The sequence below is a fragment of the Linepithema humile genome, chromosome 3 (genome assembly GCF_040581485.1).
Source record: "Linepithema humile isolate Giens D197 chromosome 3, Lhum_UNIL_v1.0, whole genome shotgun sequence".
Lineage (NCBI taxonomy): Eukaryota > Metazoa > Arthropoda > Insecta > Hymenoptera > Formicidae > Linepithema > Linepithema humile.
The window spans coordinates 10,976,391-11,048,479 of record NC_090130.1 but is presented as its reverse complement, the minus strand read 5'-3'; the positions used below and the strand labels follow the sequence as shown (position 1 = coordinate 11,048,479).

The 72,089-nt window shown below is 33.2% G+C and overlaps 2 protein-coding genes and 5 long non-coding RNA genes across 10 annotated transcripts in view; 2 read left to right on the top strand and 5 right to left on the bottom strand.

The window, feature by feature from the left end:
- Positions 1 to 15,315: 15,315 nt before the first annotated feature.
- Positions 15,316 to 17,288, bottom strand: LOC136998608 (uncharacterized). The gene is made up of 3 exons (XR_010889193.1): positions 16,972 to 17,288; positions 16,639 to 16,851; positions 15,316 to 15,788 (listed from the first exon to the last, which is right to left on the bottom strand). It is a non-coding gene; the product is annotated as an uncharacterized lncRNA (long non-coding RNA).
- A 17,085-nt stretch (positions 17,289 to 34,373) lies between these two features.
- LOC105667579 (uncharacterized) lies at positions 34,374 to 36,282 on the top strand. Of its 2 annotated transcripts, none has more exons than XR_010888965.1 (3): positions 34,374 to 34,831; positions 34,949 to 35,370; positions 35,771 to 36,282. It is a non-coding gene; the product is annotated as an uncharacterized lncRNA (long non-coding RNA). The 2 variants fall into 2 exon arrangements; XR_010888966.1 differs by having other exon boundaries at positions 34,519 to 34,831; positions 35,216 to 35,370.
- A 3,865-nt stretch (positions 36,283 to 40,147) lies between these two features.
- On the bottom strand, positions 40,148 to 44,353 carry LOC136998893 (uncharacterized). Its single transcript, XR_010889412.1, has 2 exons — positions 44,225 to 44,353; positions 40,148 to 40,575 (listed from the first exon to the last, which is right to left on the bottom strand). It is a non-coding gene; the product is annotated as an uncharacterized lncRNA (long non-coding RNA).
- Positions 44,354 to 47,768: 3,415 nt separating this feature from the next.
- LOC105669432 (uncharacterized) lies at positions 47,769 to 49,344 on the bottom strand. Its single transcript, XR_010889410.1, has 3 exons — positions 49,140 to 49,344; positions 47,883 to 48,927; positions 47,769 to 47,796 (listed from the first exon to the last, which is right to left on the bottom strand). It is a non-coding gene; the product is annotated as an uncharacterized lncRNA (long non-coding RNA).
- A 4,573-nt stretch (positions 49,345 to 53,917) lies between these two features.
- On the bottom strand, positions 53,918 to 56,177 carry LOC136998892 (uncharacterized). Its single transcript, XR_010889411.1, has 2 exons — positions 55,403 to 56,177; positions 53,918 to 55,279 (listed from the first exon to the last, which is right to left on the bottom strand). It is a non-coding gene; the product is annotated as an uncharacterized lncRNA (long non-coding RNA).
- A 206-nt stretch (positions 56,178 to 56,383) lies between these two features.
- Positions 56,384 to 69,173, top strand: Hph (HIF prolyl hydroxylase). 3 transcript variants are annotated; one of them, XM_067352250.1, is made up of 5 exons: positions 56,384 to 56,929; positions 57,219 to 57,916; positions 62,068 to 62,187; positions 67,107 to 67,317; positions 68,020 to 69,173. In XM_067352250.1, exons 1-5 carry the CDS (start codon positions 56,527 to 56,529, stop codon positions 68,031 to 68,033), a joined length of 1,446 nt encoding a protein of 481 aa, XP_067208351.1. In that variant the 5' UTR covers positions 56,384 to 56,526; the 3' UTR covers positions 68,034 to 69,173. The 3 variants fall into 3 exon arrangements, with proteins under 3 accessions (XP_067208351.1, XP_067208349.1, XP_067208352.1); XM_067352248.1 differs by having other exon boundaries at positions 67,888 to 69,173; XM_067352251.1 differs by lacking the exon at positions 62,068 to 62,187 and having other exon boundaries at positions 67,888 to 69,173.
- Positions 69,009 to 72,089, bottom strand: part of PolE2 (DNA polymerase epsilon subunit 2) — a 3,560-nt gene continuing 479 nt past the window's right edge. Inside the window, exons 2-4 of the mRNA XM_012379242.2 lie at positions 71,421 to 71,958; positions 69,599 to 70,282; positions 69,009 to 69,529 (exon numbers count right to left, since the gene is read on the bottom strand). Coding sequence (XP_012234665.1) covers positions 69,266 to 69,529; positions 69,599 to 70,282; positions 71,421 to 71,958 — 1,486 coding nt within the window. The 3' untranslated portion in view covers positions 69,009 to 69,265. The remainder of the gene's footprint in view (positions 69,530 to 69,598; positions 70,283 to 71,420; positions 71,959 to 72,089) is intronic.

Here is a 72,089-nt window from a genome sequence, read left to right as displayed (position 1 = left end):
TATAATAAATAAAATAGTAGTATTGGAATTAATAGAATCTTCTAACGAAGATGATCATTAACGATACAGATTATTATTTAACGATACAGATTTATATATTTAAATTTTAAACATTATATTTTAAACATTATACATTAAAATAAAAGTTAAGTCTTGTTGTTAAGTTTTTTATTTACAAAAATTCTTACTTACAATTTCATACTTACAATTTAATTATCTATTTATGGCGCCTATTTCTTAGGCTGCTGTTCTTGCACTGCTTGCACTGGCTCTAGACCTAGTGCAATCAGTTCAGTGAACTATTACACTAAGTTCCGCTACACTGTCATAACGAACAGCGTCAGTAATACCAGTTCTGCAATAAAGAACGCTTCAGTGTACACTTTTTGAACCTAAGGTTTGTTTTTTATTCCTGCACTGGCTGCACTAGTTCAAAAAGTGTACACTGAAGCGTTCTTTATTGCAGAACTGGTATTACTGACGCTGTTCGTTATGACAGTGTAGCGGAACTTAGTGTAATAGTTCACTGAACTGATTGCACTAGGTCTAGAGCCAGTGCAAGCAGTGCAAGAACAGCAGCCTAAGAAATAGGGGCCATAAATAGATAATTAAATTGTAAGTATGAAATTGTAAGTAAGAATTTTTGTAAATAAAAAACTTAACAATCTTATAGCGTTTTCGATTATACAGGATTTGAACGACCCAGGGTTGGTTAATGACGTCATTGCAACCTCTCCACCAATGAAAGACTTGCATTTATAGTAAAATAGTGATTGATCAACCCTGGGTCGTTCAAATCCTGTATAATCGAAAACGCTATTAGGTTTGTTTTTTATTCCTGAACTGGCTGCACTAGTTCAAAAAGTGTACACTGAAGCGTTCTTTATTGCAGAACTGGTGTTACCGACGCTGTTCGTTATTGCAGTGTAGCAGAACTTAGTGCAAGAGTTTACGGAACTGGCTGCTCTAGGTCTGGAGCTAGTGCAAGCAGTACAGGACAGCAGTGCAACCGGGAATTTGAAAATAAACGTGGAAAAGGTTAAATTGTTAAGTATATAAAAATTAGAGCTATTAATTCAAACAACGGATGTAATAATTGTAATTCATTATGTTCTAAAAAGTTATTTAATAAATAAATAGGTTATGTTGTACGTATATTACAATATTATTAATAATACTAAGTCTGAATATAATAATATTTCTTACCATCATTATCTTCAATTAATGGCGCTTGTAATAGTGGAATTGCTATTAATAAATCATTTTCATCAGATGAATCTAACATTTCCATAGGTACCACGTAATGCGCCATAATGCTTTTGCACTGTAGCGTTCTTTATTCCTGCTTGTACTCTCAGTCCTCGCTCGCACTACTCGGTTCAGTTCACTGCACTAGTTCAACTCAGTGCAGGAATAAAAAACAAACCTATAGTACAAGCGGGGACAAGTTAGTGTAAGTAAGTATAAAGGCCATCACACACAAAATGACATAACTGCATATGCATAGCATAAGACCGTCTCGACCAATGAACATCTAGCATAAAGGCACCATATTAATTTACATAGCATGCTCATTGGTCGAGACGGTCTTATGCTATGCATATGCAGTTATGTCATTTTGTGTGTGATGGCCTTGAAGAACGTTTCAGTGCAGTGATCAACATAACCACGGTGTAAGAATATAAGGTGATTTCACGGCAACAAATTTTTGTGATTTTCCCGTCATTGTTCCACATTGAATCGCTAGGTGGCTACGTGTTGAGGGACTTTAAATATATATATATATATATATATATATATATATATATATATATATATATATAATATTTTTACGGAAAAATTGTTTTAGTAATTTTGATTTTTGCTATATTGACCAATCAATATCGATCATTTATATGATTGGTTACGTTGCTTTTCATACCGCTCAGGCTCAACCAGTGATGCGATATCTACTACCGGGCTCGCGGCTCTCGAGCCCCAACACAAGTAAGAAGCGCTTACGTCACGCGTCTGTGTGCGCTCGGCCGTTCGGCTATAGAGAGAGAGCGGACGTCTCTGTCTTGCTACCATCGAGCCGACGTAAACACATTGCGGACGGCAAATGCTCAGAAACAAGCGCTTTTAATCAAGTAAGGCGAGTGCCTAGCGGATTCGAAGTCCCGTATTCGAGACTTGATTTTCGCAACTTTTTTTTTTCTTTTTTCCACATTTGTTTCTAACAGTGTAAGTTAGTTAATAATGTTTTTTTGGCTAAAAAATATTATTTCGTATATTAATAATATATTTGCATATGTTAAACTAATAACTAATTATTTTAAAAAGAATACTAATTTGCTATTATAAATAGAAAAATGAAGTCATTTTACAACATACATATTGCAACAAAGTGCAATTTAACATGTGCAATTATTGTTAATAAATATAAAATTATATTTTTTAGCCAAAAGCATTATCTAATGATTCACTTGATACAGTGCTAGAAACAAATATCGAAAAAGAAAAAAAATGTTACAAAAGCAGTTTTCAAATACAAAATTTTCAATATTTCTGCCACTCGCCTTAATCGATTAGCCACGCTTGCTTCTTAACATTTATCTCTATCGAAAGATTACACACCTGGAAAATTTTTAACTATTTATTTTAAATTACTGCATATTAGCAAAAGTTACTGTACTGTGGAGATTAGTGGAGAAACGGTAACATACAATGCAGTCAAATACATCTTACAAATGCAGTCAAATAGATCGAAGATTTATTGCACTCTTGTTAGCATGTTAAAGTATGTGTAGCGTATTATTAGTTCATTAGTAATTTTAAGTGTTATTAATAGTGGTCTTTCACACCACCTTTGAGGTTCCACTAACTAGGCGCGTTCGATTTTTTTTAAGTGGACCGTCGCCTGGAGCCCTATCGTACCACTTTTTTAAAATTGAAATTCAAGATAAAAGTAATTATTATTGTTTTGATGTTGATGGACCATCATCTGCAATATGTAACGTTATATTTTTTTTTTATTTTCCCAGGACTACTGGCGTACAGTGTCTTTGCCGACATCAAAGACAAATGCCTCTCATTAATATCCATATTTAGCACTGTTTCCTTACGCGATTTTAATGCTGATTTTAAAACACAAAGAGCGTTAACATTGGTGACCGAAAGTTTGTTGCGTTTTTTGGTTTTTAAATCAGATAAAACTGAAAACATCCTTTCAGGATCTGCATTAGAATTAGGCAGTGTTTGAATAGCATTCACCAAAGATTTCATATTAGGATATTTTATAGTGTTGTTACTTCGTAAAATTTTTTTCCACATATCATCAAAATTTAAATTAGAAAAATTTATTTTGTCTGTCTCAGTAAAATCTTCATGTAATTTCAACCATTCTTCTCGCAAACCGTTTTCGTCAAATCCGCCTATAGTTTTGGCAATAAAAGAAACATCGTTAAATGATATTTCTCTATCATTATCTGATAAAGCTACATTTGCTTCTAAAACTGTCAATGTGGACAAAAATTTGTCATTAATTGGTAATCTTTTACTAATTTCTTCAGCAGCGGTGACGTAAAATTGTAAACAATTTTCTCGTACATTTGTAATTATGTTACATTTGTAATCGTACATCGTGTCTGTAGATCCTTCTTTTATTAATTCATCGAGATATTCCTCGCATTCGGATCCCAAATTTATTTCTTGTAAAGATTTTTGATTCTCTTTTTCAGAAAATTTAATATTAGTACATACGGTTTTCAATAATTCTGGCTTCAAAAAGTATTTGCATATTGTTGTTAAAAATTTTACTGACTTTGGTTGCAATAAATGAATTCTTGTTTCTGTTGCTTGGAAAAATGCATTAAATGAATTAAAATAATCTAAAATATGCTCTAAAAATAAAAAATATGCTTTTACATCGTAACTTCCCATGACAGACATTAAATCTTTTGCAGACTTTGATTTGTCTGCCAACGCCATATCAGTGAGAAAAAGCTTGATAGCATCCCAAGATTCAAGAATTCTTTCAATACATGAATGGCGAGAAAGCCATCGCGTATGAGACAATTTTAAAATGTTGTGACTTGTTTCCAAAAAGCAATCACTAAAGTCTCTATAAATAGCTGAACGCTTAGGACTACTATTAATATAATTTGAAATTTTTTTCAAAAATTCTTTGCAATACTCTGGTATTTTTGCACATGCAGAATGTGCAATCAATGCAGCAGAATGGCATGGACACGCAAATGTTAGCAAATGTTTACAAGTTTCTTCTAATTTTCTTTTAAATGACGTATATTTTCCTACCATAACAGGCGCATTGTCACATGATAAAGCAATAATATTTGTAAATGGAATCTGTAATCTCCACATCTCATTTTGAAATGCATGAAATATTTTGTCCGCACTGCTACTTTTCGCGTCAATATTAATTAATTTTACTAATTGCGTGCGAATATCTAATGTTTCAGAATCAACAAATCGAACAAGAAACGTCATCCACTTTTCATTAGAAATATCAGACGTTTCGTCTATAAAAATAGAAAATTTGGTATTTCGAATGCTTTCAACCACACGATCTGTTTCTATTGGGCATAGTACATTTGAAATAATGTTTGTACATTTCTTTCGGCTCATACTCATTTTTTGTAATACGTCCGAATCCTTTCCTATCTCTTGGAAAAAATTGAGAATATCTTTCGCAGTTTGGAAAGGAATATTTCTATCTGCGATCAACGCTGCATATCGAATTTCTGCCAATTTCCTTCGCTCTTTAAGTGAAATCGATTCCTCTATCATATCGACATCTTCGTCTGTTTCTTGTTGTTTGTTTTGTTCCACGTGTTTTTTAGAAAATGCGTGACGATATACGTTAGATAAATCTCCAATAAATGATTTGTTGCAAAATGTGCAAAAAAATGCACGCTTGTCATTTGACACTTCGCGTAACCATGGCTTAAATAATGCTATATCCAACCATTCTTTTTGAAATTTAATGTCATATTTTGAAATTTTGGTTCTTGGACTTATATCGTCATCTGATATATTTTGTTTTATCTTGTCCTTATGACTCGCAGAATTTGCATGTCTTGCAACATGCGATGAATAGCAAGACATTTCTTTATTGCATATAATACAATAAAAAAGACTTTCGTCCGATGATACTTTACGAATCCAAGGTTTGAAACGATCATCTTGAAGCCAAGATTCCGAAAAACTTCGTTTACGTGTATTTTTTGCCTTGTCACTCATTTTTATAGTAAAAAATAGAAGTTAGAGAATAATATAGAATAATTTGAAATGCACGATCGCAGTCGGAATCCCTGCAATACGAGTTAACTGTCTGAACACGAAAATATTACAAATGCATATAAAATATAAAATATAAATAAAATATTTACTTGCAAGTATAAAGTAACAGGACTTTAAGACTCCAGTTTCGTTTGCCAATGCGCCAATAATTAAAAAACTATATAATAATAAAACATTTTAAAAAATATAATAAAAGAAAAAAGAAATATAATTTATATCTCACTAGTTACGGCTATAGTATCTTCTTCAAACAGCAACACGCAGCGAAACAATGTCTCGTAAAATATTAAATTATAATTATTATAATAATTATAGCACTGGGAAAATAAATATACGTATTCAACAAAGATTTTCAAAGATTTTTACTGGACTGTAACCGACGGTAACAACCAAGTGAGCATTGTGTTTTGATATTAGGAATTATATTTTATAGATGTATACAGAATTGACCGTGAGACGTGCGAGTGAATAAACGCAAAATCTTGAAACAGACGAAGACGGAAGAAGTGTGTTAAGATTGCTGTTTTCGTATTCAGCTGTTGTTGTATTCAGCTGTTTTAATAGAAAAATAAAATATATACAGAAATTGTTGAAAATTAAATTACATATAACACTAAACTTTCATACATTTATTTTCAATAATTTCTTTATACATTTTATTTCTCTATATGTACTTTATACTACTTTATAACAATCTTCAAACCATAAAAGAATTTTTTAATAGACGGTCAAGAATTTAGAGAAATTTACTTTTATTTTAACTTTAATTATTTATTTTATTTTTATATTTATTTCTTTTATTTTTGCACAAAATATGGTCCATCAACATCAAGACAATAAAAATTACTTTTACCTTAAATTATAATTTAAAAAAAATGGTACGATAGGGCTCCAGGCGACGATTCACTTAAAAAAAATCGAACACGCCTAGTTAGTGGAACCTCAAAGGTGGTGTGGAAGACCATTATTAATAACACTTAAAATTACTAATGAACTAATAATACGCTACACATACTTTAACATGCTAACAAGAGTGCAGAAAATCTTCGATCTATTTGACTGCATTTGTAAGATGTATTTGACTGCATTGTATGTTACCGTTTCTCCACTAATCTCCACAGTACAGTAACTTTTGCTAATATGCAGTAATTTAAAATAAATAGTTAAAAATTTTCCAGGTGTGTAATCTTTCGATAGAGATAAATGTTAAGAAGCAAGCGTGGCTAATCGATTAAGGCGAGTGGCAGAAATATTGAAAATCTTGTATTTGAAAACTGCTTTTGTAACATTTTTTTTCTTTTTCGATATTTGTTTCTAGCACTGTACCATCAAGTGAATCATTAGATAATGCTTTTGGCTAAAAAATATTATTTTATATTTATTAACAATAATTGCACATGTTAAATTGCACTTTGTTGCAATATGTATGTTGTAAAATGACTTCATTTTTCTATTTATAATAGCAAATTAGTATTCTTTTTAAAATAATTAGTTATTAGTTTAACATATGCAAATATATTATTAATATACGAAATAATATTTTTTAGCCAAAAAAACATTATTAACTAACTTACACTGTTAGAAACAAATGTGGAAAAAAGAAAAAAAAAAGTTGCGAAAATCAAGTCTCGAATACGGGACTTCGAATCCGCTAGGCACTCGCCTTACTCGATTAAAAGCGCTTGTTTCTGAGCATTTGCCGTCCGCAATGTGTTTACGTCGGCTCGATGGTAGCAAGACAAAGACGTCCGCTCTCTCTCTATAGCCGAACGGCCGAGCGCACACAGACGCGTGACGTAAGCGCTTCTTACTTGTGTTGGGGCTCGAGAGCCGCGAGCCCGGTAGTAGATATCGTATCACTGGGCTCAACAAGTATTGCCCAGTATTGCCGCGCGAATGCCGTAACCTAGGCCGGTATTCATAGTCCGTTCTTATATTTAAGATTGTCTTAAGTTTTGTCTTAAAATGCTACGAACCAATCAAAAAGCCATATTAGTATCTTAAGACGACGATGACAACGACTTAAGACGATCTTAAATATAAGAAATGACTATGAATACCGGCCCTATTCACGTGTTCACGTGCTGTGCTGTCTTGTGTCTCGTGTGTGTTGCTATAAAACAGTGAAAAATGGATAATGAAGAGAAACCGGTAAGTGCACGATTCTTTTCCCAAGGAAAAATCGATTGTGCTTCATCTTGTGATTTAATATATTTGTGTACTTTAAAGTAAAATATTACGCTTTTAGGTTAGTTCGCGTTGCATCGCATTGTACACTCTTTAGTTCTATTTTCTCTCCAACGCCTGAATATAATGATCTATTATATAATATACAGATTTGAAAGAATTCCTGACAAAATTGGATAAAAAAGTGGACAACATGAGAGCCAAACTTGACATGGTACTTATAAATCGATCTAAAATGAACTGAATTTTACTGTGTAACATGGGTTTAACCCATGTTACTACTCGCGCGATCGGCCGCAACGATCGTCCGCGCATCGAGCCGCCGGCCGCAACACGTCATCGGAATGCGACCGCCGAGTGGGGCGAGCGGGTATATAAGGCCGTCGCTCCGGCCAGTAGAGACCTTACCCGGTCTGCAGTGAGCACGCTGCAGACCTTCCGAGCCATCAGGACGCACTCTGACTCGGCTCTTCCTTTTCTTTAGGAGCAGGGAGCACTCTGTCTCCGCCGGGCGCACTCGGCATCCGTATACCGTTCCTTTCCGCTAGGAGCAGGGAGCACTCTGTCTCCGCTGGGCGCACTCGGCATCCGTATACCGTTCCTTTCCGCTAGGAGCAGGGAGCACTCTGTCTCCGTCGGGAGCATTCGACGTCCCGTATACACCGTCTGTTCCTCCGTAGGATTAAGTAGTATTTAGTTCGCGCTTCCTAGTTTAGATTTTCTGGTTTGTATTCTTTTAGTTTACCCTTTTCTAGCTTATTTCCGCTAGCATGTATTCTTTTGGTTATATTAAGAGGATGCTGAAGTCATATTGTTACCGACCGAACTTCTAATTTTCTGGAAAGTATGGCATTTTTTATTGCTTTGATAGAATTACAAATCCTTTGGTGTAAGTAAAGTGCACATGCTAATCTTTCGGTGGATAGTGAAATTTAAACCAAAAAATAAAAAAAATTTTGAAAATTTATTGACAATGTCACCTCAAAGAATTATATCTTTTATATCAAAATTATACTGCTTCAATCTGCAAAACACGGGTGTGTGCCGAAGAAGAGCGTATGAAACAATAATGGAAAACCAAAAAAATAGAGTTTAGAGACTTATTTTCAAAATGCCATACTTTTCCGGATTTATGCAAAGCATGCGTGCAATATAGAAGAAAATGGTAAAAAAGAGCTATAGATTAGTTCCGCGATTTTGGGATAGAGGCGCTATACAGTTCTCAGTACTAGAGACCCTCTAATAAGAGACTGGCCAACTTGACAGTTGCAACCATGTTTCAGCAAAATTCTGCGAGAGAGACAGGAATATATACACTAAAGAGTCTCTAGTGTATATATTCCTGTCTCTCTCGCAGAATTTTGCTGAAACATGGTTGCAACTGTCAAGTTGGCCAGTCTCTTATTAGAGGGTCTCTACTCAGTACTATCTGTCATATACAGAATCTTTTAGGTTAGTTATGTGTGTGTTAGTTGTGCGTGTGTGTGTGTGTTTGTGTTATGTGTTACGAAACCCGGCTGAAAAAAATGGATTGAAGGCACTCTAAAGGATAAAAAAGTGTATGTATTATACATAAATTTTGCAACATTTTTGCAAACATTTATATTATTTAGTTACATACATTCATATTCTAATTTCTGTAAAATACTTTTATTCATGTGCTTTATGTGTTTATATTATGTATATTATGTGCTCCATATTATGTATATTCACATCAAAGTATCTATGTAAAAAGTTAATATTATTTTGTATATTGTATATATTTTTATAATAAATGTATATGTCATATAACTTATTTATAAAGCATGAAATATAAAGGTATTTTTAGTTTCTTGTATGTATCACTTGTAAAAAAATCTTGATAAAAAAAACATTAATTTTGTGACTTGCAATAATCTGTTTCAATATATACTTTTTTTAAATACTTACAATTAGCCTTATTTTATGCGTTTATCTTGGTATCTAAAATACACATCAAAATATAAAATTAATTTCTAGTTCAGTAGAAAAAAAACATTGTAGTCTTACACCAGAGAGGAATGGTAAAATATCATGTATATGTAATAACAAATAAATCACTTTTCCACTGACATTATACACAACATATGTCTATATATGTCTATATTTTTGAAATAATAGTTCTGATTTTTCATGAATCACAGTGGTTTTATAAAATGTTCAATTTTAACAGTTTTTATTGGACTGTACTTTAGACAATATTATATTTTGCCATTTCTTTCTGTTGTAAGACAAGAATGTTTCTTTTCTACTGTAATAGAAATACATTTTCGATTTTGATAGGTATTTTAAATACCAAGTTAATCACATAAAATAAGGCTAATTGTAAGTATTTAAAAGAAGCATATAATGAAACAGATTATTGCAAGTCGCAAAATTAATGTTGTTTTTTTTATCAAGATTATTTTACAAATGATAGACACAAAAAAATAAAAATATCTTTATATTTCATGCTTTAGAAATAAAAAATATGGCATATATCAAATACATTTACTGTAAAAAAAATATACAAAATGATGTCAATTTCTTAGAAAGATATTTTGATATGAATATAAATAATATGGAGCATATAATATACATTATATGTATACATAGAGCATATGACGTAATAAAAGTATCTTACAATAAAGAATAAGACAAGCCGGTTTTCTCGTGGACTGGCATTAGAAAATTCTTATTCTTGTCTTCAAGCCAGAGGCGGTTTTCTCGTGGACTGGCATTAGAAAATTCTTATTCTTGTCTTCAAGCCAGAGGCGGTTTCCTCGTGGACTGGCAATATAGAATAAGACAAGCCGGAAGCGGTTTTCTCGTGGACTGGCAATATAGAATAAGACAAGCCAGAGGCGGTTTTCTCATGGACTGGCATTAGAAAATTCTTATTCTTGTCTTCAAGCCAGAGGCGGTTTCCTCGTGGACTGGCAATATAGAATAAGACAAGCCAGAAGCGGTTTTCTCGTGGACTGGCAATATAGAATAAGACAAGCCAGAGGCGGTTTTCTCGTGGACTGGCAATATAGAATAAGACAAGCCAGAGGCGGTTTTTTCGTGGACTGGCATTAGAAAATTCTTATTTTTGTCTTCAAGCCAGAGGTGGTTCCTCATGGACTGGCAATATAGAATAAGACAAGCCAGAGGCGGTTTTTTCGTGGACTGGCATTAGAAAATTCTTATTCTTGTCTTCAAGCCAGAGGCGGCTTTCTCGTGGACTGGCAATATAGAAAACAAGCCAGAGGCGATCTAACGTCAGCTAACAATTTTTAATAAATATAGTCAGAGGCGATCTAACGTCAGCTGACAGTTTAGAAAAAAGAGAGCTAAAGGCGATTTATTCGTGAACTGGCAAATTGTAAGAAATATTGTCAGAGGCTATCTATTGTGAGCTGACAATTTTAAATAAATATAGTCAGAGGCGATCTAACGTCAGCTGACAGTTTAGAAGAAAGAGAGCTAAAGGCGATTTATTCGTGAACTGGCAAATTGTAAGAAATATTGTCAGAGGCGATCTATCGTGAGCTGACAATTTTTAATAAATATAGCCAGAGGCGATCTAACGTCAGCTGACAGTTTAGAAAAAAGAGAGCTAAAGACGATTTATTCGTGGACTGGCAAATTGTAAGAAATATTGTCAGAGGCGATCTAACGTCAGCTGACAGATTTGAAGAAATATGTATTTATTTTAGTTAGCAATTTACTGCACGTGTGGTCTGTTTATATTTTATCAGATAATTTATAAGGTTATTTAACCTTTTTTCTCGCAATTAAAATTCTATCGTATGGCTTAATGATGTACATACGAAACAAAATAGACTTATACAAGGTGTCTAATAAATATAAGTTAGATATGATAAAATATTTTATTTGAAAAATGTATGTATAATACTATATATCTAATTGGAAAAATATGTTATATGCTTTTCCTATTTTTATTCTTATGTAATTAGTACAAAATAAATAAATAAGTTAATTGATTATTGAATACATACATATACATATTAAATATAGTTATCTTTATTTTGTTCTTTATATAACTGAAATGATATATAGTTTCATTATTCAGTCATTATCATATAAAATACAAAATAAAGATAACTATTTATTGAATATATGTGTATATGTATATATTAATTAATTGATTAATTAGTTATTTAGTATTTACTACATAAGGATAAAAATAAGAAAAGTATATGACATTTTTCTTCAGTGATATATATAGTATTATATGTATATTTTTGATTTATTATTTTGTCATATTTAGTTTATATTTATTTGACACCTTGTATACGCCTATGTTTTTTCGGACATTATATTGCAGCCTTGCGACGAAATTTCAGTCGAGGAAACAAGCGCAAGCATCGTTTGTTTACAAACTTCCGATGACACACGTACACAGACCACACGTCAGTGTAGTGAGTCGCCACTACAAACAAATGCGTACACACGGACCTACGCGGCATAGGTCCGTAGGCTGCGCCGATAATGTCATTTCATTTTTAGTACCATCGAAATGATGGCGCTTTCGCGTCGGAGTTCGCCCGTCACTTCAGCATCCTCTTAAATAGCTTATCCTTTTCTAGCTTGTATTCACTAGTTTATATTTTTTCGCGATAGATACCGGTCTCACTCTTGCGTTACCAGCGTTACTTCTATACGCTTTCCTCGCGCTCTCGCTTGCACGCCGCACTCGCCTGCTTTAATGGCTACCGCTTGCTCTTTATAATTATTGCTTTGTAAAATGTATCTCTCTCACCAACTCTTTAGTTAAGAATATATTAATTTTTACCTCCAAATTGGTCTGTTTGATTGGAGTCTCCCCGTCTGACCGCTTATCCCGAATCCTGGCACCGGCAAGCTATTCCGCGCTTAGCAATAAGATCGCGAGATAAATTCGCACCGTTACAACTGCCAGAAGAAAAAATTCTATCTGAACCTTCAAATATGCCTGCACTTCCTTTAGATACTATAGAGCAAGTCAAAAGATTTGAGAAATTTCTTTCAAACGATATACAGCTTGCAGACACAGTGAGTGATGTTTTACATGTTTTTATGGTGAATGTTCAATATAATAAAATTATTTCCGATAACCTTGAGTTTGGTTTTGGCAAAAACATTTTTTATTCAAATGATTCAAATTTAAACAATTTTGTCTAATGTAGTCAATTTTCAATTTAGTTAAATGAAAAAAAGGCCCTAGCATACTTTGGTTGCCCTAATGATTAAACTATATATTTTTTTAACTTGATTATGATAATGTATCTATGTATGTATTTATTTTTATATCAAAATTTATGTTTTATTTCAGTGCTACTATTTAAAGTCTTTTTCTTTGGGCAATGATGAAGCTCGAGCAATACCTAAGCTTATGTCAACCTTATGAGTAACTCTCTTGCTCAACAGTTCAACTTTGATGGTCATAGAGCTAAATTTGCTTATAAATGTACCAAATTATGGGAATTAGTACAAGTGATTAGTGATTAAATGAAGAGCTTGGTTTCCGCGAAGCGCACATGCACGCATATATTTATAGTATACATATAATATATACAGGGTGTCCCGCGTAACTTGTCCCATCGGGAACTGGGAGGTAGATGGGATTGAAATAAATATAAAAGTCCTTTACCGTTTTACGATATTCGCAATAATAAACGAGATATTAATTTTTACATTTGGACTAATGAGAGCGTGTCGAGAGAAGCGCTCAAGCCGCTCGAGGTCTAGCCCGGCCTAGTCTATCATACATTGGCTGCTGGAGGCGCGTTTGAGAGGCAAGAAGGGAAACGCGCCGTGGCTCGGCGCCCGGCTCACGTCTCGCCGCACCGCGCCGAGCCGGGCTAGACCTCGAGCGACTGGAGCGCTTCTCTCAACGCGCTCTCATTAGTCCAAATGTAAAAATTAATATCTTGTTTATTATTGCGAATATCGTAAAATGGTAAAGGACTTTTATATTTATTTCAATCCCATCTACCTCCCAATTCCCGGTGAGACAAGTTACGCGGGACACCCTGTATATGTAATATGCTTTTTAAAACTTAATTAAGGAAAAAGGAAGGAAGAAAAAGAGAAGAACAAGAGAAAAAGAGAGATCTAGCTCAATATTTATTTACATTATTATTTGTTTTTGTTTATAAGCTTTTTTATTGTATAATTTTTAAACTTTGTTAATTTTTTTCTTTATTCCTATTTTTTTTATTTTGTGAATGATATTTTTTAATTCGTACGTGTGTTAATTTTTTCAGATACACTTTTGTTGAAATTTGAGGAAAGTGATCTAAGTGAAGCATTGAAATCCCTCAGGTTATGGTTGCGAAATGCCAAAAGTAGAAGAGGTTAAACAAAAACAAATTTTATGATTGTTTTTAACTGATTTAAAATCTTTATTAATAATAAACTTTTTTACTAGTTTATTAATAATATAGTTTATTAATAAAAAATATAGTTTTTTATTTGTTTATTTTAATAATATATTTGCTTTATTAATAACTATTTTTGTTTTATTTGTATTCTTTAATCCAGTAAAGTTTTTATATTTTTAAATACTTTATCGACAAATTAGATAAAAATTTTTAACTGAGATTATCAAAAATGTATATTATTTTTTTTTAAATATACTTATGTACTATGTACAAATTATACAAGAAATGTATATTATTTTTTTTTAAATGTACTTATGTACTACATATAAATAAATCTGACATTACATTACACGACTCAGATAGCACAGGATATCCTATGGATATCAATGTTATGTCCATTTTGCATCCACACGTCCGGGGACATGAAATGGATATCCATCGTACATTCGATTTCGGATATCCATTAGTAGTCATTATTTGGACGTCCATAAGATTTTCGGTCTTGGACATAAAGGCTGCGTTCCGATATTCACTGCAAGTACTGAAAATCTATAGTTTATGTCACGTACACTATAGATTTTCAGTACTTGCAGTGAATATCGGAACGCAGCCGAAATGTTTCGCGCGATTTTTCGTCTTTTGTTCTAACTCTGTCTCTACTCTCTACCACCTCTCGCCTGCGCCGAGCGCACACGTACGAGGCCAGTCGAAAGTGGTATCTCTGCTCTCTACTCTCTTCCGCCGCTGTCCGCCATTCTGTGCTGTGTTGTGTTATCGAGAAACCGGCAAGCGCCTCGCGCCTTGGTCTTCAATTTCGTTCTGTTTTCTTGCGGTAAGTATCAGACTTTATTGAAATTATGTATAAATATATAATGTCTTCGATTATGAATTAGAAAGGAAATTTATACGATGAGTTACACATAATAGGTTATGTTTTATTCATTTTATATAGATTCGATACGCAGATTGTCCTATTCCAGTCCTGATAAGTATTCAGAAAATCAGGACGTCTATTATTTCAATATGGATATTTGGACTTCGTATGGACGTCCCAATGTCCAGAAGTGGATGTCCACTGGACATACAATGGATGTCCTTGTGCTATCTGGGGAGGCTATAATTTTGACAGTTCATTAACATATACCCAGATAGCACAAGGACATCCATTGTATGTCCAGTGGACATCCACTTCTGGACATTGGGACGTCCATACGAAGTCCAAATAATATCCATTGGACATTCGATGAATGTCCATGGGACATACATTTTTCACAACTTTGTACATCCACAAAATGTCCGAAACATGCGCGATTTTGGACCTAATTTGCATTGATTTGGGACACCTTTTTAAATAATAAATTTTAACGAAAAATAAGAAAAAAATTATTTAATCTTTGTTTAAAATAGTTTATTCTTATTTTATATATTTGATTTTATTTTAATATAACAAATTCTTATTCACACATATATTTTTTATACATTTCACAACTTTTATAAATTAAAAATATATATTATGATATCTCCTATATGAGATCCTAATATCACATTCAGTAATACTTTGGTCTTTTATAATAAAACATATTGCTATATATACTATATATATAAGTAACATATTCTATAATATTCTTTTTAAATAAAATAATAATCTTTTCAAGTAAACTTTTAAATAAACTTTTCTAATACAACAATCTTTTTAAATAAACTGTTTGTCAAATAAACTTATTCTTTTTAAACGAACTTATACATATATTATGATATTTATATAGATACGCGCGCGCGCGAATAGTGTTCCTTATTATTCACTGTTTTCTTGAGTGTTCGCGAGTTTCTTTTTATCCGCATCGGACCTTTCCTTCGCTCTTCTTAGCCATTTTTTAATACCTTCTTCTAGACCCTTTTTCGTAAATGATTCATTGTACGCTTCTCCTGCAGCTGAAGTAAAATATATTAAATAAGAATAAAAATGTTTTTAAATTATTTTTTTATAGTTTTCTATCGTTATAATTACATTTTGAATTGCTTTTACTTGTTAATGTTTCACAAATATTATATTATCAAGACTTTTAGACTTTCTGATACATATATCCTATAGAATCAGGGTCTAGCAGATCTAATAAAGCACATAATTACAATTTTTACGAAACGTCAACAAATAAATAAGCAATTTAAAATTCAACAATCCAAAAACCGAAAAAATAAAAGCTAGCTAACCAAGTATTATTAATCAATATAATGGCAATGATTAATCAATATATGATTGGCAGCATGATAGCGTAACATTGATTAATGGCAATGATTAATCATTGCCATTATATTGATTAATAATGATTAATATGATTAATCAATGTTGCTATTATGCTGCCAACAATACAATTGACAACATTGTTGGTAACATAATAGCAATCTCACAGACAGCTGGCTCTTTGGAAATTAATTATTTATTAAATTAATTATTTAAAAAATTGTGATTAATTGTGCTATTATTAATGTAGCTATCATCATTATTATTTTCACTAAGAATCTCTTCATTATCAATGGCCTCTTCCTCATTATTTATTAATTCATATTTATCATTATGAATGGCGACACATGTTAGTGATAAATCTTTACTCAAATTTTTATTTACATTAGTCGTGTTTACGAGTTTATCTCTTCCTGCACTAATGATGATATATCATTATGAATGGACTCTACGATATTGATAGATGCATCAGCTATTTCTTTTGCACGTGCATAATATTTTCTATTTATTTTAGGCATTTTTAAGAATTATATTACTCACCTGACTGGACTGCTCGTACAGAATCTAATGCTAGATAGAATTTTCGGTGATAGTTGTATTCCGAGAAGGGCGTTGGGTATTGTTTTCAATCTCGATTTATTCGCTCTGTACCTTTCACCGGAAAACTTATTTGCCACGCTATATTGAAATAATAGACGTCCTGATTTTCTGAATACTTATCAGGACTGGAATAGGACAATCTGCGTATCGAATCTATATAAAATGAATAAAACATAACCTATTATGTGTAACTCATCGTATAAATTTTCTTTCTAATTCATAATCGAAGACATTATATATTTATACATAATTTCAATAAAGTCTGATACTTACCGCAAGAAAACAGAACGAAATTGAAGACCAAGGCGCGAGGCGCTTGCCGGTTTCTCGATAACACAACACAGCACAGAATGGCGGACAGCGGCGGAAGAGAGTAGAGAGCAGAGATACCACTTTCGACTGGCCTCGTACGTGTGCGCTCGGCGCAGGCGAGAAGTGGTAGAGAGTAGAGACAGAGTTAGAACAAAAGACGAAAAATCGCGCGAAACATTTCGGCTGCGTTCCGATATTCACTGCAAGTACTGAAAATCTATAGTGTACGTGACATAAACTATAGATTTTCAGTACTTGCAGTGAATATCGGAACGCAGCCTTTGGGCGGTATTCATAGTCCGTTCTTATATTCAAGATCGTCTTAAGCACGAACTTATATTCGCTCTCTTCGTCAGACACAATCTATGTGTGACGAAGAGAGCGAATATAAGTCCGTGCTTAAGACGATTTTAAATATAAGAACGGACTATGAATACCGCCCTTTATGTCCAAGACCGAAAATCTTATGGACGTCCAAATAATGACTACTAATGGATATCCGAAATCGAATGTACGATGGATATCCATTTCATGTCCCCGGACGTGTGGATGCAAAATGGACATAAAATGGATGTCCATAGGATATCCTGTGCTATCTGGGTATTAACAATTCGTTGGGTTAAGCCCATATCAGACTACGTATTAAAGATTGAAGATTGGAATTTAATTAATCAGGACAGAAGACTAAAATTTCTTAGTTCTGTTTAGTCAAATTTCAATTTTAATTGTTAATGCATGGTTTGATACGAGCTATATATAAGCTTTATATAAGGCGTCTAATCAACATTTATAAGACATCTACAAGACGTCTAGTAGATGTGTCTAATAGAAACCATTTCGACGTCTACCGAAATGCAAAAATCAACTTATTTTAGATCTATCGAATAGACGTCAACTAGACATCTAGGGTGCGTTCGGGCAGCTCGCTACCGCGCTATCAACGCCAACGCTACTAGCTCCGTTCACGGAGCCAAAATAGCGCTAATGAATGCGAGCTCCGTGAACAGCAATAGCATAGCGTGGTAGCGTGCGTCTGCTAATAAAAATGGAACAAGATCGTAAAAAAGCAATATTAACAGCAGTAGCACTTATAATACAAGAATTAATAGATTCATCGTCTAACAGTGATGATGGTAAAGATTTAAAAATAATAGAATAGAGTATGAATGTAAGAAAACATGTACCATGTATCAACATTAAAAATTAAAATATCGGCATTTCTCACATTTTCCGTTGAATTATTAGATGAATGTTTGTAATAAAATTAGGTGTTATTATTTTCAACACGTTAAATGCTGGACAAAAGATCCAGTCCAATTATAAATCTTTTGTCCAATATTAAACTAGTTGGAAATAATAACACCTAATTTTGTTACAAACATTCATCTGATAATTCAACGGAAAATGTGAGAAATGCCGATATTTTAATTTTTAATGCTGAGACATGGTACATGTTTTCTTACATTTATACTCTATTCTATAATTTTTCATTCTTCACCATCATCACTCTCAGACGATGAATCTATTAATTCTTGCATTATAAGTGCTACTGCTGTTAATATTGTTTTTTTACGATCTTGTTCCATTTTTATTAGCAGAAGCGCGCTACCACGCTATGCTATTGCTGTTCACGGAGCTCGCAAACGCTAACGCTACCAACACACTACCTCGGAAGGAATAGCGTTGATAGCGCGCAGTTATGACGTATCACACTACCATTAATGACGTCATAATTGCGTTTGGTAGCACTACCAGCTAGCTCCGTGAACACTCGATAGCGCTAAATAGCGCTAATAGCGTCTCCCCGAACGCACCCCTATTCGACTTTACGTTTCTCCCTGGGACACTGCTAGCATATTCATAATATTTAGCTCACTTCAAGTATACTGCAATAAAATTATAGGTTCCTGAATTATTATTACCTTTATAGAGCATAAATTATAATTTCAATTTACCGTTATTTATAATTTTATATATTTTATATGTTAAAATAATAATTAATTAAAAAAACAATGATTACCTTGGATTAAGAATGTTATTTTCGACCCGGTTGAGTGAAGTGATTATTCTAATCTATAAACGTCAAATACAGCATAAGAGACATATACAGAATGTCCCATTTTAAATTACGCACCTGAATATCTCGTCAGGGGAGCCACTAATCCGAAAATAGCCCTTACAAAAGTTGTTGGGTTCGGAGGGGGACATCGGATGGTGATTTTCAATTTCACCTTGACCTTGACCTTCAAGGTCATTTGAAGGTCAAATCGAATTTTTTAAATAGAAACTCCTATTTTTGACCCCGGATTTGGAAAGAGTGCAAAATTTTACGTTTAGATGGGTACTTAAGGCTCTTCTTTGGAATCACCTTCAGAGCCAGAGCCTGCGTTTAGTCATCGACATAATACATACATCGATGTCCAGGGCCCACGTTGATTGTTTCAACGAAGATTTGAATTTACACGTTTTGAATTTACACAATTTAGACGTTTAAATTTTGTAAAAATGAGTTCATCACTGTGAGTTTGATACACAAGTTCTCATACTTTGAATTTTTTTTCAATATTTTATACTGATTTAATTCTTAATAATAAACAAATTTAAGTTACTACCCTTAAAAAATCATCAAAAAAATAAAAATAAAATTTTAGAAAATAATAAATTAACACACCTTCGAACAAAACTAAAGTTTCACATTTGTTTATTTAGTAGCACGGAATTAGTTAGAGGGTACAGTTGTTCAAACCTTATTACCGTGCGTTTTGGAGGACAATTTTTTTTCCTAAACGTTATTAGCACAAAAAAAATTAATGTAAATGTGAAGAATGTGCCGAAGCCTGTTCTCATTACAAAATGTGGTTACACTCATTACACTGTGGTTCTTTGAGCTGTGCGGTTGCGTTAAAATTGTTTTCTTTGTCGATGTTTGATACTATCAGCGTGTATTTCATGACAAATTGTTGTAATGGGATATCTCAAATTGTAAAACTTCAAGTGCTACTATGTTAATACGGGCTGCGCTTTTGTTCTTGTTGAATAAAACGTTCATTGTTTTCTACTAAATATGCCAGTCTGCACACGAAATGAGATTGTTGACATTTTCATGATCCTTGGCGAGTGTCGTGGTAATTACCGAGCGGCAGCACGATTGTATCGTGAGCGCTTCCCGGGCAGAGATCATCACCCAAATGACAGAGCGATTGCATTCATCGAAAGGCGCGAGAGACAGCAACCTGTTGTAAGGCGACGTCGTCGTATTATGGTAATTGAACGAGACGATCCACGATTTCTTGCCGTGTTGGCTATGGTTGCTATTAACCCGCATATTTCGCTTCGAGAAATTTTGGTTTTCAGGTCATGCTAGACTTGTAAGCGGTTCGACCTTGAAATGATCTTTAAAGGTCATTTCGACTCTTAACATAACTTTAAAGTTTCTATTTAAAAAATTCGATTTGACCTTCAAATGACCATCACCAATGAAGGTCAAGGTCAAGGTGAAATTGAAGGTCACCATCCGATGTCCCCCTCCAAACCCAACAACTTTTGTAAAGGTTATTTGGATTGGTGGCTCCCCGACAAGATATTCAGGTGCGTAATTTCAAATATTTTGTCCTTGAAATAACCTCTGAAGGTGATTCCAAAGAAGAGCCTTAAGTACCCATCTAAACGTAAAATTTTGCACTCTTTCCAAATCCGGAGTCAAAAATAGGGGTTTCTATTTTAAAAATTCGATTTGATCTTCAAATGACCTTGAAGGTCAAGGTCAAGGTGAAATTGAAAATCACCATCCGATGTCCCCCTCTGAACCCAACAACTTTTGTAAGGGCTATTTTCGGATTGGTGGCTCCCCTGACGAGATATTCAGGTGCGTAATTTAAAATGGGATATCCTGTATAGGTTAAAAAATTATTAATATTGTAAAGTTTTTAATAATAACTTTTATGTCATGCGTATTCAGTCAGAAGATGGCGTACTCTATAAGCTGAATGTGTAAAGATTTAATGATTTCTGATTGGTTGTAAATTCAAGCTATTTGCATTCATGTGTGAGCGCGCATTTCAATTGTATTAAGAATTTGGTTTAAGTTGCGAAATGCGTTATCAAGGAAGATGTAAACACGGAGGTTGATGCGAAAAGCTGTAACTAAGCGATTGTCTTGTTTCGGGAGACGCGCGATCGTTCGGACGCTTTTCTGATTTGTATCGTGATACTGTTATCTCGAAGTTTCTCGCGTGTGCTCATTAAACGAGATCTAGTATTAAAATCTTCGTATTATATTGCGAGATATTATTTGTGGTGTATTTAATAACTGTTAGAGTGAAGACATCTTCTGGCCTTTAGAAGAGAGAGAGAGATGACGTGTGGTTTCCCTCTTCTCTCTCTTATACTATTAAGAGTTTTTCTTTTGTTTTTAGTTTTTATATATACAGCGTAGCTGCGCCACATTTACTTACTTATGTTAAGACCGTCGTCGATGTCTCATCTAATGTTAGAGTGTTATATAGAATATTACCAAGTAGTGTTAAATATTTAGAGATAGGATATAGAATTAAGAATTAGATAACTAAGAGTGCGCAGTGATAGAGTGATATATATTTGTACTAAGAAAGGAGGTCGGTTGTGGACTGACTAAGGCTGTCCTTCGTTCAACCTCGCGCATTCTGCCAGGTTATGAGCCCAGTCACTTGGTGAACAAGAAATTAAGAGTTCCTTCAGAGAAACCGTAAGTACATATTTAAGCAGGTGCTAGTCAAAGGAAAATAGAGAGGGGCGGAACTATAAGAGACCGGACATGTCATGTAAAAACGAATGATATTGTATCAATCTCAGAATTCCAAGAAATTTAGAAAATCACGCTTGTGTCGCAAAGAAAACGTGTCTCAAAAATAGATCAAAATAGTAAATATATCTAAGATAAATTCTAAAGAAAACAATTGCATGAACTGTCCGGTACTTGGCGGGAAACAAAGTCACGTGGTCCAGCCATAGCCATAAAATATATGCAGAATCGCAATCGATCAAGCAATAGAAATGAATGCTGTGCAGTGACGAAGCGCGGCGCCAGTGTATGTCATTCTCCGGTGTAAACGGACTAATAGTGTACATGCACCGGAACCATAAAACGCAGGGCGTGTAGTGGTATAAACTATATAGCATCCTGCGCGTGACGCGCGAAATCATTTGAGAAAGAGAGAAATTATACAGAGAACTTAATAAAGAGAAATTATATCTTATTAATATAAGAACTATCAAAGAATTTAAATAAATTAAAAGATCAGTGTGAACCGACTGTACTCATGTAAGTGATCACCCCCACCCATTAAGTAACGGCAAAATCGTAGTACGACTAGTCGGTTTGGGAGGGAGTATATGAGTGCAGGCGGTAAATACAAAAGATCAGAATATTGATTTGTCGTACAAAGCAATATTCACGTGTGCGAAATAAGGTAAAATAACAAAGAGTAATGTTTGGCAGGAAGCAGAGATATATATTCAGAGATGGAAGGGCAAGGGAAGGAAAAAAGACGACCAAACTTCAAAAAACAACAAAAGGTAAATTTATTTCCTAACTTACTATTCGCACACAATAAATAAAAATTGTGGAGAAAGAGAACAAGAATATGGATCCATAAGTATGTGGTAATATGTCCAAGGACATATAACATGTACGCTGTTCGTAAGTCCAAACATTAATGAGAATATAATCTACATGCTAATCATATTAACCGAAATTACAGAGACACAAGATGAAAACAAGGCCATACTAAACACAATGGTAAAATTACTTATACAACAAACTGAAGCAACTACAAAACTAGGCACATACGTGCAAAAAATGTATGAAGGGATGGAGACCCTCATAACATCAATAAAAGCACAAGAACAAATAGGAAAGGACCTAAAAAAAGTGACCGAGACCTGTCTAGCCGACGTCCGCACCCTTTCAGAGAAAGTAAGAGAAGTACCAACAAATACAGAGATCTCAGAAATTATACACTCTACTGCTATCGAACCAAATAATACAGAGTGGTCAGAAATTCAAAATCAAACAAATAATACCGAGAATATTACTCATATGCAATCACTAAATGAAATGACTAAAACCTTTGCAAATTTAAATAAAACTTTAGAATGCAATATACAAAGAAAATTTAATATTAAAAGAGATTACAAACTGACAACTAAAAGCAATCTAGATCTTTGGTTAGATTCCTTAAATTCAGAATTAGCTGCGAACGATTTATTAGAAGTATTAAATAATAATAATAATAATGACAATTCAGAGAAAACAATGAAAGAAAAAAATATCATTAGAGACATTATAATAAATAGACTCGACTCTAAATACCATCAAAAAATCATAGAATTAAAAGACCCCAAAGACATATTACTAAAAATTAAAGAAATTAAGAGACTAGAGACAAACATGACGCACGTTACTGTAAGACAAAAACTCTATAGCATTAAAAAGTCACAAAAAGAAAAAGCGGTCGATTTCTTCGATAGATTCGACAATATCATAAGAGAATACGAAATTTGCAATTCCGAAATAGAACTAACTGAAAAAGAAATAAGAGCTGCCTTCTACAATGCAGTGTCTGACTCCAGCCCGGAGCTGAGAACGGCATATATTGTAAAAGGCCAAACAGGTCCAGAAATGACCATTGAACAAATGAAGACTTGTCTCTTACAGATAGAAGCAACAAGACAAAATACAGAGGCCAGAGCAAATATGATTCAGAGGACGGAGCCACGAGCAGGAACATCACATCAGAGCACAGGGGACATAAAATGCTATCGTTGCAACAAAATAGGCCACTGGCAATCTGATTGTCCATTGAAGACTTATGGTCTGTGGTTCTGCTATGTGTGCAATATGATCACAGACCATAAGGGCGACAATTGCCCGAACAAAGTTCAAAGGTATGAACCTATTAAAAATAACTCAAATATTAACATATTAAACAGAAGCAAAGATAGCGGTAGAGGTAAATTCAGAGGTAGAGGAAATAAAGTTCAGAGTAGGTACCATCCTTATGACAAGAAAAACCAACCGAAAAACTCAACAGCTAAGATTGCAGGTAAGCATAACATAACAAAACAAACTGACAAAAAGATTAGTTTTATAGCTGACTCAGGAGCAACAGAACATATAGTAAGTAAAGGATTACTGCTCAAAAATTTTATCAAAACAATAGGAGAAGAAATTCGGAGTGCAAATAAAAACAAAAGAGCAAATATAAAAATAGATGGAAAAGGAAACTTACATTTAAAATCAAGCATAACAAACGAAACGATTTTTCTATTCAACGTAATAGCAGCACCAGGAATATCAGATAACTTACTGTCACTAAGAAAATTTGCAGAAGCGGGTTATGGTATATATCTAGATAACACGGAAGTAAAAATCTTTAATAAAGAAAATGGGGAAGAATATATAACGGGAAATTACGTAAAACCGAACTGGATAATAGATTTTGAAGTAGATAATTCTGAAGATACAGAGAACAAAAGCAATAAGTACAGAGTAACTGCAAATCTAGTTTCTCTAGAAGATTTCCTGTCACAACCTCAGACGGACCAAGGGAATTCAGAAAGTACAATAGACATACAGAGACCGCCTGAGGTTGGGAGGGAGAAAGTACAGGAAATCACGGAAAACATAGAAACAAAGGAGAAAAATCAAACAGAGACTGGAATTTGGAGTGAGGAATTAAATAGGAAAATTTTGGATCTAAATAATGTTATACCAGAAACAGAGACAAATAAACTAATAAATAATGCAGAGAAACAAAATAATGAAAATACTAAATACAAACCATCTGAAGGAATGATTTGGCACCTGAGGCTGGGACACACGTCATTAGAATATATGAGACAAATGCAAAAGTACGAAGATAAGTTGAAAAAGATCAAATTTAACAGAGAAATATTAGACTGTGAAACGTGTGTTCTGGCTAAGATGGAGAATCTTCCTTTTAAAAATCAGAGAAGTAGATCAGATAGACCACTACACACAATACATGTAGACACGATGGGCAAGATCTCACCGGAGTCATTCCCGGGAAAGAACAGATATATCATAGTATTCATTGATGATTATACTAGGTATGCAAAAGCTTACAGTGTGAAACAAAAGAGTGAATCCGGCCAATGTCTAGAAAGATATTTAACACACATAAGAAATCTGTCTGAAAAGAATGAAAGAGTATGCTTTATCAGAGCAGACAACGGTACAGAGTTTACAGGAGGAGAATTTGCAGAAATAATGAAAAAAGAAGGAATCAGTGGTGATTTTTCACCACCATATACTCCAGAGTTGAATGGCACAGCAGAGAGATTTAATAAAACAATTCAGAAAAAAATCAGAGCCCTCATGATTGACTCAGGACTACCATCAACAATGTGGATTTTTGCAACCGAAGCGGCAGTACATATCTACAACCGGACACCACATAAAGGTATTGAATTCAAAACACCTTTGTCAAAAATTAATCCCAAGGTGAAAAGCCACGTAGAAGAACTGAGAAGATTTGGATGTCAGGCGTACATAAAAATTCCAGTCCCAGAAAATAAATTTTCAGAGAGAGCAATAAAAGCTATTCTGGTGGGATATACGTCAACAGGTTACTTGCTGTGGCATCCACAGACACAAAGATTCTTAAATTCTAGGCATGTAAAGTGCAACGAAAAATTAGTCTACAAGAATGTGGCTAAAATAGCTGAATCAACTGAAATAGAAATTGAAGAATCTAGAGAGGAAATTGTGGAGGAACAAGATAAAATAACAGAGAGACGAGAGGATCACTCAGTTGATTCAGAAACAAAACAAATAGATGAACTAGAATACACGACAAAAAGAAGAGGCAGACCCCTAAAGAGGAAAGCCAACCAAGAAAAGGAATCGAAAACTAGAAAATTGCCAGATAGGAAAACAAAAGGCAATCCTCAGAGAGATCCAGATTTTGTTTACAGAATTCAGAGTATTGAGACAGAGGAAATTGATAAGCGGACTGAAGATGAAATAGTACATGCAAATTTAGCCAGTGTCAACAGAGACCCAACAAATTACAGAGAAGCGATGGAATCGCCAAACAGAGAACAATGGATAAGAGCGATAAGAGAAGAGCTAAATTCAATGACAGAAAATAAAGTTTGGGAAATTGTAAATAGACCAACAAAATCTGCTAATTGTAAGAAAATAAACATCATTGATTCCAAGTGGGTGTTCAAGAAGAAAAATGAAGAAAATGGTCAAGAAAAATTTAAAGCCAGACTTGTAATTAGAGGTTTCAAAGACAAAAATGAGTACGAGATATGTGAAACCTATGCACCAGTTTCGCGCCTGTCAGTTATTAGATCAGCACTGGCCATTATAAATAAATATGACTTGGAAGCAATACAACTGGATGTGAAAACTGCATTTCTCAATGGTATGTTGGATGACAACATATTTATGGAAATTCCAGAAGGAATCGAAGTCAATGATAGTACCAAAAGAAATAAAGTGTGCAGACTAAAGAAAACGTTGTATGGATTAAAGATCAGTCCGAAGAAATGGAATCAGAGGTTTACAGAGGAGGCTTTGAAACTGGGACTAGAGAAAGATATAAATGATCCATGTCTATTCACTTGGAGGAAAAATGGAGAAGTTGTATTGCTAGTATTGTATGTTGACGACATCATACTAGCAAGTAATAACACAGAGAAAATGAAACAAATCAAGACTAGTTTATGTAACACATTCCGAATGAAAGATCTAGGAGAACCTAAATTATACCTAGGAATGAAAATCCAGAGAAATAGAAAAACAAGAGTTATGACACTGAGCCAATCGGAGTTTACAGAAAATATACTAGAAAGGTTTCAAATGAAAGAGAGCAAAGCACAGAATACACCAATGGTGACACGACAGATGAAAAATAAAGAAAATAAAAATCCAGAAAGACTGAAAGAGACTACAACTCCTAGTAAAGCACCTTACCGAGAAGCTATTGGATGCCTGCTTTACTTAGCCAGAGCTACGAGACCAGACATAGCTTTTGCAGTAAATTATTTATCCCGAAGACAAAAGGATCCCAAGGAAAGTGATTGGAAAGACGTAAAAAGGATCTTTCGCTATTTAAGAGGAACCACAGAGATGGAACTAACGTTCAGAGCAAAAGAAGAACAATTAGAAGCTTACGCAGATGCAAGCTTCAAGGATTGTGAGGATTCAACATCAACAGGAGGATACATAATAAAACTCTATGGAAATGCTGTATCATGGAGAAGTTACAAACAGTCCCACATAAGTCTGTCTACCTGTCAGGCGGAATATCTCGCCATGAGTGAAGCTTGTCAAGAAATAGTATCCTTGGACAAAGCCATAAGAGACATTACTGGGAAAACCTTTTACCCAGTGACAATCTGGTGCGATAACAAATCAGCTGGAGCAAGCACTCAAATGGATGGATCACACAGGTTAAAAAATTTTGATGACGAACTTTCAGAGATTCAGAGAAAACTCGAAGAAAGAGAATTAACAGGAAATAAAAGACATATAGCAGAAACACATGGAGATTATATAAAGAGCTGTGTGTTGAGCAATCAAGTTAGGGTAAGGTGGATTAATACAAATGAGAATCCAGCTGATATTCTGACAAAACCTCTACCGGCCCCATTACATACTTATTTCAGAGAAAAATTATTAAATATATTATGAGTTACATTAAATTCAGAGTCGTAGAATTTGTGTTATTTGTTTCAGACTCCCTTGAGCTAGAAATCGAGGAGCCAAGACCAGAAGAGGAGGGAGTGTTAGAGTGAAGACATCTTCTGGCCTTTAGAAGAGAGAGAGAGATGACGTGTGGTTTCCCTCTTCTCTCTCTTATACTATTAAGAGTTTTTCTTTTGTTTTTAGTTTTTATATATACAGCGTAGCTGCGCCACATTTACTTACTTATGTTAAGACCGTCGTCGATGTCTCATCTAATGTTAGAGTGTTATATAGAATATTACCAAGTAGTGTTAAATATTTAGAGATAGGATATAGAATTAAGAATTAGATAACTAAGAGTGCGCAGTGATAGAGTGATATATATTTGTACTAAGAAAGGAGGTCGGTTGTGGACTGACTAAGGCTGTCCTTCGTTCAACCTCGCGCATTCTGCCAATAACTTATTTAATAATAAAGTTTATAAAAGTTCATTTTCATACGTGAGTGCCATCGATAGTTTCCAATTTTCCTCTTATTATTTCCTGACTAATCGATATCCTTGAAATTAAACTAGATATCTTACAGTCATTAATCTTCAGAAGTGGGATAGATAAATATAATCGGTCCGCAAGAATACGGTTTTCGCGTGTGTGCGCTCTTTTTTCGTGTGTCAGTGAACTTTTTTTGGAGCAGTGCGTTCTTAGACTTTCAACGGTTATGCTTTTTCTGCTCGTTTCGTGTTGTAGTGAAACACGGACTTTTGCGATTAGCGGTCACACTGTGTTTTGATTTGAAACTTTTACCGTAGTGCATTATATAGAAGATCGCTATGGATCGTAAACATTTTGAATCGATGACGCTCGAAGGGCTCCGGAGCGAGATCGTTAAATATGGACTACATCCTGCAAACACAAAGAAAAAATGCATCGAAATCTTACTAGATTTTTCTGAAAATTTAGGTCCCGATCTTCCTTTGTCAGGTGTTACACCTTTGGATTCGACTAGCAACGAGATGGCAACAACTCACTGCGAGAAAACAAGTGCCGAAATAACAGGGGGTTGCCAAGGAGCATCATCAGATTTTTCTCTTTCACAATTGTGCTTATTATTTAAAAAACAATTGCGAGTTCAACAAGATTTTATGAAATAACAATTGGATCGTCAACAACAAGAAATGCATCAATTAATTGCTTCATTGACTCTTAAAAATAGTGGTGCTAATCAATTTCCGGACATTTCAAATCAAGTACATCATTCGGTGTCGCGTGCGACGTCGCCGGTGCAAGAGATTCGAATTGACGCTCCTGATTCGTCGCGTCGCTCTACTCTTTCGTCAGTTTTGCCAGCTCAAGCAGTGCAATTACTTTCTTCGCAAATTCCAAATTTTGGTGGTTCAGAAGATGAGGACGTGAACATTTGGGTGCAAAGAGTTGAACATGCTTCGAGAATACATGGAGTTTCATCTGAAATTACATATTTGGCTGCGACAAGCAAGCTCGTGAAATCAGCGCGCCGATGGTTTGATTTGTGTCCAGATTCAGTGTTAGAATCTTGGTCGGAATTTAAACGTGCTCTTCTTCGAAGATTTGAAAAGAAAGTTTTACTGCAAGTAATAATGCAGAAAGTAAAAGCCCGAAAATGGTTATTTTCAAAGGAATCGTTTCAAGATTACGCCACCGATAAATTGGTGTTAATGTAAAGTTTGAATTTGTCAGATAGCAACGCAATTCAATATTTAATCACTGGAATTACAAGCCGTTCTTTGCGTGGAGTTGCTTCTTCCTTGGAAGCTGATACAGTGGATATTTTTTTGCAGAAGATGCATAAAATTACAGTGACTTACAGTGATTCGCAAAGAAAATCTCCTCCGATTTCGCATAAGTCAGAAAAGGTTAAAGACAGTAGTGCTTCTTCCGTTAAATCGGATTCAAAAGCTCATAAAGATGAGAATTCAAAAGACGTTTTCTGTGTGTATTGCCGTACTCGTGGTCATGTAAAGGACAATTGTTTCAAGCTTACAAGAAAGGAGCAGCAGAAGACAACAAATTCCCCTCCCTCCAATCCTGTCGCTGCAGTGGACTCTTCAGAAGATACATCGGCGTCTGTTGCTGCCGTAAGAGAAGCTCTTCCCCTAAGGTTGGATACGAAGGATTCAATTCTTAAGGTCGTTGCTTTAAATAATATTTCTTGTACTTTGTCTGCATTACTTGACACCGGTAGTCCCGTTTCTTTTTAAACCGCTAATTTCTTATCAGTCGGTTTCTGGAAATCCAATTCCTATTCTCGGGTCTATTTCGACTTTGATTAATTTAGAGTCTCTTCCAAGTTTCAATGGAAAAATAGATTTACTTGTTTTTGAAAAAGATACACATTTTGCTGATTTAATAATTGGTCGTGATTTTATTGTAAAGAATGAAATATCGGTCTGTTATCATCCGTCTAATAATTTTTCAGACGATAGATTAAAATTATTTAATAAGGTTGCTTCGGCGGATGTATTTGAAGATGCATCGTTAACTGAAGATGCGTTATTTTCGGATATTAAAACTGATTTTGGTGCAGATGTAGATCAGAAAGTCATTTAATTAAAGAAATTAAAAATACAACTGTTTCTCTTGCGAGCAATGACTATTTTGTTAAAGTTAATTTAAAAGATGAATCGACATATGCTTATGCGCCGCGACGTTTCGCTTGGTCGGAGCGTTTACAGATTCGTCAAATTATTGACGATTTTTTAAAACGTAATATTATTAAAATAAGTACATCTCCATATTGCGCGCGTGTCGTTCCTGTTCGTAAGAAGAATGGAACTTTGCGTTTATGTGTTGATTTACGTCCTTTGAATGATCGAGTTGTTAAACAAAAATTTCTTTTTCCGCTTATTGAGGATTGTCTGGCCAGGCTTTCTGATAAATCGGTTTTTACATTGTTGGATCTCAAGGATGGTTTTCATCAAATAAAAATCCATCCGGAGCACACAAAATTTTTTTCTTTTGCCACTCCGGACGGGTAGTATGAATATAATCGAATGCCGTTTGGTTTCTGTAAATCTCCCGCGGAATTTCAGCGAAGAACTGTACATATTTTACAGCCTCTTCTACGTAACGATAAAGTAATTGTATACATTGATGATATTTTGATTCCTACTTTATCGGTTAATGAGAATTTGTTAGTTTTGCATAAGGTTCTTTTACTTTTTAAGAAATATTTGTTTGAACTTAATTATAAAAAATGTTTATTTCTCAAGAATACAATTGAGTATCTTGGATATATTGTGTCTGCTTCTGGCATAACTTTAAGTTCGCGTCATACGGAGGTGATTCATAATTTTCCAGAACCAACAAAATTAGTTGAACTTCAACGATTTCTTGGTCTTACAAATTATTTTCGGAAATTTATAGAGAATTACGCTCTCACAGCCAGACCCTTACATAATTTAATGCGTAAAACGGTTAAATTCCATTTTGATGCTGCATGTCGTCAAGTTTTCAAATCTCTTAAATGCGCATTGACTTCTTATCCGGTTTTGCGTCTTTATAATCCGTTGGCTGAAACGCAATTACATACGGATGCGAGTTCGATTGCTTTAGCGGCAATTCTCATGCAAAAACAAGAAAGGGGTTGTGGGCTCCGGTGGCTTTTTTCAGTCAGACGACTAATAATACTGAATCTCGTTACCACAGTTTTGAGCTTAAAATGTTAGCAGTGGTAAAAGCTATCGAGAGATTTCACATATATTTATATGGAATTCAGTTTACGGTTGTTACGGATTGTTATGCGATTGTGTATGCTTTAAATAAAGCGCCTTTAAATCCTCGTATTTCTCGATGGACTTTGAGATTACAAGTGTACAACTTTACTGTTTCTCATCGACCTGGAGTTAAAATGACTCATGTGGACGCTCTAAGTAGAGTAGTTTCTTTAATTTCATCTTTACCTATTGAACGTGAACTTGAATATCGACAATTAAGTGATTCACATATTAAATCGATTGCTGAGGATCTTGAACATACAGATCATGAAAAATTTGAATTGATAAACGGTTTAGTTTTCAGAAAAGGGCCAAACAAGTCTCGATTTTATGTACCAGAATCAATGATTCAAAATGTAATACGTGTGTATCACGATGAAATGTCACATTGTGGTATGGAAAAAACATTCCAAGGAATTATCGAAAATTACTGGTTTCCTTTGTTGCGTAAACGCGTTCGAAATCATATTGATAATTGTATTGTTTGTCTTTTGGCAAATACGGCGCCAAACTCTCGTGAAGGTGAGATGCAAATCACAGAAAGTTCTTCCACTCCGTTTGAAATAATTCATATGGATTATTTTGGTCCTTTAAATAAATCTGAACAGGGTTTTAAGCATATATTTTTGGTAGTCGATGCTTTTACCAGATTTACATGGTTATTTCCCGTTATGTCTACAGGTTCAAAAGAACTTATTAAACATTTGGCAAATTTATTTCAGATTTTTGGAAATCCAAAATTAATTGTTTCAGATCATGGAACTGTTTTCACTCCACTCGAGTTTGAATCTTTTATTAAAGAAAGAAAAATCAAACATTGTTTGATTGCTGTCACTGCCCCTTGGGCAAATGGTTTAGTAGAAAGAGTAAACCGTTTCTTGAAATCTTCTTTACAAAAGTTAATTGATGATTTGCAAGATTGGCATGCATGTCTTGACTCAGTCCAATACGTAATCAATAATACTTTTCATTCTTCATTAAAGACGTGTTGTGTGTCGAAAGACCACAACGTAATAATTATAGGTTAATTAGGCAATAACAATAATAAACATTTAGAAGGCCATTAATCGAGGCCACTTCTTGAGAATCCTATGACAAAAGTTATTTAATTATTAAACAATTAGGCGCTGACGCGAGCACTCGTTCTTAGAAGCCCGAGTGTCACTTGCGTCTAAAGTAGGTTAAACAGATCAGCATTTTGGTAACACAATGGATCGATATAGTTCAAGTCTCATTGTGTTCCAAATACTGATCCGTATAAATTAAGGCGGCACACAAGGCGCCGCGGGTTTTTATCAGCAAAGTTCCGGACGAAGCACGACATGTCGCGTACACGCGTAACCACGGTAGTACGGTCGCCGAATAAGTGAGGTGACAAGTGTAATAAGAAGATACCAAATAAAAGTTATTCTATCTATTCAGAAGTGCTTAATTATTCTAAACTCTCCGAGTCAAAGCCCCCTTGACCAGCACGGCGAATCCCGAATCTTTACGCAGCGCCTACCGCTACCGAAGTAGGCGCAACAGACGTCTCCGTCAAAGCTTCTTCTGGGTTATGATCAGAAGAATCATGCTGATGCAGATTTAGTTGATTTTTTGAAAGAAATTTCAAAGACTGAATTGGATTTTTGTTCGGAAAGAGAGACAAATCGTCAAGTTGCTTTAGAAGCCATTGACAAAATTAAAAATTATAATAAAATATATTATGATAAACATCATACAAAACCATCTCAATATAAAGAAGGGGAATATGTTCTTATAAGAGATACTTTTGTTAAGCCAGGTGAAAATAAAAAATTTAAACCAAAGTATAAAGGTTCTTACCAAGTGGCTAAAGTTTTAAATAATAATAGATATGTCATTACCGATATATCAGGTTTCAATCTTTCTCCTAGGCCATATAATTCTATTTTGTCCCCTGACAGAATCAAGCCTTGGATGAAACCCATTGTAAATAGTGAAACTATTAGCGATAAATGAATGTGTGAAAGAAATTTTCAATATTTCTCAGTTAAGGTATTTATTATCGATTCTTTTGTAACTGGCTGTTTTAAAAAGGTTTATTTTTCTTTTTTCGGTTTAATTAGTATTATCTTGTAATTTAATTTATATTATAAATGTTTATTGAAATTTTTATTTTTTTTTTAATTTTTTAATTATTCGAGACGAATGACATTTTCAGGCTGGCCGAACTGTAAAGTTTTTAATGGTAACTTTTATGTCATGCGTATTCGGTCAGAAGATGGCGTACTCTGTAGGCTGAATGTGTAAAGATTTAATGATTTCTGATTGGTTGTAAATTCAAGCTATTTGCATTCATGTGTGAGCGCGCATTTCAATTGTATTAAGAATTTGGTTTAAGTTGCGAAATGCGTTACCAAGGAAGATGTAAACACGGAAGTTGATGCGAAAAGCTGTAACTAAGCGATTGTCTTGTTTCGGGAGACGCGCGATCGTTCGGACGCTTTTCTGATTTGTATCGTGATACTGTTATCTCGAAGTTTCTCGCGTGTGCTCATTAAACGAGATCTAGTATTAAAATCTTTGTATTATATTGCGAGATATTATTTGTAGTGTATTTAATAACTTATTTGATAATAAAGTTTATAAAAGTTCATTTTCATACATGAGTGCCATCGATAGTTTCCAATTTCCCTTTTATTATTTCCTGACTAATCGATATCCTTGGAATTAAACTAGATATTTTACAATATAAAATATAAACTATAGTTTCAAATTACCTTATATTACCTTATTATTATTACCTGACAGTCCATCGCCTCATCAACTTGGATTCCTTGAAGCCCTTCGTTTTACAATATTTCATTCAAGCACTCTACAATTAATGCCCTGTCTAGATCGGAGGATGATTTTACTTGTGGCTTATTTTTTTATCAATTAAAAAAAATTATTTGAGTCAAACTATCTACTCCATAAATAGGATCATTCACCGATCGAAGTTAAGCATAACTGAATGAAATTGTAGGTTATGCATCTCTCCCAGAATTCCCATAGCAGACGACTTTATAAATCCTTTTAGTGATGTCTTACAAAAGATCAGTCAGACGTCTGTACCATAGAACTTATAGTAAATGGAAGAGGAATACGGGGTGACGAGCTGTGAGCAAGATCTAAAGGACAGAAGTATCTTTTTGTCCTACTCAATGACTATTCTTCTCTATGCGCATGACCAAGTTCCACCAATCAAAATTTCAGATTTTAGAACAACACATGATCGTAATATTTTCATCAATTTTCACAGTTTTTTGTGATTTGTTGTTTTCTGTGTACGAGATCGTTAATTTTAAATGTAAAATGGTTCGATATTGTGTTTTATGTGGTAATCGTGACAAAACAGTATCTTATCACAAGTAAGTAAATGTATTTCACAGCTTCTAATATTAATAATAACAGCTTCTAATAAATACATGTGTTTTATGCTTGCATGATATTTTAGGTTAAATAAAATTACATTCCAATTTTTGCAGATTTCCAAATAATGTGCAAATAAGACCAGAATGGCTAAAATTTTGTAATTTTGATGAAGTTGTTCTCAAAACTTCCACTTTTTTATGCTCAAATCACTTCACAGAAAAAGATTATCTTCTCACAACAAAAAATAAAGTTTTAAAAAATAGAAGCATACCATCTATTTACTATATCAAAAGTAGAAAAAGATATGTACATGAAAAGACAAACTGTATTATGTAAAACAAATTATTTGATTTAGTTATATATATAAAACATAATTTTAGGAGCCATAATGATAAAGATTGCAAACATGAGGAAATTGATATAAAACGGAACAAAATGGTAAATATCTGTGAAGAGGAAGCATATACTTCAATTCAACATATAGCTGATGAAAATTTGAATGAACTAATTCCAGATGAAGAAGAAATTCATCACAGTGAGTTTTTTAAATGTGTCATGATTTATGAAGTATCACTTTAACATTTCATATTCACAAGTAAAATCTTAAATCTGCATTGGACTATGCATCTTGTTGCAGCAATTCGCAAGTGATTTAGTAAATTACTAAAAATGAACCATACAACACATAAGGTCTGTTTTTTATAGCTAAACTGGCTGCACTAGTTCAGAGTTTATCTTTCTCCTTCCAATGTGGAAGGAAAAAGATAAACTCTGAACTAGTACAGCCAGTTCAGCTATAAAGAACAGACCTATAGTGTATACTAGTAATTTATTAGATCGCTTGTGAATTGCTGCAACAAGTTGCATAATCTGATGCAAGCTTTAATTATTCATTACATGAGAAAATAGTTTCACTAATTATTATTATTTATCAGGTACCATTGATGTAGTTTCATTGATAAATGTAACTCCTCCAAACTCTCCACGTTATAATGAACCACGTTATATTGGTGATATTAAGACACCACATTTAGCTACACCACGAAGAGCTAAGAGAGCTTTTAATTTAGCAAAGCTGGTAGTAAAGAAACAAAGAAGACAAATTTTAACATTACAACAAACTACTGGTAGATTGAAAAAGCGTCTTAAAACTATAAAAGACTTAATAGATCACCTCAAGAAGAAGAATTTCATATCAGATAATGCTGTCGATTGCTTAATGGTACATTTTGGACAGTATTCATAATCCGTTCTTATATTTAAGATTGTTTTAAATATGATCTTAAAATGCTATGAATCGATTAAAAAGTCATATTAGTATCTTAAGACAGTATTTAAGATAATCTAAGAATAAAAATGGACTATGAATACAACCTTTGAAAAAATTGTATATAGTAATAAGATTAATTTTCAGTGCACAAGCGTAATAAAATAATGTAATCACGTATACACGTTGATTTTTTTCAGACACAATTACCTGACCCAATGCGAGAAATCTTTAAACGCAAGCAAACTAAGAAAAAAAAATATTTACCTGAATTAAGAGCATTTGCTCTTACGTTAAACTTTTATTCTTCAAAAGCTTACAATTACGTACGAAAGAGTTTCTGTAATCTTTTACCTGAACCCTCTACAATTCGAAAATGGTATTCAGTATTGAATGGACGCCCTGGATTTACTGCAGAAGCATTTGAAGCTCTAAAGTGTCAAGTTGAAAAAAGTGATAATCCGATTATTTGTAATATCGTAATAGACGAAATAGCGATTCGACAACAAGTAACTTATGACGGACAAAGATACTATGGACTTATTGATTTCGGAGTTGATCATAATGACGCTTTTCATGTAGATCATTCACTTAAAGCAACAAACGCCCTAGTTTTCATGCTTGTCGCGATCAACGGCCACTGGAAAATTCCTGTAGGATATTTCTTACTGAACTCGTTAAATGGAGCTGAGAGAGCCAGTTTATTAGAAAAATGCCTGGAGTTGATAGAAATGACAGGAGTAGAAGTGCATTTCGTAACTTTTGATAGAGCTAGCGTTAACATAAATATGTGCAAATATTTAGGTGCAAATTTTGAATTAGGAACTGCTTTTAAGCCATATTTTATCAATCCTGTAACGAAAAAAAAAAATCTTTTGTTTTTTTGATCCATGTCATATGTTAAAATTAGTTCGAAATACTTTGGGTGATCAAAAAATTATGAAAAGTAAAAATGCAGATATCCATTGGCAGGATATTGTGCTCCTGCAAAAGCTGGAGGAAGAAGAAGGGTTGCGTGCTGGTACAAAATTAACAAAAAAACACATTTTCTATCAAAACAATAGAATGAATGTTAAGCTAGCTGCTCAAACACTGAGTGAAAGTGTTTGTTTTGCCCTCAAATATGTGCACACAAGTAATTATAAGCAATTCCATTCTCCAGAAAAAACGGCTGAATTTTGCTCGGTGTTTAATAACGCTTTTGATATCTTGAACGTGCGTAGTCAGTTTTCAAGAGGAACGAGTTATAAAGTACCTTTAACGAATAAAAACTATGACGAGTTAAAAGCTCATGTTGATAAAATTATAGAATATATAAGCGATTTAAAAAATGTACAAAATCAATCTATTCTAAGAAGTAGTAGAAAAACTGGCTTTCTAGGATTTATTATCTGTTTAAAAAATATATTTCAATTGTGGAATGTTTTAAAACAATTAAAATTAAATTATTTATTAACATTTAAACTTAATCAAGATCATTTGGAAACATTTTTTAGCGCTCTGAGAAGTCGGGGAGGGTTCAATAACAATCCTAACGCTCAACAGTTTGAAGCAGCATACAAAAGGTTGATGGTCAGGCATGAAATTAGTGCGTCGGAAAAAGGAAATTGCCTAATTAACGATATTCATATATTGTACGCACCTTCAACAACAAAAAAATACTCTGAAGTTCAGAGTCTGAACCAATATACACCGAATCATATGATTCTGAAACAATTTTTGCTATCGACATGTTTGACCATGATTATTTAGCTTCGTTATGGTCTCTTAGTTCGTACGTAGAAGATGTTGTAAAATATATCAGTGGATTTGTAGTAAAAAAAATGACCCGTGATAAAAAAATATGTGAGACATGTGCCTCTTTTTTAACATCTACGAATAATACCTCAAATTTAATTACATTTAAAAATAGAGGAAAATTGACAATTCCCTCGGAAGATGTAATAAAAATTACAAGCGCGTGCGAAAAAATTATAAGACAGAATAACCATATTATTTTTATTAAAAAAAATATTAAAGATTTTTTAGCGTTAAAAGTCTTTAATGCTGTGATTGATTATAGTTTTACGCACGATGCTATGTTTGAACATATAAGAAATCAAGATATTTTTGATAATCATAAGATACAGTTGATAAAATGTATCATTGAAATATATGTTAAAATACGTCTATATCACGAAGCAAAATTCTCAAGTGATGCTGAAAAAAAAACAATACATACGCCACAAGTATTCGAAAATAATACATTTTTATCATCAATAAATTATCTATTATAAGTACTTTTTTATAAGTTTCTTGATAATTCCATTATATATATACATATATCATATATTTCTTTCAACATTATATCTCATATTGTATTTATTTTTATGTATTCTTTGTGTCGTTATCTATTTTTGTTCTTATATCTTATTAAATGGTTTTTCCTTTTTAATATGATAGTTTGCAATTATTTCATATTTTTTAAAGCAGAGGTTACAGAGAACTCGACAATTAAAATACCGCGTCTCGCTTGGCACATGCGCAGAGAGAAGAAAAGTCACTGAGCAGGACAGAAATACATCTTCTGTCTCTTAGATGTTGCTCACACTTTCCACCCATTGTTTAGATACGCTATTCCTCTTCCATTTACTATAAGTTCTATGGTCTGTACATCGTCTTTAGGTAATGTCTCAAAGACGTAATAAAAAAGACGTCTACAGAACGACGTTAAGACATGCATGTTGTGTGGATAAATTTGAAATTAAAATAAAATTAATATATAAATTGCAGAATAAATATTGTTTAAGATTTAAAAAAAAAATAAATTAAAAGGAATTAAAAGAAAAATAAAACGATTAATCGATTTTTCGATTTCTTTTTAGTAATATAATCGACATTTTTATGAGTTTTTTTTCTTATACTTGATTATTAAAATATCGAGTTATTTTTGAAAATCGCCCATCCCTAATACAGGGTCTTCGAAAAGTCCGGAAACGGTCGAATATTAAAATAATAAAGCATTTTAGAAAAAAATGTTTCAAACAAAAGTTATTTAATTCGAAGAGAGCCATAAAATGGTGCTATTGGTTTGACCTGAATAGTCATTTGAAGGTCATATGAAGATCACCTCGAATTTCTTAAATAGAACACCCTATATATTTGTACACATTCTTGTAGCTTACTTCAAAAGCTTTCCAAAACACTATAATAAAATATTTTTTTATTAAGTATTTGTCAAGTTATAAGGTTTGAAAGTTACGGTACCGCCCGCATCAGCGTTATCCGAGATGTATCACGGTCGGATTTATATCTCGTGCGTGCGTGCGTGCGTGCGTGCGTGCGTGCGTGCGTGCGTGCGTGCGTGCGTGCGTGCGTGCGTGCGTGCGTGCGTGCGTGCGTGCGTGCGTGCGTGCGTGCGTGCGTGCGTGCGTGCGTGCGTGCGTGCGTGCGTGCGTGCGTGCGTGCGTGCGTGCGTGCGTGCGTGCGTGTGTGTGTGTGTGCGTGCGTGCGTGCGTGCGTGCGTGCGTGCGTGCGTGCGTGCGTGCGTGCGTGCGTGCGTGCGTGCGTGCGTGCGTGCGTGCGTGCGTGCGTGCGTGCGTGCGTGCGTGCGTGCGTGCGTGCGTGTGTGTGCGTGCGTGCGTGCGTGCGTGCGTGCGTGCGTGCGTGCGTGCGTGCGTGCGTGCGTGCGTGCGTGCGTGCGTGCGTGCGTGCGTGCGTGCGTGCGTGCGTGCGTGCGTGCGTGCGTGCGTGCGTGCGTGCGTGCGTGCGTGCGTGCGTGCGTGCGTGCGTGCGTGCGTGCGTGCGTGCGTGCGTGCGTGCGTGCGTGCGTGCGTGCGTTTAAGAAATTCGAGATGATCTTTATATGATTTTCAAATGACTATTCAAGGTCAAACCAATAGCACCATTTTATAGCCCTCTTCGAACTAAATAACTTTTGTTTGAAACATTTTTCTCTAAAATGCTTTATTATTTTAATATTCGACCGTTTTCGGACTTTTCGAAGACCCTGTATACCTTCTCTTTCGGCACGTTTCTGAACAAAGGTTTTGATAGATTGCGCCCATTCCAGTTGTATTATAGTTCAGTGGCTTGTAATAGCTTTTATTTATTGGTAATAAAACTATACATATTAATTGATATATATGTAAAATAAATAGCCTTATTACTTCACTTATAATTTAAAACAAATATGTATTTTCTTAATAATAATCAACTCTCTCTGAAAAATTCATATGTATTACATACTTTTATGTAAAAAACTTTTTACAGAATTTAACTAGAGGATGATCATGTCTCTCAGATACAGGCACACAACGCTGTTGAAGTACAAACCAACCTATATGGAGTCCTATAATCATTGGTACTATGATATAAAGAGTACCACTCCTTTGCTTTTTCACAGTAGATGACTTCATTTCTAGTCCCCTTTTTTGTAATATACTAATTTAATACTAATTATTTATATTCACACCTTTTTGCAGTGGTTTGTACCTAAAAAATAAAGATTCTTTAATATATTTGTTTTTTAAATACACAAAATATATAAAAAAGAAATCAATTATTTATCAAACAACAGTTTTTATTTTTTTATCTTCTATAAATGTACTTACAACATAGAATTACTACATGCACAATACTCATTTTCTCATTACTCATCTTGTTCATCATAAAATTTGTTAAAAATGGTCTATCTTGCATAGTTTTACAATGATATATTTTAACGAGTTAATTATTTTGTCTTGTTTATACATTAAGATGTCAAATAAATATACTGTTATCAAAATATGTAAACACTTCTCTTGCAGAGTTAAATTATTTTAATTTACAACTTCTTATTTTGTACAGTAAAAAAAAACAGTTATCATACATAGTTTTATTAAAATTGGTAAGAAAATAGGTATTCTGCAAATTAATTTATCATCAAATAAAAAGTTCATCAAATCAAATTTATCATAAAATAAAAAATTTTTTATCAAATAAAAAGAAGTTAAAATAAAAAAAGAACTAAAAATAGGAGAAACTAAAGGGCTAAAAAAGCTAGAACAAGTTAAGTGTTCAAATTATATTCGTTTAAAATTTCATATACAAACATTTCGGCACATGTTATTTGGTCATCTTCAGTGTATTTAAACATATAAACCTATGTCAACATATCAAAACTAATCGAGACGCAACGCAAACAAATTGAAATTGAATTAATGTCTGTCGTAAAATTATAAACTGGAAGTATGTCATCCTAGTTATATTTGTCCAACGGAGAAAAATTTTTCAATACAATGTATTACGGAATTGCCTTTGTAATTCTCAAGATATGCACGCATGATTGTAGAGGTATAAATGATTGTATAATATAAACCTTGTGTAGGATGACATCAATTTCTTTTACAAAAGTGAGCCATGAACAGTCATTCTTGCGAATCTATATATAAAGTATCAATACTGTTAATGAAGTTAAAATAATAAAAATTGTTTCTATATAAAAATGAAAAAGAACAAAACATACTTTATTGCCAATACGGTTAATTGTAAACAAAGTATTGTATTCTGATAAATGAAAACAGTTCCAAGGCAACTCTCTCCCGGGTGTATAATGTGAAGGATGTTAAAAGAATGAGAAGTATCTAAATGATAATATGTACAATAAGCTATTAAGAAAGGAAGGAAAAAGAAGGAGAGGAGGAAAGTAACGAAAGAGATTTTACTAAAGAGTGATAAACATCCTGAAAACCGATAGATAGGAGTCTGGTAAGAGCTCGGTGTCACTTTGTTAATGCTCGCATTTTGTCTTTTTATATGTACTATTTCAGATGTTCTTCTTTTGCTATATGAAGATATATATTCTTTATTCAAAATCTCAACATGTTTCCAGTTAAAATCGTGGTTATATTCTACCTTATAACTAGAAACAACTGAAGGAGAACCAATCTTTTATTGATATCAGTTCGATTCTTTAATTCTTGTTTTGAATTGCCTTTATGTCTGATCAACGTATGTTGATCAGACATAAAGGCCTCACAATTATGGCAGGAAATTTTATAAACTCCATTTTGCTTCATTGGTTTAAGAATGTCCTTACCAATTTTTATAAATTTATTTAATTTATTATTACAGAAAAAAAGCTGTTCTGAAATTCTTTTTTTTCAAAATTGGCATAAACTCTGATATTCACAAATGGAATTGTGAAGAATTTCTTACTTCCGTTTTTATTAGAAGCCTCATATTTTAGCTTTAGAAGATAGCTTACGTAGATCTTCGTTTCTTAATTACAATTGTCATTATTTTGGAAAACATCTATGCTTTAAAACATGTATGAATTTATTTAGACTAAGTGTTAATTTACATTTTCGCATTAAATTTAAAAAAAATGTATCTACCATAGGTTTAACACCATCACATCTTTATCATATACTCAAATACAAAACATTTGAATTTTTACAACACCGACTCTTATAGAAAAGTATCGAAGTTAAACCTAATGGTTGTAAACAAAAATGTTATGGGTTGAGTTAAACATTGCATATTCTTTCTTACATCGCGTGAGAATCGATATTTTCAACGTATAAACACTTATTTAATATCTCACCATCTAATATACCTAGTTTGTGAATTTTTTTTATAGGACAAGACAGACAAAAGAATTATGGCATATCAAAAATGAAAAAAATTAAGTAAGAAACTGGACTGGCTGATTTCTAAACAAAAAAAAAATAAAATTTAAAATAAAACCTATTAATTATTCGTATCACATATTTGATAACAATAACTTACAAAACAATGATGAGAATTGTAATAACCTCAGAAATAAAGATACCTTTGATATTAATATAACATCGGAAACTTTTGATTCTCATGTAATCATTGAAGTCTCATGACAGATAGTTCTAGAATTTCTCAGGTGTTTCAATCCTGAGAGGTGGAATTACTATTACAATTAAATGATAGATTTAACTTAACTTTGTCTGATAAAAAGGTGACTTTGAATTCATCAAAAGTTTATAAAATTTCCACGATTGTGAGGCTACATACGTTGGTCAGACAAAAAGGCAACTGAAAACAAAAATTAAAGAACATCCAACTGATATCAATAAAAGGTCTGGTTCTCCTTCAGTTGTTTTTAGTCATAAGTTAGAATATAACCACGATTTTGACTTGGAACATGTTGAGATTTTGGATAAAGAATCTTCATACAACAAAAGAAGAATATCTAAAATGGTACATATAGAGACAAAATACGAGCTTTAACAAAGTAACATCAAACTCTTACCAGACTTCTATCTATCGGTTCTCAGGATGTTTCTCACTCTTAAAAAAATGCCTTCCTCGTTATTCTCTTTCTCTCCTTTTTTTCTTAATAGCTTACATATTACCATTTGAATACTTCTCATTTTTCTAACATCTTTCACATTACACACCCAAGAGAGAGTTGTCTTGGAACTGTTTTTACTCATCAGAATACAATACTTTGTTCACAGTTAACCGTATCGATAATGAGGTATTAGTTCTTTTTTATTTTTATATAGGAAGAATTTTTATTATTTTAACTTTATTAACTAGCATTAATACTTTATAGACTCGCAAGAGTGACAGTTTGTAATTCACTTTCGTAAAAGAAATTGATGTCATCCTACAAGAGGTTTATACTATACAATTGTTTATACGTCTACAATCATGCATGCATATCTTGACAATTACAAATAAGACAACTTCGTAATACATTGTATCGAAAAATTTTTCTCTGTTGAACAAATATAACTAAGATGACATACTTCAAGTTCATAAGTTTACAATAGAATTTAATTCAATTTCAATTTCAATTTGTTTGCATTGCGTCTCGATTAGTTTTGACATAGATTTATATGTTTAAATACACCGAAGATGACCAAATAAAATGTGTCGAAATGTTTGTATATGAAATTTTAAACGAATATAACTTGAACACTTTTAACTTGTTCTGGCTTTTATAGTTCCTTTTATTTTAACTTAATTTTATCAAATAAAAAGATAAATTAATATGATTTTTACTGGCAAACTACTTATACAAATTTCCTAACCTATAAAGTGAATGAAAGCAAATTATATAATTACTAATTACAAATTGAATAAAATTCGCAAAACCATTTAATTATTTTCAATTATGTACCGTTAATTTTTTCTACATACGCAGTAATAATGATTAATAACGACAAACAATAATAGGTGACAACACGGATGATAATGTGGCAATTGATGAGTCAAGGAAGAACATACTGACATTACCGGCAAAGATCGGAACTAGATTACCGACATAGAGTTGCGATTAGCAACAATTTATTAATTGTCATAGAAACAGTTTGTTTAATCACCATGACATTAGTTTTTTGTCAATTAGTTTTATTCGTTTTTTATTAGACTCTTCATCTGTATATTACACCATTAACATAAAGGTCAAAATATAGTTACAAAAAACGCAATTTGGTATTTTCTTTGTTTCATACTTAAGTGTAATAAATTCTTAAACCAACCGCTGCAATATACGTTAACACCACGAAGTAAGAATAAGGAGACCTAGCTAGATAGTGTAAAGAGAAAAAAGTTAGTCAATGAAAATGTTCCGTGTAGCGCCATTGAAATATATACCATACTGGAACGAGCACGCCTTTGTTCTCGACCGGTCAGATGGAGATAGCTGTTCGGACCCGGATCTCTCTATCTAACCAACAGTTTTGGTCACGTGTTCACAACTACTATTAGTCGAGAGTAGACGAGATAGAAAGAGAAATCCGGTACCGAGTCACTGCCTTGTCTGACTGTTTTGTCGAATGGAGGGGGTAGCCTGTGCTCGTTCCAGTATGGTATATAGTTCAATGTGTAGCGCACGTTACGCGTGTAGCGCCCATAGACTTATATAAATAGACCCAGCGTTCTGTGAGAGGAGTTGTCCGCGTCTTCTAAAGGACAGAATGATACGCAGTAAGGTGCTGTCTCCGTCACTTGCTGGTCTGGAGGGGGAACGTCGACAACGTTGAGGGGAATTAAAAGGCGCGCGTACCGCATTTATACATGCGGTACGCGCGCCTTTTAATTCCCCTCAACGTTGTCGACGTTCCCCCTCCAGACCAGCAAGTGACGGAGACAGCACCTTACTGCGTATCATTCTGTCCTTTAGAAGACGCGGACAACTCCTCTCACAGAACGCTGGGTCTATTTATATAAGTCTATGGTAGCGCCAGGTTTGCGAATAAAATAGCCATAGACCATAGATGTAGTAAGTAAGGCACTAGATATGTAGGTATTCTCATCCGCCATTTTGGTTCCTACTAGATGGAGAATTATAGCGTATATAGTATAGTATAGCGTACATGTGTAAAGCCTTGGGCTTGTTCGTTTTAGCTACACTGGGGCTGCTCTGGGTCTGCTCTACACAGGATAATACAGGACAGATAAATAGTTTGTCCTGTATTATCTTGTTTAGAGCAGACCCAGAGCTGCCCCAGTGCAGCTAAAACGAACAAGCCCCTTGTGTCCACGATACTAGAACTCGGTCCGAGATCTCGGATTGAGGGAAAGTTACTAGAACTCGGATCATGTACACACTGAATTTAGATGCAAAACTCGAATAAGAAGCTCAAACGAAAAAATGCGTTGCGTCCCATTTTTCGGTACGAGTTATTGCGAGTTATTAGATTTTACTAGTTTCCTTTACTATCTGTCAAGACAAAATATAAGATATTTATAGTGATAGTCCAAGTATATAAGTTACGATGTAAAAGCATATTTTTTATTTTTAGAGCATATTTTAGATTATTTTAATTCATTTAATGCATTTTTCCAAGCAACAGAAACAAGAATTCATTTATTGCAACCAAAGTCAGTAAAATTTTTAACAACAATATGCAAATACTTTTTGAAGCCAGAATTATTGAAAACCGTATGTACTAATATTAAATTTTCTGAAAAAGAGAATCAAAAATCTTTACAAGAAATAAATTTGGGATCCGAATGCGAGGAATATCTCGATGAATTAATAAAAGAAGGATCTACAGACACGATGTACGATTACAAATGTAACATAATTACAAATGTACGAGAAAATTGTTTACAATTTTACGTCACCGCTGCTGAAGAAATTAGTAAAAGATTACCAATTAATGACAAATTTTTGTCCACATTGACAGTTTTAGAAGCAAATGTAGCTTTATCAGATAATGATAGAGAAATATCATTTAACGATGTTTCTTTTATTGCCAAAACTATAGGCGGATTTGACGAAAACGGTTTGCGGGAAGAATGGTTGAAATTACATGAAGATTTTACTGAGACAGACAAAATAAATTTTTCTAATTTAAATTTTGATGATATGTGGAAAAAAATTTTACGAAGTAACAACACTATAAAATATCCTAATATGAAATCTTTGGTGAATGCTATTCAAACACTGCCTAATTCTAATGCAGATCCTGAAAGGATGTTTTCAGTTTTATCTGATTTAAAAACCAAAAAACGCAACAAACTTTCGGTCACCAATGTTAACGCTCTTTGTGTTTTAAAATCAGCATTAAAATCGCGTAAGGAAACAGTGCTAAATATGGATATTAATGAGAGGCATTTGTCTTTGATGTCGGCAAAGACACTGTACGCCAGTAGTCCTGGGACATAAAAAAAAAATATAACGTTACATATTGCAGATGATGGTCCATCAACATCAAAACAATAATAATTACTTTTATCTTGAATTTCAATTTTAAAAAAGTGGTACGATAGGGCTCCAGGCGACGGTCCACTTAAAAAAAATCGAACGCGCCTAGTTAGTGGAACCTCAAAGGTGGTGTGAAAGACCACTATTAATAACACTTAAAATTACTAATGAACTAATAATACGCTACACATACTTTAACATGCTAACAAGAGTGCAATAAATCTTCGATCTATTTGACTGCATTTGTAAGATGTATTTGACTGCATTGTATGTTACCGTTTCTCCACTAATCTCCACAGTACAGTAACTTTTGCTAATATGCAGTAATTTAAAATAAATAGTTAAAAATTTTCCAGGTGTGTAATCTTTCGATAGAGATAAATGTTAAGAAGCAAGCGTGGCTAATCGATTAAGGCGAGTGGCAGAAATATTGAAAATCTTGTATTTGAAAACTGCTTTTGTAACATTTTTTTTCTTTTTCGATATTTGTTTCTAGCACTGTACCATTAAGTGAATCATTAGATAATGCTTTTGGCTAAAAAATATTATTTTATATTTATTAACAATAATTGCACATGTTAAATTGCACTTTGTTGCAATATGTATGTTGTAAAATGACTTCATTTTTCTATTTATAATAGCAAATTAGTATTCTTTTTAAAATAATTAGTTATTAGTTTAACATATGCAAATATATTATTAATATACGAAATAATATTTTTTAGCCAAAAAAACATTATTAACTAACTTACACTGTTAGAAACAAATGTGGAAAAAAGAAAAAAAAAAGTTGCGAAAATCAAGTCTCGAATACGGGACTTCGAATCCGCTAGGCACTCGCCTTACTTGATTAAAAGCGCTTGTTTCTGAGCATTTGCCGTCCGCAATGTGTTTACGTCGGCTCGATGGTAGCAAGACAGAGACGTCCGCTCTCTCTCTATAGCCGAACGGCCGAGCGCACACAGACGCGTGACGTAAGCGCTTCTTACTTGTGTTGGGGCTCGAGAGCCGCGAGCCCGGTAGTAGATATCGCATCACTGGTGCCGTCACATATAGAGTGCGTTCGAAAATAAGTTTGGTTGGTGTTGGGAAAAAAGATAAAGTTGGCAGTATTGAAAATTACCAGTGCTGCGTTTCGTTTCTTCCACTGGGATCATTGGAATTATACGTTATACCAGGGATCACTGAGGTTTGTTGAGGTTATTAAGGACATAAAAAAATTTGCTATTTGAGGTATTATGAAAGAGGTAAAGAAGAAGTAAAACATATTTTATAATAATATGCTTTATCTATATATATATAAATAAATATATATGCTATAGTTATTATATGTAATAATTAATGTAATCATAATTAAATACAGTAAAACAAATGTATTCTAACCTTTACTTCTTTTTCTCTTTTTTATAAATTATTGTTTCTTATATTTAAATGTAACATAATTGTGTAATATTTACAGATCACTTCTCTTGTTACTTATTATACGTCTCTTAAACATATATTTAAAAAATGAAGAAATCTGTGCAATTAGTTAAGAAACACAACACTCGTCAATTGAAGTTGCTTGATGAAATAACCAATATAGAATATATAATAGAAGTTAATGAAGAAGATTTCAATCGCGCTTATAAAGGTATTATTTCAATATTAAACAGTTTTCTGTAATTGTGCAATAATTTAAATATACCTATATTCAACATGTTTGTTTCATTATCAATATCTGAAGCATTGTTGTCTGTTTCATTTTGATTAGTCTCAATATTTGACAATAAATCATCAAGTTGTATGATAGTATTTATATTTTTCATATTTTTTTTCGAAGAACTGGGATTATCAATTGTGCTCGAATTACGTTCGTTAATTAAAAGGGTATGTTTTGCTTTTTGTAGCAAAGCATTAGCAAATGTAATATCTATATATAAAAATAACAATATATAATTATTTTTGCATGCTTTCTTATCTGGATAGTTAACTGTTTAATATTGAAATAATACCTTTATAAGCGCGATTGAAATCTTCTTCATTAACTTCTATTATATATTCTATATTGGTTATTTCATCAAGCAACTTCAATTGACGAGTGTTGTGTTTCTTAACTAATTGCACAGATTTCTTCATTTTTTAAATATATGTTTAAGAGACGTATAATAAGTAACAAGAGAAGTGATCTGTAAATATTACACAATTATGTTACATTTAAATATAAGAAACAATAATTTATAAAAAAGAGAAAAAGAAGTAAAGGTTAGAATACATTTGTTTTACTGTATTTAATTATGATTACATTAATTATTACATATAATAACTATAGCATATATATTTATTTATATATATATAGATAAAGCATATTATTATAAAATATGTTTTACTTCTTCTTTACCTCTTTCATAATACCTCAAATAGCAAATTTTTTTATGTCCTTAATAACCTCAACAAACCTCAGTGATCCCTGGTATAACGTATAATTCCAATGATCCCAGTGGAAGAAACGAAACGCAGCACTGGTAATTTTCAATACTGCCAACTTTATCTTTTTTCCCAACACCAACCAAACTTATTTTCGAACGCACTCATAGTCCGTAATCCGTAATCCGCACCGGAAGTCCGCAAAAGTTACTAGGTATTTCGTCCGTAACGTTACGTGTGTTTTTATCTCCTTGTGTCCCATGGAGCCGTAAATACAGACGTAACGGTAGTACTATTTTTTATTTAACAGATTATAATTGTTTATTTGTATTTTATTCATAAGAAAACTACAGAATATATTATGATTTTAACAAAAGTTTTAATTAAATCGTCAAATTTAGTTAAATAAATAAAATTAGAAAAAGCATTACTAGTAATAACTAGTAACTTGTAGTAACTTTTACGGAAATTTCATGGAATTACGGCTCCATGGGACACAAGGAGATAAAAACACACGTAACGTTACGGACGAAATACCTAGTAACTTTTGCAGACTTCCAGTGCGGATTACGGATTACGGGCTGTATGTGACCAAGATCTATGGGTGCCGTCACATACAGCGCGTAATCCGTAATCCGCACCAGAAGTCCGCAAAAGTTACTAGGTATTTCGTCCGTAACGTTACGTGTGTTTTTATCTCCTTGTTCGCGATCGAAATGAGACTCCGATCGGAACAGAGAGGTGCCGGGTGCGCTCAGAGAGAGCGAAGGGTAAGATTGGCGGCAAGGAAAGAACGGAGCGAGCAGCGAAAGGAACGAGAAGGAGAGAGAACGCTGGCGGTCGCACGAACCGGCAACCGAGCGAGAGAGAGAGAGCTAAATGGAATTAAGTGAGCGAAAAGTGAGGACCCGCAGGCGCGGGGAAACGGATCAAATCGTATGAGCGCGATAAATGTTTGTAGAGCGATGATACTTGCAGAATAATGCACTTTATTGTCAATAATTAATCAAACGAAATTAACAAAAGTTCGCTGGCGATTAAGCCCGTCGATTACGTTCACGCGACAAGCGTCTAAATCTCGCAAAAAAGAAAAGATTCGAGAAACAGCTGATTTCGAAGCCCGAAACTAAGCTTTCGTACGCTTGAGACGAAAAATGAGAAAACTAATTACTAGCACTCAGCGACTTGAAGCGTCTTCTCACTCGGAATTGAAGAAAGCTTCTGGTTTTGCAAAAATGACCGAGTGAAACGCCTGTCCGGTTGATCGGCTTGCGACCGCCTTTTTCACATCGGAGAGAGGGCCAGATAATCGATGATGATTCGTGAAGATCTAAACTCAAGCGCCAGAGAGGGGAACGCTATCTCTGATGATTTTGAAATTTTCGTCTTCTCAACGCTTCTCTCGTGGCCTTCGCTGTTAGAAGTAAAAATAAAAACAATAGCAGCGGCTCACTCGAGATTGTTTACCGAGGCATGTTTTTCCGCGGCGAACGCTAAACATGGTCATATTCTGCCCGTTAATGTGAATTTGTTACAACGTATACGATAACGAATTATAAAGACAAAATTATAGAAATATATGACGAAAAAGAAATTATAAAAACGACATAACGCACGCAGCGCGAAGCTCGATCGTTAACACTCCTTGTGTCCCATGAAGCCGTAAATACAGACGTAACGGTAGTACTATTTTTTATTTAACAGATTATAATTGTTTATTTGTATTTTATTCATAAGAAAACTACATAATATATTATAATTTTAACAAAAGTTTTAATTAAATCGTCAAATTTAGTTAAATAAATAAAATTAGAAAAAGCATTACTAGTAATAACTAGCAACTTGTAGTAATTTTTACGGAAATTTTATGGAATTACGACTCCATGGGACACAAGGAGATAAAGACTTAGTTTACACCGATTGTTTAGTACGCGTACCAAGTATTAAATCTGCTTCTTTGATTGATGTAGATTTTACACACGGACTAAGGAATAGAGGGACGGAGCACAAGCTGTACCGGGGGAGCACGTTTGCGGCGGGCGGGGGGGCCATTATCGTTTAGTAATCACCACACATAGAACTCATTATTTGCGTATGTGTGAAAAATGAAAGTCAGATCCTGCGCACAATAAACAAAATAGGAAATAGAAATAGGAATAATTATTAAATATTAGAAATAAGAAATTGGAATTATTTATTTTAAAAATAAAAAGAATAGAAAAAATTAATGCATGAATTAAGAAATAAAAATTGGAACTAATTAATATATTTTATTCTCTTGTTAGATGTAAAATAATTTCGATTTTAATTATTAAATGTTTATTGCTATTTCTAATATTTTGTCTACTGTATGCAGAGTCTCAGAGTAATAAAAGTTAAAGTATTTTATAAAATTTATAGTACAACAATAATAAAACCGCCTAACCTCTTTACGCTTGTCACTCGTTATGTCTAGTGACACCACTACACGAGTGTAACCATGTCACAGACACAGAATCTCTGTGTGAGAATCGCTACATCAATATGGCGAAAAGCAGTCCCCCCCGCACGCTTGAATTACCATCCCCTCTCGCCTAAACTAGGACTTTAGACTCGGTCCCTCTATTCCTTAGTCCGTGATTTTACACTAAACAATTTATACCTATCGAAGAAGCAGATTTAGTACTTGGTACGCGTACTAAACAATCGGTGTAAACTAAGTCAAAAACACACGTAACGTTACGGGCGAAATATCTAGTAACTTTTGCGGACTTCCGGTGCGGATTACGGATTACGGGCTGTATGTGACCAAGATCTATAGAGAGAAGGTTACCTCAGGCAAACCGGTTGTGGGCGAGGGACGATGAAGTAAGGGGAGAGCTAGAAACAGCTTAATGGCGAGGGACGATAAAGGAAGGGGAAAGCATGATGATCTCATCGACAAACAGTAGCTGTCTCTCTCTTTCAAAGTTCTTCCTTTTCTAACTGTTTCTAACTCTGTCACTCGCTTGCATTTATTCTCCAAAAAACTTATGTACGCATTAAATTTTATAATACTGCCAAAAAAAATTGCAAGCACGTAGGTAATAAGAGGAAAGCTAAAGATAATCAAAAAAGAGTCGCCAATAAATATAAAAAAATTATTAATTAATTTAACGCAATTAACAGATTAATATAACATATATGTATTTTTATTAATATAAATACTTATAAAAATTTTATTATTATACTTGTATACTTATTATATTTATTATACTTAATTTTTATTATAGATACTTATAAAATTTTATAATCACAATGTTGCCGCATATTTAATGATCCCTAATATATACCCCATCATATTTGTTTTAAAGAATTATTTTAAGATTTCAACAGAAACATTTCAATAATATTTTATTAGCAAATATTTGAAAATTGTTAACACTTTGTAAATTTTATCATATAAATATTCACATTTGCAATGTTGAAACATATATTACAATTTCATTATTTAAGTTTGTATCATAATAAATTTGTGTATGATGCTTTTTATATTATCCTAGAATTGTACTTACATTTATGAATTTCAGTTACAATTTCTTGACAATTTTTGAGGTTTTCTCAATTAAATATAAAAAATAAATTTTTTTATAGTATTTTTTTTTGTAAATAATGCATATAAACAGTAAATATTATTTTTAAAATAATTTTTAAATATGTACTATTTTTTCTTTTATTTTACTACTTTACAAATGATGTTTTTTGTGTATATCCCCAAATTATATTTTATTTTCATTGATATTACAGTCTAAATACGAGTACAAAGCAATTTATATCACAAATGCATCTGTTGCAGCGATATTTAACATTATAAACGTTAAATATCTAGCGCTATAATTTGCAATATATGTAATTTATAGCGCCTTTCTAATTTACTTTTCAATTTTTATTACGCAATTTCCAGTGCTATTAATATTTTACAAAATAAAAGTATTTTTTCGATAAAAATTCAAAGCATTTCTATATTAAAGGAGCGAGAGAGAAAACACTAAAACGTGCGAGAGAGACAGCTACTGTTCGACGATGAGATTATCATTGCCCCTCTTGCCGCTCACCCCGCTCAGCATGTGCCCCTCTTGCCGCGCGTCCCTCTTTGCGCGTAAGGTAACCTTCTCTCTATAGATCTTGGCATAAAGGCACCATATTGATTTACATAGCATGCTCATTGGTTGAGACGGTCTTATGCTATGCATATGCAGTTATGTCATTTTGTGTGTGATGGCCTTATGTGACGGCACCCTTACTTTTCATCTTTTTCTAATTCTAAGAATTAGAAAAAGGTAAAGAATAAGTTGAACCGAGATTAAAGTTAGGGTGCCGTCACATACAGCCCGTAATCCGTAATCCGCACCGGAAGTCCGCAAAAGTTACTAGATATTTCGCCCGTAACGTTACGTGTGTTTTTATCTCCTTGTGTCCCATGGAGCCGTAATTCCATAAAATTTCCGTAAAAGTTTCTATAAGTTGCTAGTTATTACTAGTAATGCTTTTTCTAATTTTATTTATTTAACTAAATTTGACGATTTAATTAAAACTTTTGTTAAAATCATAATATATTATGTAGTTTTCTTATGAATAAAATACAAATAAACAATTATAATTTGTTAAATAAAAAATAGTACTACCGTTACGTCTGTATTTACGGCTCCATGGGACACAAGGAGATAAAAACACACGTAACGTTACGGACAAAATACCTAGTAACTTTTGCGGACTTCCGGTGCGGATTACGGATTGTATGTGACGGCACCATAGAGGTATAAGACTAGAGGGAGCGAGTCGTATGCTAGCACGTAAGAGGCCGCGATATAGCGATAGAAAGAGAACGCTGCATAAGGGCCTCTCTGTCTTTGTCTATACGCGCATGCGCTTTTGCGCTGCTCATTGTCTATAACGCATTTAGGTTCTAACCTCTTGAACAGTTTGAAAAGATAACCTTAAAGAAAAATTCTCAAAATTACAAACTTATTACAGCAAACAGTTTACTATAAAATATAACTTTTTTTGAATATGGAATTGTATATAAATATACTGATATATATAATAATAAAATAAAATTTATTACAATTACATATTGTTTTTTATATATTAGTAAATATATATATATAATAGTTACATTCTTTAAATCACAGTACAAACAAAAATAAATTGCACATTATTAAATATTTATAAAAATATATAAATATGCACATTACTATATAAATATTTATAAAAATAGAAAATCTTGCTATTGCCCACTGAAAATCGTGAGCTTATTATTTTGCATTCGTATTCTTTGTCTTTGATCGTTAAAAATATTATTTTCGTGTTTCAAACGAATATCTATATATTTTTGTATTATGAGTAAAATTAATTGATTACGGTGATCCATAAAGGGTTCTTGTTCGAGAAAATGTTTATTATCATCTAAAATTGTACTAGGCAAAATTTCTAATGTTTTAATAATTATGTTTGTATTAATGTTTTTAGCTAATAAATTTTCAGATTGACGTATAATTTTTTCTGTACATTTGCAAATTTTTTACATTTATCTTTAATGTAATTATATTGAAAATAAAAATATCAAGTATTTCTATTGTGATATTTTGTAATAATATTATCTATAGCATCTTTATATATACTTTCTTATTACTGTAAAAGATAATTACTTACCTTTTTCTACTGTTTGTGTCATTGCTTACACTACTATTATTCAGTTCATATGAACAATCTTGCTCATTTAAAGAGCCTTCATCAAGAGAATTCACAGGCATCTTTTCTCTACATATCTTAATCTCTTTATCACAATCTTTATTTGTTTCTAAATTTGTTTCTTTTAATATATTATTTTCTAGTCTATTAACACTGCTAACTAATACTCTCTCTGTTACTAGCTCTTTTGTAATATTCTCTGTTGACAAATAAGATTGATTTACATTTATGTTTGCCGGAACAGCTTCTGGTCGTAATCGTTTTCTGCTTCTCAATTCATCAGAATAATAAAACAATTTGTCATCAAAGTGATCGCTGCATATATATGTAGTTTTGAAGTTTGGAGACGTTGATAAATTTATAGCATCCATCCATTTTTTTCTTATTAATTCATTTTTCGGAAACCTGTTCGTATTAAGAATTATAAAATTTATAAAATATATATTTGAAATGACTTATGAAATATAATTTATTATTAAATATATACTTTATTACATTTTGAGGTTAGAAATATTAATATGTACTTACAAGTGAAAACTACAATTGGAAATAGGAGATGCTTCTATTTTGCATATGAAGCATTTTTTTGTCATCTTAGTAATCAATCAAGAGACACTAGTGTCTCGCGCTAATTGTAAAAGTTATGTAATTATCTAGAAAATAACATACAGAACCAAATACAAGCAGAGATACACAATTTTCCACGATCTACTACATATGCGCACGCTCCGCACGCATATATTCCATGATCTGCACATGCGCACATAAACAAAGACAGAGGGGCCCTTATGCAGCGTTCTCTTTCTATTGCTATATCGCTCTTTCAGCTCGTTCGCTCCCTCTAGTCTTATATCTCTATGGACGGCACCCTTAAGCTGGTTCTACAATAAGTTGCAAATGCCCCGTCACCGGTCGCGAAGGATGGCAACTACTAATTGGAAAGCGCTATTTCTAGTTATTTTTAGTAAGACGGAGCATTCGCGACTGGCGACGGAGTATTTGCAACTTATTGTAGAACCGGCCTTAATCTACATTGGTGGAAATGGGCATTAGTCCCTGGTGCTGATTTGACTTGTTGCGACACTGGATGCCAGTGTTGCGATATGGGACCGGTTGTATGCGCATGTGCGACAATACGGCGTTAGTACAGTGTCTCATACAAATTAAACAAGGCACCGTTACCCCGCTACATTAAAAATATTTCTAAATTTTTTGAAATTGATTGAAATTTTTTACTTCTTGGTTTTTTAGCTGCTGGCTCCGTAGATTCCATGCTTGTAAATAAATAAATCTTACCTTATTTGTAGTCACCAGACCTTCTCATGTCAAAACGTCCCGCCATACGGTCAACACATAACATATAACGGCACTGGATCTCCATCACCGCACATGCGCAGAGCCGCACATGCGCATACAACCGGTCCCATATCGCAACACTGCTGGATGCAGACAGTGATAGCAGCGCCGCTAACGGTACGAATGCGAATCGGAGTCAAAGATTGAAGCGGGATTTCGCAGTGATTACCGGGTGAGTGCGAAGGTGGAACGGAGTAGTGTTCGGCCAAGCGGGCGGCGCGGTATGTTGTCGACTTTCCTTGTCGAAGAAATGTCGTCGGCGTCCGACGTGATGGCCAAGTAAAACGCGTAAAACAATGTCGAGTCCGATAGTTAGTCATACGCAGTCACTCGGCGACACTGTTGAGACGAACGTGCAGGTGATTTGCGCGGTCTGCAACAAGACTGACAAGCTGCTAAGGTGCTCGCATTGCAAGGCAGTGTACTACTGTACGAAGGACCATCAGAGACGTGACTGGGAACGTCACAAGGAATTCTGCACGACTCACCCCGCGCGTGATGCACCCGTGGACAAACAGACGTTCCCAATTGCGAACAGAAATTTTAATCGCGACGTACCGTCCAAGCAACATCACTCCGTCGGCAATCGTAGAACTCCGAGAGCGCGAGTCTCTAACCTAAACAACATCCCTGTCGCGGATGCATCGTGGGCGACGAACGTCACCGCAGAATCATATCGAAACACGAAACATTTCACAGGTATATTTTTATTTTTATCCTACTAAGACGTTCATCCTTAAACATATTTTTGCAGTATTGCGCAGTAATAAGCGAGTTCCATTACTGATAACTTTTGCGATATAAATAGCAGGCTCTGATTACACTCTTATTGTTAGATGTTCACGAATTGCAACTACTGAAACAACTGCTATTTCTTAAACTACGATATATACAGATGTATTTTCGAACAAAAACCAAAAGTTTTCTTATGCTTTATTATTATTTGTAAACTTTCAATGAGTTTAACAATTTGTATACTTGATTGTAGATTCTGTGACACAAGGGGAAAACAAATCGAGTCAACAAGAACGAAAGGAAAATCAGAATCTTAAGAAAAAACCAAGTGGAAAGAATAGGAACTCACGTAACAGCAAAGCAGATGGTTGGACTTCACCTATAACATATGAAGGAAGCTCAGAGGATACTATATTAGAGGCTTGTGATGAGCTTCTAAATCCTGCTTTAGAAAGCTCCAGAATCTTCAATAGTTTAAATAATACAGATCTCTGTTTGTTGGTGCAACATCATAACGGCATGAAAAACTTCCCAGAAGTTCGGTTGGGTCAGGAGGAGGAGCTTTTACCCCCCTTTTTACATAGAAATAGAAATAATCTCGAAGAATTCATAGATAAAATTTGCCAATATGTGATTAGGGATATGGATAAGTATGGTGTGTGCGTGGTGGACAAGTTTTTAGGCAAAGAAAAAGGTCTTGCGGTGCTAAAGGAAGTTTTAGACATGTACAGTGCTGGACTGTTTAAAGATGGACAATTGGTTTCTAATAAAGCTAGTGCAAATGACTTAAAAACAATTCGTGGTGATCAAATAATATGGCTGGATGGAAAAGAGCAACAATGTCAAAATATTGGCATGCTGATATCACAGGTTGATGCAATCATTATGAGAGCCAATAAGATGCACGACAATGGGAAAATAGGAAATTATACAATCACTGGAAGAACAAAAGTAAGTACATTGTATTTCTTATATTAATTATATATGGAAAATCTATATAAAAAGATATATAATATAAAATGAGAAAGGATTTATTTTAATCTAAATATTAATATTTACTTGCATAAAATTATAAATAAATGTTTTATATATATTTTATTAAACATATGCATAATGCATGTGTATGTATTCAGAGTTTGATAATTAACTTCAATTAATGGACAAGTATGGTGTGTGCATCTTAAAGTACTAATGTTCTAAAATTGAAGTTTTTTTATTCATTGCTGTTTTTAAGTCTCAAATATACATATATTAAGGAGAAGGGGGATAGTTTTAATCATGAGGTATATTTTGTACCTACTAATATTTATTGATATGATAGACTTACTATGATTGACTTTCTGAAACCACGATAATTATTAAAAATTGACTGAAATAATGTTGTAATTTTAATTATCATAATTTGAAAAATTTAATTAAAGTGTGAATGTTAATGGGTGATGGATATATTGCCTCATTGCTGAAACTACTCTTCTATTTATGAAAATAAGTAAAATATTTTTATGGTAAAAAAGTATTTTTTATAAAGTTGAGAATATTGTAAATGTAGACTGAAATAAGTGGAGAAAAATTTCTTATCTTTTCGATAGTAGATTAGTATTATATAAGCTTAATATACAAATCACATGCACACACAAAATGCAATTTAAATAAATGTTAAATTTTTAATTGCTGTGGTTGACAATACGATTGCTTATCATACTTTTTTATATATTTTAATTAAACAAGCAGCAATGTGTGAGATAGCTGTGTATCCAATATTCACGTGACAGGAATTTTCACTGATAAACAAAATAAACTTTTTTTATACTTGTATAGTTCAATCATGATTTACAAAGTGGAACATGTTAATAACATGCATCAAACACAAAATAAACTATACAGTTTTTAGGAGCGCAAATGTTACGATGACACGCTGAGGTGAACATGATAGAACAAGGTCAGGATTCCAAAAATGCGCTGATCTTTTGCGAGGGAGCATTGTGCCGAAAGGAGAAGGAGAATGGGTACGAGAGGCGCGAAGTGCAGTCAGTCACGTACGCCGCGCAACTCCGTCCGTCCCACTCTCTTTCTCCATGTTTACACCGACGGGACTCTACACACATTCATTTTTGCACTACTAACTCCCACTAAGTTGTTCAATCGCACCAGCGCCTAGTGGCTACTTTTGATGAATCTCTGACAAAAAAGATATATTGATTTTTGATGAAGTTCTTGTTTTCATTATTAGTATTATATATAAAGAATCGTAAGTGATAGATTTCATAAATATTTATTAAATACGACAGGAAAATTTTTATAAATACTTTTAGGTGCATACATTTAAATAACAACATCTAATAAATATAAAACTGCACGAAACGGTATAAAGCAAAAATATGAACACTTTTCTTATTACAAAAATATAGTTATGTTCTTATATATAAATATATTTTTGCTATAGAATATGAAGAATTAAAAATGGAAAATAATTATTATATTAATAATGTTTTAATGTTGCTTTTATTATTTCTATTATTTCTATTATTATTATTATTACTAAAAGTATTTTTATTTTTGAACATTTCTATAGACATCAAAAGAGAGAAAAAGTTATCTTATAGAAATCATATTATTGTTATTATTGTTTAGAGGAGAATAATCATGAAAACAATTTGAATAATATTGGAAAATTCTCTAGTAAAAAACTAGAGATTGAATGTAGAGTGAAAATAAATAAATAAAAATTGGTGTTAAAAGAGTAATTTAGAACAATTGTTCAATACAAAGTTCTATACATCTTGTATATAACAGTATGTTTTTTTTTATAATTGTTACATGTAATTGCCATATTGATCTTATACATATCTTGTTTTATCACCAGAGATCCACGATATTTCTCGTATTGTATTGCAGTTAAACTCGCACCTGTTTAATAATCATTCAATGTGACTGTTATCATTGTCCTTTTGCATGATTGATCTCAGTATCTATTTTTAGTTAGATATCGGATTACTCACAACTAGACAAGGATGCTTATGTCATCTGCATTTGCGTTAACATGTTTAGTTTATTAAATATTTTATTTTGCGTGCATTGTTTTTACAACTGTGTAAATAATCAATTTAAGCGTGTGCGCTAATATCTACGGTAGTATACACATATGTGAGATATATTAATTCGTCTGTGGGTGCATGCATATTTTTGAATCAAAAATGGAAAAACTCTTATTGAAATAACAGACAAAACGTATAAAAATCACTAAACTCGACTATTTCACTTTATCAACTAAACTTTTATCAACTAAATTAAAATGATTTAACGTACGCTCGGTCAAGCTTCGAAGAGATACGTCTAAATTTTTAATTAAGAATTCAGAAATACGACGAACTAGAAATATGCGAATATAACGGAAAAATTTAGAAATTCTCAAGGACAACTCGATAAAAAGGACTTGCCGCTAAAACCGAGACGTATGGATATCTAATCTTGGTGCAAATATCGTGTTTTTAACGTGTAATATTATTTTATAATATATAGATTATCGCAGAGTAAAGCATACATATTGTGTACGTTATAATAGTATTTTTTTATTGCGCTTCTTTTAGACAATAGATCTTTTTACTTAAAATTGACGAAAGAATCTGCGTGCAGAAAAAATGTGTTTAGAGAGATCAATGTCACACTATACATTAGAAATTAAAGAAATTGCGAATTGCAGATTGGAATTCAATGTATTAGAATAAAATGAGCTAAGACTTTTTATTTGATTATTTTATTGATCGAATTCTAATTCGATCAATTTTTGGGACTTAAATTCTCGATACGAATGAGGTAAAGTACTCTATTAGGTACCATTTATATTTGTTTAAATTCTAACCAAATAGAATTGTTAAAAATTTTGAAAAAATATACACTCCTTATACTGTTACTTTATTGCATCCTTGTTGCAATTTGCAATAACTTTTTATTTTGAGGAGTTATAGAATTATATCTTCAGAAAGGCAATTTTTCTCATCTCGAGTAAAAGGGGTTCCTAATTCCGGGTATGATAGTAGAAAGTGGAAGGAAGGATAGGAAGAATAAGAAATAAAATAAACTTTTAACACAATTAATTCTAATTAATTTCTTAAAAAAAGAAAAGAATTTATTGCTAAAAAATTGAATTACAAATTTGAAAAGACACATTATTTGTGCAAAATTAGAGAAAAATTAAAACATATGTTTTGAATATAAAATGAAATAGAAAGTCAACTTTAAGAAAGACAGTAAATTTAAGTAACAAAAATATTAAAAATTTAATTACAATAAAAGAATTAACATAATTAAAAGTAAAATACTACTCGACATCGAGCAATCTTTTACTATCCAGAATTAAGAATAAATATCTGTCTGCTAGTTCGCTAACATTACCTAACTCTGAATGATAGTGGAATATTTTTGAAATAACACATAAAAACAGCATACTTTAAACTATTTTCTGACATAAAGATTATTAAAAATCTTTTATCTTGATTAAACAGTGGATTTGCGCAGGAAATTCCGAAGAATATTTCTCTTCGTCTAAACACAAAATCGAAAGCAGCGTGATGAACAGCGCGATCCGGCTCATAATGGCTAGCCTTACCTTTCCTCACTAGTTACAAGAGTCAGTTGCAGAGTGCAGAATTTAGGAGTCAAGAAAAATACCTATCTGGAATTAAAAAACCACCCTATATTCGGGCACTTCATTCTACGCTTTTTTTTAAAAGGCGTGTGTAAACCATGTTTGAACATATTGTTTTATTTTAATTTTTATTATCAATTTTTATTTTTTATTATCAAAAAATAAATAAAATTTTTATTTTTTATTATCAAAAAATATTTTAATTAATCGGATATTTTTGTAAAATATTTACAAAATATCAACAATAAAAATTGCTGACAAGCATAATTTGCGTTGATATCAGCAATAAATTAAAGGGCAAATATTTGAAGTTTTAATTCGAGAGTTTTTTTCACGAGATAAGAGTCCAATGTTATTATTTATTTGACACATACAAGAGAAAGTTATAGTTATGATAATTTATCATGGTTATCATTTGTTCTTTTAACGAAATTATTTTTCTTCTGCTATGTTTCAGGCAATGGTGGCTTGTTATCCTGGCCACGGGTCGCATTACGTGAAACACGTAGATAATCCAAATCATGACGGGCGTTGCATCACGGCCATTTATTATCTTAATCGAGATTGGGACATCAAGGTGCATTTTTACATGTGTATATATATATATATATATATATATATATATATATATATATATATATGTAATATTACATATTATGTAATATACAGGGTGTCTCAATAGCTATTAGCACCTTAATATCTTCGAATCTATAAGGTTTAGAGAAAAATGTATATAACCAAAATTGCACGATACAAAGGGGGCTATCATATGACGATAATAATTTTTGTCCAGGTGGAGGCGCTTCGGAGATTTCAAGATCAACTTCGTGTTTTCAAATGGAATAATATGTTTTTTTTTTTACATAATATGATTTCTCTAATTATTCTGCATATAAAAGTATTAAGGTAAAGGTAATATCGAAAAATCAATAGGTTACGAGATATTTTACACTTTATTCTGAAATGAGCCGGGCATCCAAAATACGGAATACACTATTCCGATTAACATCACATTCTTGTTCAATTTGTCGCACACTAATATTAGTGTGTATGTATGTATGAGGATTTGAGCCACCATTGCGAGGACCATGATTTCATTCCCTTCATGACGCTTTTCACGTTTATTTTTACGGGTATCTAAGCTACCGGTTTGTCTAAGTTTATCGTACACATTTTTAAATGTTTGACGCGCAGGCTGAGTGCGATTAGGATATCGTTCAACATATAAATTTTTTGCTCGCAATGAATTTTTTTGACATTTACAGTAAATGACGATCATGTCAATTTGTTCTTCAAATGAATACATCTTGCACGATTAACTGATCTATCAATACGAGATATCTATCAATACGTTGCGAGAGACAAACTCAATGAAAAATTTGCAAATCGCTGGATTGGACGTGGGGGTCCTGTAGTATGGCCAGCTCGTTCACCAGACTTGACACCACTGGATTTTTTTTTATGGGGAACCCTGAAGGACATGGTCTATAAAGATGACCCAACTACATCTCAAGACATGCAACAACGAATTATTAGAGCCTGTGCGTTAATAACTCCCGATGCTATTAAAAGAGCAAACCAGTCAATAATCAGAAGAATACAGTGTTGCATTGATAATAATGGCTATCATTTCGAACATTTTTTATAAACGTCACTTCATTTCAGAATAAAGTGTAAAATATCTCGTAAACTATTGATTTTTCGATATCTTTACCTTAATACTTTTATATGCAGAATAATTAGAGAAATCATATTATGTAAAAAAAACATATTATTCTATTTAAAAACACGAAGTTGACCTTGAAATCTCCGAAGCGCCTCTACCTGGACAAAAATTATTATCGTCATATGATAGCCCCCTTTGTACCGTGCAATTTTGGTTATATACATTTTTCTCTAAACCTTATAGATTCAAAGATATTAAGGTGCTAATAGCTATTGAGACACCCTGTATAATATATTATTTACATACATACAGGGATGTTCCAGACTTACCGTAACACATGTTAATGGCAGATTTATTTGAAGACGAAAATCTTAATGCCAAAATGTCGAGGCTGCTATAGTTTTCAAACGGGAAAGGTTTAAAGTTCACCAATCAGCTTGTCAAAATTTTGCGCGCTCAGGGACATCGCATATCAAATGGACCCTTCCACAACACTTTACTTAGCTCAATAAAAATAATAATACTTGATATTGTTCACTTTATTTCTTTGCGCACTGTTCGCAAAATTGACGAATTTTAGGCTGATAATAGTAATTGTCGTATAGAAACGCGATGCGCGTCGAACTGTCAAAGCATTCATGTGAAACGTGCCATTGACAAATGACGTTTTTTTTGTGATGAGAGAAAATCAATACAATTGGTACGAAGTATGGTCTGCTGCATGAAATGTCAATAAGATAGATAAAGTCGGTAAGAAAAGAAAATTTCAACATGTTTGGAAATATATTTTTATTTATTTATTTAAAGGAACACAAATAAAATATTCGCCTTTTTTCATATCGCAGCAGACCATACTTTGTATCAATTGTATTGATTTTCTCTCATCCTTTTCATCATCCCGAAATTCGTCAATCTTGCGAACAATGTACAAAGAAATAAAGTGAACAATAATTTCAAGTATTATTATTTCGATCGAGTTGAGTAAAGTGTTGTGGAAGAGCCCTTTCAATATGCCATGTCCTTGAACGCACGAAATTTTAACAATCTAATTGGTAAACTTCAAACTTTTCTTGATCAACAACTATAGCAGCCTCGACATTTTGGTATTAAGATTTTCGTTAAATGAGCTCAGGAATCTGCCATTAACGGTTGTTATGGTAAGTCTGGGACTCTATATATACAGGGTGTCCCATTTTATTTTAAACAGTGAAATATCTGGAAATCACGGGATTAGACAAAAATGTTTCGTACAAAAGTTTTATGACTTCGAGGGGGACATAAGATAGTGTCATTGGTTTGTCCTTGGATAATCGTTTGAAGATCACGTGAAGGTCACCTTTAATTTCTTAAATGGAAACTCCCATTTTTCATTGCATATTCTTGTAGCTTACCTCGAGAACTTTTCAAAACACTATGATAAAATGTTTTTTCATTAAGCACTTTCCGAGTTATGAGACTTGAAGTTTACAATATCGCCGGCATTAGCATTACCCGAGGAGTACCCCGATGTGGAGGTTCCATGGTTGGATTTACATCTCTGTTTTATGTGTATGTGTTCGTGCTCGCGCTCGCACGCGGATGGAGATGCGGACCTCACGGATGTCACTTCTGCGGTATTTTTTTATCTAAACCGCTCTCCAACTGCGTACTTTACAGAAGTTGTTCAAAATTGTTGCCGTTCTGCCGCTCGATACAGAGTCAAACTCACCTAAAATTCGCTGTATTGTGCAGAGTATGTGCAGAAATTCTTCTGCAGGCAGCCACGATGCAGTTCATCATGTCGACTATCATCGTTGGTCGTTCGCGGAAAACGTCTTTGAGAAATTTCCACCATCTTACTGGAACCACATCCTTCGCCTAGTATTCAAGTCGACATCTTCAAGGAGGTCATTTTGGAGAAATTCCAAATACTTCTAACCATTGATGGGTCCATCGAGGAAAAAATAAGGCCCAATCACAAATCCACACCACACATTTAACTTCCACTGGTGCTGGTGGTCGAACTAGCGTGTCCAATGTGGATTTTGAGCGGTCCAGTAGTGGATATTGTGGCGATTTACAGAAGCGTTGCTATGAAAAGTGGCTTTATCGCTGAAAAGGATATAGTCAAAAAAATCAGATTGGTATCGGATTTGTTGAACCGCCCACTGAAACAAAACACAACCCGATTTACCATATCTTGATCAGATAACGCCTGATGAACGAGCATGATGTGGTATGGCCGATATTGACAAGTCCGCAGGATTCACGAGGTCGCAATCGATCGGGACATCCCCAGTTCACGTTCGATCTGTCGAAAACTGATCTGAGGATCATTGTGTACCATCGCCAATATAGCGATGGTACGAGCATCGACTTCATCAACTTTGGCGATTCCGGCGTTGTCTATAGCGAATAAATTACCCACGTCGAGCTCTTCGTTCAATGTAAAAAATAGCGGAAGCATTGGGATGCTGCTGATTTGGGTATCATAAGCGATAGCTGAACGCCGCTTTTCTGTAATTGTGTCGACATTCTCCGAGTGTCAAGAGAATATCGACAATTTCAGTGGGAGAGTAATCTGGCGTCGTCACAACTCTTCTTCAATCGGAACGACCAGATCATAAAAATTTTGGAGTAACGTGCTTTTATCGATAAGTACGACGGTAATGGAAGAGTTGTGACACGTAGTCGCAAGTTTAATTGTTCAGAACGGTCTCTTAGAGAACAGAATTATCTCGCATCTGTCGGAATGATGCCAGATTACTCTTCCATTGAAATGATTGATAGTTGCTGTAAGGTACGCAGTTGAAGAGCAGTTTGGAATAAAAAAATACCGCAGAAATGACAAGCCGTGAGGTCGTCATTTCTGCGCCGCGTTTCTATCTGCGTGCGAGCGCAAACACACACACACGTGTGTGTGTAAATCTAACCGTGCAACCTTTACGCGGTACACCTTGGACAATGTTAATGCCGGCGGTACTGTAAACTTCAAGCCTCGTAACTCGAAAAGCGCTTAATGAAAAAATACTTTATTATAGTGTTTTGAAAAGTTCTCGAAGTAAGCTGCAAGAATATGCAATGAAAAATGGGGGTTTCTAATTAAGAAATTGAAGGTGACCTTTATGTGATCTTCAAATGACTATTCAAGGACAAATCAATGGCACCATCTTATGTCCTCCTCAAAGTCATAAAACCTTTGTACGAAACATTTTTTTCTAAAATCCCGTGATTTCCAGATATTTGACTGTTTAAAATAAACTGTTTAAAATGGGACACACACACACACACACACACACACACACACACACACACACACACACACACACACACACACACACACACACACACACACATTAATGCGTCTCTGTAATTATATCCATCGCGTCACCGATAATTGTACAAGGAAAGTATATTCGCATTTAGCAATTAGGAATTTCCATCTTACAAGTATATTAAACAACTAATTCTACAGGGATTTGAAACAATACACATTAATACATATCTATGATCCACTAAGTCATTCAAATACATGTAAACAAAATAGATATTTTTTAAATTAAAAATTAGTTTAATAAAATTAGTTTTTTTTTTTTTTTATTACGCTTTACTTACTGTTTGTCTATTAGATGTGACAATAAATATTATAAGAATTTTACTATAAATAATTAGATTATTCTATCATTCAGACGATTACAAAATTGATTTCTCGCTTTGGATGTTATTACGATTTTGCAGATGTAACTGCACTTTTAGAACTTTAGAAAGGGACAATATAATATTCAATGTAATAGTTTTATAACAAAAAAAAACTGAGCCTGTAAGAGAATAATTGCTTTCTTACTGTACAGGAGAATGGCGGACTTTTGAGGATATTTCCTGAAGGATGGCGGGATCAAGTGGCGGATATTGAACCTCTATTCGATAGAATATTGTTTTTCTGGTCTGACAGGCGGAACCCGCATGAAGTGCAACCAGCGTTCAAAACGAGATACGCCATCACGCTCTGGTACTTCGATGCCGAAGAAAGGAATCAAGCTTGTCGAAGATATCAAAAAGAAAGTGCGTAAGCGATTAAATTAATTTTTTTAATTTTCTGTTGTTTTTCTTTTTAATGCAATTAGTTATTTTTGTACAAGATATCAATGAGTACAACGAAATTAGTAAAAAGTAGTTATAAATTCAATTAACAGACGGTGTAGTAAATCTTGTATATCATATTTTGTATATCTCACGAACTGTATGAACATACATACGATATCGTTTGAAGTTAAAGAATGTTGTTAAGTCTCAACTTTTTGCGGTTCCTATCATAAGATGAACGCGACATAGTGCTTTACTACATAATCCTGCATATAGTTCTCTAAATAAAAAAAGTAACACATGATTACAATTAGCGCAAACTAGCGTTTTTCTAATCTTTATAAAATTTTCTTAATAACAAGAATTAATTGTTATATTCTCATTTTATTTACTCTCTTATAATATTTATTAAAATATACATTTTGTACTTATATGTATTATTTCTACATGGACATTTTATTTTGTGATAAAAGTTCTAATAGCAATTCTATTAAAATTAGTAGTAATTCAGTCAAGTATCGATTGTGGTAACTGAAATTTCTTTTTTAGGAGAACTACATTCGAAGAGTAATAGTTCATGAGACATTGAATGCGAAGAACTACTACACCGTCTGACTGGACTGAAATTATACTTGTATATAAAATATTATATATTATTATGTATCATGATAATTGTTGCAGGAGGAATTGAATAGCGTAGAAAAAAATACTACGGATGACAATGCGTGTTTGCAAGAAAGTGCAATAGACATAAGAGCGTACTATTTCTTTTTTTACAAATGGCACTGTAATATATGTGATGAGTTAATGTGTGTAGTAGTTGCAATTTACTTATATGTATAATCGTTTATTTCGATTTCTGAGATTCATGTTCGCACTTTGTAATCCAATATTTAAAATGTCAAATCTTCTTACGTGTTTTATGTTACCTATAAGAAAAACTTGTGTCGATCATTTTCGTTATGTAAAGTATTACCGATCTTTAGGACATGTTGCATTTGAGAAATGTTTTAAGGAAAACTGTAGAATATAACATATAAAAAAATCTCTTCCAGAAACTCGCAGAAATTACACTTTGATCGTGTTTCGCGTAAATTTGTCTCCATAATGTTCTTATGCAGCATTTCTTAGCAATATATTGATGCAACTAGTTGCTAAAGGAAAAATTACATTGCTCACATACAAAGTGTAATGTTAGTATTATCATGTTGTAACGTTACACTTAAATATTGACGACTTTTTACGCTTACATAAAGATATCACATTTTGGTTTATTATGGCCAGTAATTGACTTATGCTTCCAGTGCGACGAATTGAAATCAATCGGGGCCCAGTCTGTACCTGTATAATGTTATGTATATTGAAAAGTGGTAGAAAGTGGTAGACTGTGTTTAATACTTGTATGTATCTATTTATATGAATTGATAGGAAAGAGTAAGCACACACACGCGTACCATCTGTGTCCTATTGAAAAGTCTGATACAAGATTCTATTAGTCATCCCAATGAGAAAAGCATGAAAACAATTAGAAAGAGGTATTACATTCATGATATTATAAATATTCCATCCTGAAAGAAAATTGTCGCCAAGTTACTTCTCAATATCATCCGCTACATTGTTGGACACAGAGGAGTGATTGTAAGAAAGAAATCATTTGGAAGTCCTCCTCGTGTGATTAAATTATTTCTGTCTCTCAGACTTTATTTAATTTTGTTTTACATTTACATATTAGCGAAAGTTATAATCTAAGTGATCCATTTCCGATGCGTTTTCGAAATATTGTAAAATAAACAAAATTTTGTTATCCAAGCGAAATAAATATACATTACGAAAGACTGTGTGTATTAATTAAATCCATGTAACTCTATGTGGATTGGATATAAGAAAAAGTTATCAAATAATTTTCATATAACATCTTTTGTTTTATCTAAGGTACATCGGGAAGTTGACAATCTTGGATTTGATTGACGGCAGGCACGTAAGCTTGAAACGAGAAGTTTTTTGAGAACATTCCCGGATTGATCACAAAACTATTGGAACAGTTAGTTGTGTATGTTTCAAAATTATCAGCGATTACAATGAGATCTGGTGTGGGAAATATTTGTAGAGCATGATCATATCTCCAATATATCGGAACGGTTCGAAGAGACACAGGAGTCAAGTGTGACTGGCTAATGATGATCTTGGCAAACTAAAAATTTGTTTTCCAATGTTAGATGTATATATTGTATTTATGATAATCATAAATATAATTACTTACGTGCTGAAGAAAGTATTCCTTTTTGGGAAAACGAAACGCGTTCCTACACATCTTCGTCAGCACATCTTCTCGCAACACCACAATCTCCTTTGTACAGTACTGTATTCTACATGGATTTGTGGTAAAAATAGCATTTGGTATCACTTTTGTGACTTTTTCGATGATGCATTTAGGTAAAGGAGGTTTTGGCAAAATTTTAGGAGAGCCTAAATCGTGCGGACCAGGTACAAAAACAAATTTGGAAGATTCCTTTACGCTTGTATATTCTGCTATTATGTCAACCAAATTTTTGAAACCTGTTATTAAGGCTTGCGCGCTGGTGGCATTTGGAGGAAAACTCAAAAACTGGCCGCATAATACGAAAGCTATAGGAGGATAAGTCATGTAACCTTCCAGTAATTTTCTAAATTTTTGTAGAATATTTGGAACGTCCAACCATAACTCCGCTATGAATATTATTATTCCATCTTGATTAGTCTCTTCGTGAACTTGGAGCTTCTTTGATATTTTTAAGGATACATTATGCGGTCCACCAAATGTATTAGCACCCTCAAAATCATTTCGCAAACTTTTTAATGATTCTATTGGTGGTAAACTGATATTTTTTACATGCAGCATATCATCCTTATAAATTCCGTTAACTATTACTATACAGCCTTCCATGATAAAAGTATTCTGAAAATCGTACAAGTAAAATAAGGAAAATAATGTTTTATCAGTTTATGCTTGCTATGTTATTGTCGTGCTTAAAATACTCTAGTTGAAATGTACATTTATATTATGTTGGAAACATTAAAAAAAAGTTTTAATGCTATAAAAACAATACAAACAAGCATTAAAAAGCATTAAAAACAGCATTTTAACAAGCATTAAAAATAATATTTTATGTAGATATATAAGTTTAAAAATCTATCCTTTTCAACATGCTATCATTGATTAATTATAATAATTGACATTTCATTGAATCTTATCATAAACCAGATTATTTCATAAAATCATTTTTCTTATTCTTCTTAGCTTGTTTTATCGATACAATGAAAATATTTATATTATATTGTTTATAAAAGCCAAATAATATACACACATTACTAATTACAAATTAAAATCACAGAACTTTTCAAACTTTAAAAGTTTGGAATTTTGCAACAAGAATTTAAGTTTTATTTTTATAATTTTATGTGGAACACATATCGCACTTTCGCAAGAAGTAACACAATTCAAAAATATCAAATTATTCAGGAGAAAGGAAAGAAGGAATTGCATTAATATTTTTTACTAATAATATTGTGAATAGACTTTTATCTTAAATTCTATCGCAAATTATAAATCGTCTGAAACGAACTTGATTTTACGGAAAATAATTTCACATGTCTATGCTTGGTTAAACAATAATTTTAAAATTATTTACGGCAGTATTAAACATAGCAAACTCACGCGGAAAATATTTAAATTCAACTTGTATTCAACTTGTATTTTCCTGATTGAAGGCCGATGTATTTAGAACACAATCTGCAATACAATACAAAATTCGAAAAATTTTTACTTGAGTCACTTTTCTTGTGGAGGTGCGATATACAGATTTTTTTAAATCAATGTAAATTTTATTTTATAATAAAAACTTATCTTCAAAAATCAAGTTGAAAAATATGTTACTATGTTTAGTGATGTTTTGATAATATTCTGAGATAAATTGAACAGCAAATATTTGTATAAATTATTGTGCATATAGACATTTTTAACTTGTTGGTATAGAAATATTTTTAAAGTAAAGTGGGAGATTATTAATAAAATTTAGTAATTAACAATATATCATAAAGGATATTGTACTGCTTAGATCAATTTTAACAGTTCCACTTGTATCTTCTAAATAATATTGATTGTCTGTTAATTTTGTAATCAGACCCATTACAGATACATTTCCTGTTCTCAGTTCGCTCAATAAATATTCAATAGTTATTAAATTTGTTTTATCTGTTTGTTGTTTCTCAATCTTAGAAGATAGAAACTGTTTATGTCTCAAAGTCTTGTGCCACACCATTTCGAAACGATGTTTAAAAATCAAGGATTTATATTCTGCTTCACTATAAGAGCTTTCGTCATCAATAATAAACTTCTTCTTACATGTATCATACTTTATCTTCGGTATATCATATCCATTTATAATATTAAATATTGTTTCTGTATCTTTTAACTTATTTGGTTCTAAACATTCTTTTATAGCAAGATTTAAATGTTCAGCACTAATATGTGAGTCATTCAAGTTTTGGGATGAAATTAGCTCTATAATCTGAATAAGCAAAGATTCACGTTCATTTTCTGGTACTGTCAATAGCCGCTTTGCAAGAGATATTCCAAGCTCTCTAGAAGAAATATAACAAACAATTATAGATGTAATATTTTTTAGAAAAAATCTAAGTATAAATAGTTTCAGATATCATGATCAAAATAAATCACATTTTCATATATTTAATAAAAAATAAATACATGATTA

What these genes read in the sequence shown, in the direction of transcription:
- Hph (XM_067352248.1), top strand. Translation starts at nt 56,527, where the DNA reads ATGTCGAGTCCGATAGTTAGTCATACGCAGTCACTCGGCGACACTGTT. An exon ending in CAATCACTGGAAGAACAAAA is followed by an intron (nt 57,917 to 62,067) that starts GTAAGTACATTG and finishes GCTATGTTTCAG; the next exon opens with GCAATGGTGGCTTGTTATCC. An exon ending in ATCGAGATTGGGACATCAAG is followed by an intron (nt 62,188 to 67,106) that starts GTGCATTTTTAC and finishes CTTACTGTACAG; the next exon opens with GAGAATGGCGGACTTTTGAG.